This window comes from Myotis myotis, unplaced genomic scaffold (assembly GCF_014108235.1).
Source record: "Myotis myotis isolate mMyoMyo1 unplaced genomic scaffold, mMyoMyo1.p scaffold_m19_p_3, whole genome shotgun sequence".
In the NCBI taxonomy this organism is placed as follows: domain Eukaryota; kingdom Metazoa; phylum Chordata; class Mammalia; order Chiroptera; family Vespertilionidae; genus Myotis; species Myotis myotis.
The window spans coordinates 174860135-174931467 of record NW_023416335.1 but is presented as its reverse complement, the minus strand read 5'-3'; the positions used below and the strand labels follow the sequence as shown (position 1 = coordinate 174931467).

Below are 71333 nucleotides of genomic sequence, written 5' to 3'. Positions count from 1 at the left end.
CTGAGCGTGGACCCACCCTTCCCTCAGCTGGAGTCAGCACACAGCCCCTTCTGAGAATAGCGGGGCCTCAGGGTCAAGCGTTCTCTGACCCACTATTGGTCATGCCCCTTGTGCCTCCCACTTCCCCAGTCTGATCCTCCCAAGCCTTGTGCACTCTGGCCTACAACAGAAAAACTCCTTTTGCCTAACTCTGGAGACGCTTGCAGACCTTCAGGTCACAGCTTTCTCCTATTGCGGTAGTTCCCACCCCCACCCCACCCCGAGATAATCCTTTTGCATGCAACTCTCTTCTTACCAAGTCTGGAATGTTTTTTTTTTTTTAATTTGGCAATCCTTACCTAGCGGTGTGGCTCAGTGGTTGAGCGTCGACCTATGAACCAGGAGGTCATGGTTTGATTCCCGGTCAGGGCACACGTCTAGATTGCAGGCTCGACGAACCCCAGTGTGGGGTGTGCAGGAAGCAGCTAATCAATTATTCTCTCCTCATTGATGTTTTTCTATATCTCTCTCCCTCTCGGAAATCAATAAAAATATATATATTTAAAAAATTTGACAAACCAGAAATGAAAGACAACCCATCAGCTCCTTTTCTGAGCTCCTTCTATCAAAACAAGCTTTATTGGAATCAAATATTGTTTGATCATTCAAACCCAGGGCTGGGTTTCCAGAGTGTTGTGGTTTGCCAAGGCAAGGTGACTTCTGACAAATGGTAAACAGGGTAGAGGGCCTGAGGGAAATGCTTATTATGCGACAGGCGCTGTTTTAGTGGTTTACATATGTCATATCACTTAATTTTCCCAGTTTCCCTCCCTTTAGCTTTGTGTTAGGAATGAGGAAACAGGCACAGAGAAGGTAAATAACTTACTCAGGGTCACAAAGCCAGTGAGAGGCAGAGCTGGGATGCGAAGTCAGGTCAGGCCAGTCCAAGGTCCCGGCCTGGGAATCTAATCACCAGGCCAGGGCTTTCCTGAGGGGTGGCTTCCTGGGGTGCTCCCTCTCGTGCTGGCTCCTCCTACTTGTGAATAGGAAGCAGGTGAGAAAGAATACAGTTCTGACAGCTGTCAGCTGGGAACTGCTCTGGCACAAACACAAGCCACTTCACAGAACAGAAAAGCACCGTGAGCCCTAGTCGGTTTGGCTCCGCGGATAGAGCGTCGGCCTGCGGACTGAAGGGTCCCGGGTTCGATTCTGGTCAAGGGCACATGCCCGGGTTGCGGGTTCCATTCCCCGTGGGGGCGTGCAGGAGGCAGCCGATCAATGATTCCCTCTCATCATTGATGTCTCTATCTCTCTCTTCCTCGCCCTTCCTCTCTGAAATCAGCAAAAATATATTCTAAAAGAAAGAAAAACCTAGGCAGCTCACTCCGGCCGCCACGGAGCGAGACATAGAAGAGACCACTTGCCACTCCTGTCTTAGCCCAAGGACAAGAACACTGTGTGACCCTCAGAGATGACCAAACGTCGCCCTCTCCTGGCTAACCTGAGCAACTGCTGCTGCTTTATCCCCTTCCTGCCCGCTCCGCAATAAAAATTGTCTCCAGATGACGCCCACTTTCTGCCAGCACCCAATTCAGAGCAATCCTCACTCTGCCGAACCTTTTCAAATCCATCCAACAGGGGAACTCTAGCCTATCATAAGCCCCGTCTAATTTCCTCTTACCTGGGTGCCGCGCAGTTCCCGAGGGTATAGTCACGCTTACTGTCTTTGACCCAGCGGACTGGTGAGCTAACACAAACAAGCCTGTAGTTCAGGTTTAAATTTGATGCGTTCTTATGCGCCACCTGGTGGCTATATATTGTAATAGCAGGAGCTTCTACCTGGGCTGATTCTGGAAAGACCACATCCTGGGGTTAGCCTCTTTTTACCCAACACTCAGCTCCTCCCATCTTATCCACTCCCTCCCCCTCCTCTCCAGCTCCCACCTTCCCCTGGAAAAGGCTTTTTTCCTTTTGGGGGTAGTGTAAATGGTCTACCATACTGAAGAGACGTCCGAGTTATCTTCAACTCAATTTCACCAGCTGGGGAAGGGACCTCAAGCCTCAGCCTTTACGCATCCCGCATCCCGTGGTTTGTCAGTAAACCTGACCCTGGAGGAGAGGGGTCCGTGGAGACCTCTGGTGGGAAACTTAGGTTCTCTCTGTGGGAATAAAAACTCCAGAAGCTCTGTACCTTGGCTCCTCCTCCCAACGTTTATGCCTTTGAAATGCAGGGTGAAACTGTTCAAACAGCTCAAGTATCGTTCTTAATATTCCCAAACACTAACCACAAAAGTCAGAAAAAAATTCGTTCCTAGTGGGCCGAACATAGACTCTAAATGTAAAGGCTTATTTTAGGCGTAACTTTCTTTTCTTATCCATTGGCACATCCTCCGTAACTTAGGGCTGTGGCCCTGATGGAATAGTAACAGCAGCACACATCTGGGACTTCTTTTTGGTCACGTGAATGTACGTTTGTGATGCGGCAACTCAGATATACACGGCATGACTGCCCCAGGCTAAAGGCAATGACCAGTCTACAAGGCAGCGAGGTAATGAAATAGATAGCATTGCCGTGCCCTTACCTTCTGCTGTAATTACAGCACCTGCGATCTCTAGGATGCTGCGGTGGGAGCACATTGATGTGTTTCTATGACACTGCTTTCGTCATTTCCTAGAGCAACAATTTCCCGTGGCAAAATCAATATGATTTTAAAAATCAGATTTGTATCTTTTTTCTAGAAAATACAAAACCTAACCCTAGCAGCTGTGGCTCAGAGGATAGAGCATTGGCCATGGACTGAAGGGTCCGGGTTCGATTCTGGTCAAGAGCACATACCTCGGTTGCAAACTTGTCTGTGGCCTTGGTTGGGGCACACGCGGGAGACAACCAATCGATGGGTCTCTCACATAGATGTTTTTCTCTGTCTCTCCCACTCCCTTCCACTCTCTCCAAAATCCTCAGGTGAGGATTAACAACAAACAAACAACAAAAATAAAGTTGATTTAAAAAAATAAAAAGGAAAGAAAGAAAATACAAAGCTTGTATTACTTTATGAAATGATAGGTGTTTTTATTATATAATGGGATATTTTCTAAGAGTGCTGCAATGACCATCCATACCTATACATCACTGTTACAATTCCACAAATACTACATTGATCCATACATTCTTACTGTAAAAAATACAACCCAGAAGTGAACAGTAAATGGAATGGTTACCCATCATTCCCAATCCCTCCCCCCAACTCTCACTCCCCTAGAATAACCACTATTGCCAGTTTTGTGTGCTTCCTCCAGATTTTTTTTGCATTTACATTCATACTTATGCACATATTTAGTAGGTAATAGTAAACGTTTTTCTGTATTGATGTGTTTCAGATACATTGTTATCTTACTTAATCCTCATATGAGAAGCAACATTTTACATTTACCTTCAGCCTTTCGTCTGGGCCTGAGGATTAAATTGACATAAAACAGATTAACGGGAGAAAAGCATACACATTTATTTAATGTAAGTTTTATGTGGCACGAAAGCCCTCATAAAGACCCAAAGAAGGGGCCAGGCCTACATGCTTTTACACTGGGTTGGACAAGGAGAGGCAATGGTGGGAAAGGCCAGATAGAGGAAGATCAGGATTATTTTATCAAGGTCCGTTTGTACAAAATTCTCTCACCTTTCAACTTCCTGCCCTAAATGATAAGAAGGTCGCTTTCATCTTGGTATAGTGCTGGGGTCCAGCCCCAGCAGGTCCAGGGGTTCCCAAAGGTGTGGACGGAGTCGGCGAAGAAGGAATAACACAGAGACAGCGTTCAGTTGATCAGCAGCCTAGCCAGGATCTCTAGCCAGGATCTCCAGCCACATTCTGGTCTGGATCTCCAGCCAAGTTCTGGTTAGGATCTCCAGCCAGGTTCTGTGTCCATGTTCTCTTGCTAGGTTCTCCAGCCAGGTTCCCCAGGTTCCCCAGCCAGGTTCGGTCACCAAATTCTGTAGCCAGGTTCTCCAACCAAGTTCTGTAGCCAGATCCTGTCCAGGATCTTTTGCCAGGTTCAGTCACCAGGTTCTAGTCAGGTTCTCTTGCCATGTTCTATCCAGGTTCTGTAGCCAGGTTCTGTCTCTAGGTTCTTCAGCCAGGTTCTCTCGCCAGGTGCCGGGAGCCGGTCCATCTTTGCTGCTTGACACAGTCGCTGCAGGAAAGAAACATCTGCACAGCATATGTTTCAAGGGACCTGGCGTATATAGCATACTGTTCTTAGTATGTTTGCTCCCCTTAGCGCTGTGTGTTTTAACCAAGGTCACCCCTCCTAGAAAGGTTGTTTCCCCAGGTAGGAATTTTTCCCTGAAGTCAGGGAGGGGATGAAACTCCTTAACTAAGTGCCAGGTGGGTAGTTAATCACTTTCACTACAAACAATCATGCTTAAGCTACATAATCTTTACTCCCTGGAATGGAGATAAGAAACGCCCTAACCTTTGTAATAGAAATTGACAGGATTAAAATCAACTGGTATAAATACGGATGTAACAAGACAATAAACGGCAGAACTTCGCTGGAGATCCAGACCAGAACTTGGCTGGAGATCCTGGCTAGAGATCCTGGCTAGGCTGCTGATCAACTGAACGCTGTCTCTGTGTTATTCCTTCTTCGCCGACTCCGTCCACACCTTTGGGGACCCCTGGACCCGCTGGGGTTGGACCCCGGCAGCCAGGTTCTCTCGCTAGGTTCTGTGGCCAGTTTCTGTCCAGGATCTTTTGCCATGTTCTCTCCAGCGAAGTTCTTCTGTCTCTAGGTTCTGTGTAGGTTCTGTGTCTAGGTTCTGTGTGCTGTTGTCTTCTTACATCTGTATTTATACCAGTTGATTCCAATCCTATCAATCTCTATTCCAAAGGTTAGGGCGTTTCTTATCTCCATTCCAGGGAGAAAAGATTATGTAGCTTAAGCATGATTGTTCGTAGTTAAAGTGATTAATTACCCTCCTGGCACTTAGTTAAGGGGCTTTATTCCCTCCCTAACTTCAGGGGAAAATCCCTACCTGGGGAAACAACCTTTCTCAGAGACCTTGGTTAAAACACATAGTGCCAAGAAGGTGAGCAAACATATTAAGAACAGTATGCCATATATTCCAGGTCCCTTGAAACAGCAAGGATGGACCGGCTCCCGGCATTGGTATAGGAAGGACATTTTTTCCAGATGGGGGTTTTATCTCCTGCTTTTTAGGAAGAAAAGACTCAGCGCACCCTTCTTGCACCTGCCGTGTTTGTAAATGCCTTAGCTCAAAATGACCCTTATGTCCCAGTGGCCTATTTGTGGGGGGCATATTCTGCCACCTCTCATCTTCACAACAACGTTTGAGGCTGGTGCCAATATCTATCCATTTGCAGATGAGGAGCCAGAATCACAGAGGAGGTCACGAAATGGTTCAAGTTGCATCACGGGCAAATAACAAAGCCAGATTTTGAACTCAAGCCGTATTCAGTGTCCCAAACTCTCAGCCACTGTATTGTACTGCCTCTCATTGGCTAACTCATATCCTCCCAGGAGCTGCGTGGACGACACGCACTCTATGTAGCATTCAGGGGTGGCTCATGAGACAGCAGCTTAGGGCAGCTGAACCTGGGCTGTTGGGCATAAACACACAGGAACACAGTGAGAGGAGCTGCTTGCTTGAAGCTACAAGGGCAGCCAGTCTCAGCCGTTATGCGTTGTCAGAAACTGGGGCCCAGCCAGCGGCGGACTCAGTGGTTGAACGTCGACCTATGAACCAGGAGGTCACGGTTTGATTCCCAGTCAGGGCACATGCCCGGGTTGCGGGCTCAGTCCCCAGTGTGGGGCATGCAGGAGGCAGCCGATCAATGATTCTCTCTCAATACTGATGTTTCTGTCTTTCTCTCCCTTTCCCTTCCTCTCTGAAATCAATAAAATAAATAAATAAATAAAACGGGTGGATTGCTCAATGACAGCTCAAGATTTATTGAACTATCTTAGCTTGTCATTTGGGTAAAATTAAATATTCTATCAAAGCCACTTTCTTGCCACATTCCTGACCCCCACGTGGGTTCTGCAAACTCAGTTTCCATTTATCAAGAGTGAAAGCGTAGATTAGCCCTCGGATCTCAGTTCCGCCCCCGTCTGGGTTTCATCTTCGGACTGAGGGTCATCCCGGCCCTGTTCCTTCAGAGCATGATATTAGAAGACATGCAAGTCTTTGTAAACTGGAACGCACTTCCAGTCGGCCTCTGCCTCGTGCCCCATGCATTTCTCTCTGGGCTGCGAAAGTGGATGAATTAGCTCTTAGCATCAATTATTAAGAAACAATTAATGAAAGTACCCAGACATGATGAATGCTTTCTAAACAGCATACAACCAGCACAGACGCGTCCTCGGTAACCCCTTGCTATGAATACCGGTTTGCCATAACCTAACCGGCAGAAAGCTGCTCTTCCCTGCTAATGTAAGTGCACTCCCTCCTGGGAGCACGGAGCAGTGACCCCAGAGCTGCATTAGAGGCCTGGCACCCAGCGGGCGCTCGCAGATCTATTCAAAGAATTAAATGGGAACACTGGTCCCAGTCCAGCCCTATTAAATGTCGATACATGTATCGCACTTTCCATACGCATTCGTTTTTCTCATCTTCAGGTGGAGAAAGTAATTTCTGCCATCTTCTTAGCCTCTCAGAGATGCCATGAGACTGAGATGATATATGAAGCATTTTATCTCTGTGGGTTTAAGATATTTTTATTTTTATAGATGTATTTCCCTTTAAGGCCCACATAGGTAAGAAGAGCTTATCAGCGTCCGCGTGTCCCCAGGGCATCCACAGGAAAGGGGGCTGGCAGTCCTCAGGTCTGGGAGTCAAGCAGGCGGTAGGCAGTATGAGAGGCAGGGAAATGGGTGTGAGAAGAAGCAGCTAGAGATCATGACGGGGAAGCTGCATTCAGAGTTCGAGAGGTCTACGAAAGGAAGTAGAAGCTAGTTAATATTGGGAAGAGATAAAAGGCAAAGGGCTCTTCGAAGTTCAGCCCCCGTAGGCAGGGGCCTGGTACGCAATGAGAGTGAGCTGCAAACAGGTCACTGCTGCTGGTCCTGAGGCAAGAGTTATTGCATTTGCCCTCACTTAACTGTGTCTGTGCCAGAATCCCTTTCCACGTTTTGCTGACACATGAAGCTGAAGGTTGACATCAGCCCTTGAGAGAAGTGGTCACCATCTAATCAGTCAGTGTTGACTGCGGCTGTTCTGTTTTATAGCTGTGTATTCATGGCCCCAAACGTATTGATAAAATAAATATCAATATGTTTACATGCATGATCTACCTTGTGCAAGTCCTGTGTGTGGTGTTACCAGAAATAACACACTTGGGAAGCAAGATAAATGCTCAAGTTGGCAATTTCTCTGTGTGATTCTGGTAGGGCTGTTAACCTTGCTGCTATATCTGCATGTTACACTACTCAAATACTACATATGAATGTTCCTTCATGGTTTCTCAGAGTTTCACTATTCTCTATAGGCTACAGGCGTTTGTAATATTTCCAAACTTAATATTTATTCATCACTAAACAAATTGTTTCGGATATCCATAACAAAGAATAGAGTAGAAAGAATGTTGGCAGTACTTTTAAGAGGAACTTACTGTTTCTGGATTTCTTGGGAATTCTGATTTCTCCTTCCTGAATCCCAAAGATTATGTCAGGAACTTGGGAACATTACTCTAATGTTCTTCATTGTGTATGTTAAGTCTTCCCAACTGTGGAGAAGCAAGACCCTATGAGTGGCTGTAGGTTCTAACTGTCACATGGGAATGGTAGGTAAGGGGGAGCAGGGTCAGTGTTCATCCCTCTGTGGAGAGTAATTTATAATTAGAACTAGAGGCCCGATGCATGAAATCTGTGCAAGAGTAGGCCTTCCTTCCCCCCGCTGCCGGCACCGGCTTCGCTCTTGCACCTGGGACCCAGGCTTCCCTCACAGCCCCGGCTTCATCCGGAAGGTCATCTGGAAGGTTGTCTGGTTCTAATTAGCATATTACACTTTTATTATTATAGACTAGTGGCCCGATGCACGAAGAGATTTGTGCAATAAGCCTTCCCTCCCCTGGCTGCCGGCACCGGTTTTCTTCTGGCACCCAGGACCTAGGCCTTCGCTCCGGCCGCAACAGAGAAGCCAAGCCTCGAGGCTTCTCTGCTCCGACCACAGCAGAGAAGGCAAGCCTCTTCAGTCTTCAGTCTTTGCTCCGTGCCTGCATATGCAAATTAACAGCTATCTTTGTTGGGTTAATTTGCATACTCATCCTGATTGGCTGGTGGGCATAGCAGAGTGACACCAATTTGCTTGTTTCTCTTTTATTAGTGTAGAATATTCTAGGTTAAGTGAAATCTTATATAGATTAAAATAGGTAGGCAGGTTAAAACGTATTTGAGCCCTAGCCAGTTTGGCTCAGTGGATAGAGCGTTGGCCTGCAGACTGAAGGGTCCTGGGTTTGATTCCAGTCAAGGGCACATGCCCTGGTTGTGGGCTCGATCCCCAATGGGGGGTGTGAAGGAGGCAACCAATCAATGATTCTCTCTCATCATTGATGTTTCTATCTCTCTCCCCTTCCTTCCTCTATGAAATCAATAAAGATATACTTAAATAAATAAAATAAAATCAGTTTGAAAAAACAAACAAAGGAAAGGGCTGCACAGCTCCCAGCCAAGGGGACACAGGATGGACGATGGCAGCACCAGGAGCTGGAATGTCATCCTCATCTGCAGTCGCTGGCGGGAAAGTTTTGTGGGCAGTGGGTCTGGGGGCTGAGCTGGTGAGCTTGGAACAAGGAGGGAATGCAGGTGTGCGATCAGGTGCCTACGGGAAGTTTCCATTCCTTGTACTGTCTGCCTCCTGGTGTCCAGCGAGTTTTTCCTTGGTCTTTTGTTCTCCTGTGGCGGGAAGCTTACAAATGGCCATCAGGACCATATTGCCCTAGTGTCCTAGTATCGGTCACCTCTGAAGGCCTCCCTTTTTATTTGCTATGGCTTTCCCAGAATTATGAGAGGCACCTGGGACTTTTATCTTGACAAGCCCCAAGACTGCTGCCTTCTCTGTTTAGGGAGTGAAATAAAACTGCCCCCCACCCCCAACCCCCCAATTTTTTTCCTTTCCCCAAATGGCTGACTTCTTTGTTCAGTGAGATAGGCTTTTAATGCCCCCTCTTTTTTCCTCCCCGCTTCCTACCTTAGCAGTTCCAGGGGGATTTACACTATGTTTTCTCTGGTCAGAGAGAGACAGGGCATTAAAATCCCCTCTCTGCCCCCCTTCCCTTCCCGCATTCTTCAGTGAGGAGAGGGATTGAGCCTTTTGCTGCCAATGTCCTTGGCTGGGGAAGATAATGGCTTATTATTTTGGAGCTAGCTGCAAGCTCCCCAAACTGTTGGGCCTTGTTTAATGTTCTTGTCTCCGTTTCCCTATTCCACTTGCTTAGTATTTTTCCTAGCTTCTCACTATCATGTAACACTTTTATTAGACCTTGTCTATGTTTAGACACACAAATACTTAGCGCTGTGTCACAATTGCCTACAGGACTCCATTCAGCAACGTGCTGTGCAGGTCTGTAGCCTGGACAGCCTAGGCGTGGCGCGGGCTACACTGCCTGGTCAGTGTGCGTGCTCGCGGTGACGTTCGCACAGGGACGGAATCTCCTAACGTTTCACTTTCTTGTCTCAGTTTCCCCATTCCCCTTGCCCAGGGATTTTCCTAGCTTCTTACTATCCTGCCTCACACACAGCCACATCACTGTTTGCCCCAGTTTTGCCAGATGGGGTGCAGGCACACCCTGATGCAGGGACAAAGACCAAGTAAATATTTTTCATGATGTCAACGTCTTTAACAAGCCTTTGTGAAACACCTTCCCTCAGAGTTCAGAGGATATCTCTGGAATACGATCCATCTGTCTGAATCGCCTGAACCGTAGTCCTGGGAAAACTATGAAGATAAAACATTGATAGGAGCCAACATTTTTATGTCCTTTTAAAGCCCCTACAAAGGGATTTGATTAGGTTTCTTCCTCGTGGGGTTGTTAATATGGTTTTGCTACTCATTGTGTTCTGGCTGAGTAGAGGCCTTCTCTTGTAAAACAACTGCTCTGACAGCAGCAAAGAAAGTTAGTCCTCTGCTTCTGGAAAAATCCACCAATTTGGGTAGTGATGGAGGAACCCAATTCACTGAAATAGTGATTCAGGAACTCTCCAAGGCTCTGTCACTCATGACCTCAGCTGCCCTAAGTGTCCCCAGCCCGCAGAGAAAGTTGAAAGAATAAATGATAACTTGCAAAATGACCAGAGGGACTTAGCTTGGCCACAGTTGCCTGGGGCGGGGACCTTTCAGAATCACCTGAAAGTCGGATTAAGATGAAGATGAAGAAACAGAGCAGTTGCTCAAGTCCTGGAGGAGACTGTGCAAAAGCTAACACTGAGGTGCAATGAATGCAAGAATGAAGACATCTTAGAGCCGGAATGCGGATACGGAATGCGGAATAGAATGGCTTTCACATTGTGTTTAAGTGCCAGTGTTGTCTGCCAAACCTTTGGGCTGCTAGTCATACATTCCTTGTAAAATAGATTTCAGGGTGGCATCCCTCAAACTACTAAATCAGCATCTCCCAGTCACGGCCTGGGAACTGGAATTTAATCAAGTGGCTTAAGTTCTCATCAGGGGAGCTGGGAATACCGTGCCCTAGAACTTTGTACACAGAACTGGCACTTGGAGCTTTTTAAGTGACAGCTCCCATCATTCGCTCTGAAGATTCTGCGCCTGAACATGCAGTGAGGGGTGGCTTGTGTAATGCGGAAACTCTCTTCAGATGGCACCCACGGACTGCACTGCCTTCCCTGGGCGCTTGTCAGAAATGCAGACTCTCGAGTACCACCATGATCCGACCGGCTTTTACCCAGATCCCAGGTGAGGGTTTGAGGGACACTGTCTTGCGGTACTGAGAGGTGCAGGTATTTCGATCTGGTTCCCAGTGTAGGACAGCGCAGGCTCCCTCCAGCGGGCGGCACAGGCACCTGTGGAGACGCCCTCCTGAGTCCTGGGTAATATTGCATTTCAACAACAGTTTTTGCTGATGAGAAAATTGGAAATAGGCAAAGGTGAAGCACTGCTTTGGAAAGAAAACTGAAGTGGGAGTAAGCAAGGTTTGGGGGCAGCCTGTCCGGCATGGCTCCGTGGTTGAGTGTCGACCCATGAACCAGGAGGTCACTGTTCGATTCCCAAAAAGGGCATTTGCCCAGGTTGTGGGCTTGATCCCCAGTGTGGGGCGTGCAGGAGACAGCCAATCAATGATTCTCTCTCATCATTGATGTTTCTCTCTCTCTCTCTCCCTCTCCCTTCCTCTTTGAAATCAATTTTAAAAATTATTAAAAGACATAAGAGGCCATGACTATTGAAGACCAAGTTTCTGAGCAAATATCACCTCAATTATCTATTCACAATCTGACCAGCTTGATCAATCAGTAAGCATGTGTGTGTTGGGGAGAGGGAGAACAATAAAACGAATTCTGGTTATACCAACTCACACTTCTGCTACTAAAGATCCTCTTCCTGTTAATAATGCACCTAAGTGTACCACATAGAACTGAATTAATAAGCCTTCTTGTATGGTTAACTACTTCTTTAAGTGATTGGCCAATTATTTCATTAAAGGATAATTAAGGGTAAAATCATTACTCCCATGTAGATATGAAAAAAACCCATTAAAGATTTTTAAAAAGTCATTAATGAAGAAACTTGTGTTAAAGAAAAACCAAAATGAAGGCCACAGTTTGAGTATACCCTTAAGCCAACCATCCATCACCACATAACCAAAACTTCAACTGTCCTGATCTCCCCAAATGCTCACGCTGACCTTAAACAAAAAGAATCTTGAGGAGCAACTAAGATGGCGGCATAGGTAAACACCGGGAAATTATTGCCTCACACAACAATTGAAAATTACCGCAAAGGACTGAGCAAACATCATCCAGAACAACAGAAAGGCTGGCTGAGTGTAAATTCCACAACTAGAAGGAAAGAAAAGCACGCTGAGAGCCAGAGGCGCTGCGGAGGTGAAGTGCAGAGGTACAGCGGCGCGCGCGCGCGCGCGCGCGCGAGGAAAGGGGGTGGCGCCTGAGGACGCGGCTGTCTTTTTGAATCACAAACTCCCGACGGCTCTGAACTCCGGTTCCGGGAAGTCTCTGGGGACCCAGGTCTCACACGGGGAGAAGCTGGTCTGTCTGGCAGCGAGCGAACTTGAGGGTGACTTTCCCTCAGAGGTGCTTGCAGCCGTTACCGGAACACTGAGACGCGCGATTCCGGGTGGAGAGTCGGCCATGGCCGCTTTCTCCGCCCTCTGACTCCCTGAGACCCCGCCCCACCCAGGCTGCCGCAGAGGCTTTTGCATGTGAATGTACCTAACTGCAGCCGAACCAGGCAGACCTGGAACTTCCAAGAGAAGGCCCAAGGCCCCGCAGCAGCTTGCATTGCTTCACAGCTGAGCCTCTTCGTGGCTCCTGCTGTGTGGCCTCAGGCAGAGGCTGAATTAGCACCTCCTTAGATCCAGGAGCCACTGTACCCAGTGGTCAGAGGGGGTCCATCCAGACTGCAACTCCTCAGATCCATAAGGGACGCACTCAGGGAGCAGACTCAGTGAGCACCAAAGCCCCACTGAAGCAAGTCTTGCCCCAGAAGGGTGTCTTCAGCACAGAAGTTCTCCCACTTTAGACACAGCTGATTCTCACAGCCAATTGGCCTGGAGGTCAATTCCTCCCAGTGATTCTACAACAACCAAGGCACCAAGAGTGCACCAAGAGTGTACACCCCAGGTAACTGGGGAGGCTGAGCTACTGGGCCCTACAGGACACCTGGCGCACAGGGCCACTCTATCAACACAGGGAAGCTGCCAAAATGCGGAGACAAAGAAACAGGTCACAAATGGCAGAAATGGAGGAAAGCAAACGATTGGATATAGAGTTTAAGGCCACGGTTATAAGGTTTTTCAAGAATTTTATGGAAACCGCCGATAAATTTAATGAATCCCTCAATAAGTATAGGGAGACCATGGAGGACATGAAAAAGGACCAACTAGAAATTAAGCATACACTGACTGAAATAAAGAATAATTTACAGAGATCCAGCAGCAGAAAAGAGGATCCCAAGAATCAAGTCAAAGATTTGAAATACAAAGAAACAAAAAATACCCAACCGAAAAAGAAAAAAGAAAAGAGATTCCAAAAATATGAAGATAGTGTAAGGAACCTCTGGGACAACTTCAAGCGTACCAACATCAGAATTATAGGGGTACCAGAAGGAGAGAGAGGGCAAGATATTGAAAACCTTTTTGAAGAAATAATGACAGAAAACTTCCCCTACCTGGTGAAAGAAATGGACTTACAAGTCCAGGAAGCGCAGAGAACCCCAAACAAAAGGAATCCAAGGAGGACCACACCAAGACACATCATAATTAAAATGCCAAGAGCAAAAGACAAAGAGAGAATCTTAAAAGCAGCAAGAGAAAGACAGTCAGTTACCTACAAGGGAGTACCCATACGACTGTCAGCTGATTTCTCAACAGAAACCATGCAGGCCAGAAGAGACTGGCAAGAAATATTCAAAGTGATGAATAGCAAGAACCTGCAACCAAGATTACTTTATCCAGCAAAGCTATCATTCAGAATAGAAGGTCAGATAAAGAGCTTCACGAATAAGAAAAAGCTAAAGGAGTTCATCACCACCAAACCAGCATTATATGAAATGCTGAAAGGTATTCTTTAAGAAGAGGAAGAAGAAAAAGGAACTCTTACCATTTGCCACAGCATGGATGGAACTTGAGAGCGGATAAATACCACAGGATCTCACTCATTTGTGGAATATAATGAACAACATAAGCTGATGAACAAGGACTGATCCAGAGACGGAGAGGCATTGATTGGACTGTCGGGACTTGGAGGGAAGGTAGGGGAGGGTGGGGGTAAGGGGGAAAGATCAACCAAAGGACTTATATGCAAGCATATAGGCCTAACCAATGGACATGGACAACGGGGGGGGTGAGGGCATGAGCGGGGGTGGGGGGGTGGGGGGTAGAGGGTAACGTGGGGACAAGGACACATATGTAATATCTTAATCAATAAAAAAATATATTAAAAAAAAAAAAGAATCTTGAGCTTTCTGCAAGTCAGCATGACTATGCAGCTTCCTAGCCAATCAGCCACGAACAAGGAAGTTTAGTGATGCTGCTACTGGCAGAGGAATGTAAGCTTCGGTAACCAATCTCCACAGAGAACAATGCACTTCCCCGTGCTCGCTTTCCATGACGAGCTGTCACTGCTGGAGCTGAGCTGCTCGCTGCTTGTGGTTTTGAAGGCTCCCAGTCTGTGAAGTTTGTTTCTTGATCAATGAAATATTCCTATCAAGAGGAGCTCTATGAATTTTCTTTGCACACTGGCCAGCTGGTACAACCTGTTCAAAGGGGCTGCCGACAGATTCATTCCTAGATCAGGAGGATTGCAATGAATCAGCAAATGGAGGCAAAAGCAACATTGTTTTCTACAGAGCAGAAGAGAAGGAATTTGCATGTCAGTAGCCAGGATTTATTTAGGATTGCTATTAGCTAGCTACAATTTACAGACTTGTAAAAATAGTTCCCAGAGAATCAGAGGACCCGGGGGTTTTGGGGTGAATGTTAAACAATGCATAGTTTTCCACTGAAGCATAAAAATTTCCCCACAACCACAGACAGAATTTCTAACCACAGAGATCCTTACAGTTAATATCTCTATTCCCAGACCAATATTTTCTTTATTAAATAAGTTAATAGTTCATGTGAAAGTTCATGCACTATCAGTCATTACACTTTAAGACTTCTGAGCATATTAAGTAAGGGTTCATGGAGAAAATAAAAACCCCAGAATCATTTTTAATCGGTTACATACATTTTATTAAAAGTTCTCACTTTTTCGCTGGGCTGGTGTGCTCAATGGTTTGAGTAGCGATCTGTGAACCAAGAGGTCACTGGTTCGATTCCTGGCCAGGGCACATGCCCAGACTGCAGGCTCGATCCCCAGTAGGAGGCATGCAGGAGTCAGCCAATCAATGTTTCTCTGTCATGAATGTTTTTATCTCTCTATCCTTGTCCCTTTCTCTCTCTCTCAAATCAATAAAAACATACTTAAAAAAGAAAAACCGCCGAAACCGGTTTGGCTCAGTGGCTAGAGCGTCGGCCTGTGGACTGAAAGGTCCCAGGTTCGATTCCGGTCAAGGGCATGTACCTGGGTTGCGGGCACATCCCCAGTAGGAGATGTGCAGGAGGCAGCTGATCGATGTTTCTCTCTCATCGATGTTTCTAACTATCTCTCTCCCTTCCTCTCTGTAAAAAATCAATAAAATATATTTAAAAAAAATAAAAATAAATAAATAAAATGTATCTCTTAAAAAAAAAAAAAGAAAAGAAAAACCCTCTCATGAGACAAATCACTTAAGATTTGTGCATTTCTATGTATGTGAATTAGACCTCAATTAGGGAAAGAAAAAAAAGGAAACATATCCCTCTCCTCATGGCAAGTCCCTGTCCTCATGAGAATTCAATAAGCAAAACAAGTGATGAATGTCTATGGAGAAAAGGAAGGTGGGGAAAGGAAGGGCTGTGACTTTAAATAAGACGGTCAGAGCTCCTTGAGATGGTAGCATTTGAACAAAGACTTAAAGGAGATGAGAGGTACTAGTCTGCAATGAAATATTTGAAAACCACATTCAGCAGCATATTAAAAGGGTTATACATCATGACGCAGTGGAATTATTCTTGGGAGGCAAGGATGATTCAACATATGAAAATTCATCAGTGTAAGAACAGTATGAAGGGAAAAATACCACATGGTCGTCTCAGTTGACGCAGAAAAAGCGTTTGACAAAATTAAAGGGGCTGATGGGGTTAGTCGTGCACGTGTCTGAGGGACGATCATCCGTGAAAGACTGTGAAGCAGGAAACAGCCAGATGTGTTTGTGAAACAACAAGACGGCGGGTCCAGAGTGTGTGAAAGCTTGTTGTCAGGGGTAGTAGGAGTAGAAGTCAGAGATGCGATGGCAAGGCGCAATGCGTGCAACTGGAGGTTTTTCAGTGGAGGATGGACATGACCTGACTTCCTTTTGAAAGGATCCCTCTGGCTTTTCTGTTGAGAATAGGCCACAGGTGAGCAGGGGTAGAAATTGAGAGGTCAATTAGGGGACTATTGCAACGATGCAGGCTCAGGTGGTCTTGTATTGGAGGGAAGCAGTGCAGGTGGTGAGCAGTGGGCAGATTCTGGATACATGGTGAAGGGAGAGAGAGAGAGAGAAAGAGACAGAGACAGACAGGGACTATGTCACGAATGATACCAAATCTTTCTTACACATTAGGCCTTAACTATTACCAGTGATAACTATTTACGCCATATATTTAAAACAAGCACACCACTATACACCTGAAACCAATACAAAATAATATTGAATGTAAATAGTAACTTTAAATATATATGATTTTTTTTAAAAAACAAGCAGGCCAGGTCCTAGCTGGTTTGGCTCAGTGGATAGAGCGTCAGCCCACAGTCTGAAGGGTCCCAGGTTTGATTCCGGTCAAGGGCACGTACCTGGGTTGCAAGTTCAATCCTTGCCCCGGTCAGGGCTTGGGTGGGAGGCAGCAAGTTGATGTGTTTCTCTCCCAACAAATTGATGTGTTTCTCTCACATGTATGTTTTTTTCTCTCCCTCCCTTCCACTCCCTGAAAATCCATGGAGAAAATATCCTTGGATGAGGATTAAAAACAAACAAAAAGAAGTTAAAAGAAACAAACAAACAAACAAAAACAAGCATGGGAGTGTGTGGTAACACTGTGGGTAAGAGTCTTTGCTCTTTACACATAACTGAGTCTATTTCACAGTTTCACTTTTTGTTTTTACACAGACACACCTGGACAATAGTAAGCTAACTTATCACTAGATGGCAGTATAGCTTTAGTTTGTTGAAGATTTTAATGCCTAGTGGGAGCTCAATGGCTTTTATAGCAAACTCTTAAGGGGCCAGAAATCAGGATTTTCAGGCATGACTTGGAGACCTGTAATTGCCTAGTGACTAACTAGATCAGCAGTTCTCAACCTGTGGGTCGCGGCCCCTTTGGGGGTCGAACGACCCTTTCACAGGGGTCGCCTAAGACCATCGGAAAACACATATATAATTACATATTGTTTTTGTGATTAATCACTATGCTTTAATTATGTTCAATTTGTAACAATGAAATTGGGGGTCACCACAACATGAGGAACTGTATTAAAGGGTCGCGGCATTAAGAAGGTTGAGAACCACTGAACTAGAGGAACTCAGCTGTAAATAGCAGATAAGAAATCAAATAGGAGCCGAAACCGGTTTGGCTCAGTGGATAGAGCGTCGGCCTGCGGACTGAAAGGTCCCAGGTTCAATTCTGGTCAAGGGCATGTACCTGGGTTGCGGGCATATCTCCAGTAGGAGATGTGCAGGAGGCAGCTGATCGATGTTTCTCTCTCATTGATGTTTCTAACTCTCTATCTCTCTCCCTTCCTCTCTGTAAAAAATCAATAAAATATATTTTAAAAAAAAGAAGAAGAAATCAAATAGGAAACCTACAAATTCACTCAGAGATGGCACTACAGATTTGTTGCTAGGGCAGTTTGATGGAGAGAAAAAGCTAGAAGGAAGCTGCAGCTCTAGAAAACGCAAAACTTCAAACTTGATTCAAAAATCTGAGGACAGCCCCGCTGGTGTGGGTCAGTGGTAGAGCATCGACCTATGAACCAGGAGATCACGGTTCAATTCCTGGTCAGGGCACATGCCTGGGTTGCAGGTTTAATCCCCAGTAGGAGGCTTGCAGGAGGCATCTGATCCATGATTCTCTCTCATCATTGATGTTTCTATTCCCCTTTCCCTTCCTCTCTGAAATCAATATATACACACACACACACATATATATATATATATATATATATATATATATTTTTTTTTTTTTAATAAAATTGTGAGGGCAAACACATTCTGGGGTTGCAGGGGCAAGTCACACTTGCTTGGGTACAATTTATCTGTTGTTTGCCTCTCACTGTGGATTTGAAAACTAACTGAAGTGGCACTATTATCAGAAACATATTAACAATTTTATGTAGAATTTATATTTATAACCATTTATAAATTATGTTATATTTATAAATAATATTCTCCAAAAGTGGTAAGGAAACTTTTTTTCATCATTCCAGATAATTCCCATTAGTGTTTTGTTTTGTTTTGTTTTTTCTCCCAGCACTTAGGAAAAACAAAGCCCTTACTTTTTTAAAGTACCTGAATTATGTAAGATCAGAAAAATAATGCAACAATTTGGATTTAAAATGAGACACAATTCAAATAAAAGATGGATGGATGGCAAAAGAGCCCCTGGAAAAATGCCCACATATTGTTAGTCATGCAGGAAATGCATACTAAAACCATGATGAGAATGAGACACAGTTTCATACCTACTAATGAGGCAGAACAGTGAGAAACTAGGGAAATTCCTTGACAAGTGGAATAAGGGAAACTGAGAAAAAATAATTAGACAAGAACAAACAATCTGAGCAATATAACAGCCGGCTAATAAATCACAGGCTTTATCTCCCCGAACCAAGGACACGGAGGAGCGAATGGTTTACACATTCCATCAGTCAGTCCCAGGGCAGCCTGGCCTTGGTCTCAGTCCCTCTTCAGTAATGTTTTTCTTAAAACATTAAATTGTACACTTTAAATTTGTGTAGTTCATTGTATGTCAATTATACCCTCAATAAAACTGTTAAAAGTTTTTAGATGAGACACCGATATGTGATATTTGTCAATTTATTCATTTATGTGCTTTTTCTTTCGTTTAACATAATTCATTGAGTGTCCAACGAAGTCAGAAGATACAAGAGGAATGAAATGGTCTGTCTCTAAGCCAGTCCAGGAGGCCGGCAATGACAGTTCCGCAAAAGTTCTTTCTTTTGAAGACACGCACGGGAAGCTAAGAAAATGTCAAGATCATTGTGTGGGTTGGAGAAGGCTTTTCAGAGGACCTGAAGCCTGAGCTGTGTCCTAAAGATAAGAAGGCAGTTAGGGGCAGTGAGGAGGGGTGTGTATGCAAGGTGGTGGCAACTGTCTGTCTTAAGCAAGGCCTGGGTGACAGAACAGGTCCAGTGCAAAAAAACCAAAACAACAACAACAACAAAAAAACAAGCAAATTGTAAGGGAGAAGAGGAGGGTTTTGAAACAAGGCAAGATAGGTAACTTGGCCCGGGAAACTGCGATTAGTAATTTGGCTTTGATATTGAAGGCCTGGGGAGCTAGGGAGGATTTTAAGCTAAGGAGAAGATAATCAGATAGCATGGTGGGTAAGAGCACAGGTAGGTAAAGTTGAAAAAGAAAAACTGACATCTTGCCCTTTGTCTATCATTACAATTAAGCAAGCATATTTAATTAGTCTCCAATTCCTGCTAGTAGCTTTTCTTGCATCATTTGCAGATGTGTCCAATTCTTTCCATCTGGACTGCAATTGCCTTAGTTCTTAATAGAGGGGGACTTATAATCTGATAGATGGAGCACCTGAATTAATCTGAAAAATAATCATATTTTGAAATCCTAAAGTACATATACGTATGGAAACAGAGGGTTGAAGGTTAAGTTTCTTATATGGGAACAGAGTATTAAGTTTTTCTTTTCTAAGTTTCATTTCTCAGGCCTGTACACCTGCAACAAAGTGATTGAGGAGGTGATTCAGCTTCAGACAATGTACTAGTCCACTGTACCCAGCAAGCAAGCAGAACCGTTAAACATGACCAGGCCAGCCCCACCAAGAGCCAAGACATCATCTCATCGCCTGACAACCAAGAACAATGGTTGAATCCTGCTGACCTCAGGACTGCATGTAATCACATTCTGTTCCCAACCTCACCCCAGTCCATTTTTCCTATATAAACCTGCTGTAAGACAGGTTTTGGGTGCGTGTAAGCTCCCTATCTTCTTGGTTGGCTGGCCTTCTCAATAAATGCCTTATATGATTCAACCCTGCCTCTGTTAGTGGACATTATAGCAGGCAGCCTGACCCACCCAGGGGTTTCCCGGTAACAGTTCTGATTCTCATTGTTCCTTGCTTGGATTTCCACAATATCCTTGAACTGGTGGTCTCCCTGTCTTCATTCCTGCCTCTCTCTAAACTGTTTGCTACCTGCAGCTTAAAATATTTTTCCAAAACTCAAATCTGATCCTCTTAGTTAAAAACCTGATCTTCAGCCTCCAATCTTGCTCCTTAACCAACACTATCTCCATAATTCCAATCATGATAATCACAGTAATAGTGCACTTATCAAGCATGTACTGTATGCCAGGAACTGTGCTAGGTATTTTACTTTTGTCTCATTAAATTCTCCAATACATTATCATCATCATCATCATCATCACTATTTTACAGACAAGAAAATTGACTTTTAGTGTAGGGGAGGAAGAAGTTTCCTCTACCCTCTTATTCTCTGATTCTCAGAGAATCAGTGTCTGGGACATGTGAATTAAACTGACAAAAGACTGATTTATGAGGGAAAAACCAGAATTTTCAGATGCAACACACATACACACAGAAGAATTTAGTGATGAGTATTTCAAAGGGGTAGTTAGAGTTTGGCTTATATACTTAACTTAGTAGGTAATGGGGAAGAGGAGAAAAGGCATTTATGGGAATGCCTTTTTGGAAAGATAAAGGGAGAAAGCGATAAGTTCTTCCTAAGGAGAATAGATGGGAGATAGTCGGGTGAAGACATCTGTTTGGGTGTGGTACCTACTTTTCAAGTCAACAAGATAAGAGTTGCTCCTGGACAGAAGGGTTATGATAACTGAATTCTTTTGGGAGGCCCTGTTTTAGGCAGATAAGGGATTTCAGGAACTCAAATGTCTTCAGTTCAAAATAATTCTTATGCCAAAGTAGGAAGGTTTAATAATGTACTTGAGGTCATACAGCTAATAAGTATAATTGAATAACTTGTCCCCTCCTCCAAAAAAACCTTTATAGAAAAAGTTGAGTATGAAATAAACTTCTTTTTACTTGTACTTGCAAGAGAGATCAGTTATCAGAGAACTGGCTCTCTGAACAAAAATATAGGCTGATGTTTAAAGGCAAAAATCTTGTGGGGAAGGAAACAAGCTTTCCTCTACCCTCAAGGTTCTTCCAGCTGGTCTAGTAATCAAACAGACATGACACAATTTAGCAAAAGAAAATAACCAAATTTAATACACACATAAGAATGGGCCCTAGCTGGTTTGCTCAGTGGATAGAGTATTGGTCCAAGAACTAAAGGGTTCTGGGTTTTATTCCAGTCAAGGGCTGGATCCCCAGCCCTGGCCAGAGTGTGTGCGGGAGGCAACAAATCAATGTATCTCTCCCACATCCACATCGATGTTTCTCTCTCTGTCTCTCCCACTCCTTTCCACTCTCTCTAAAAGTCAATGGAAAAATATCCTCTGGCAAGGATTAACAAACAAAAAAAGAATAGGAACCCCGCATACATAAGAGAATCAGAGATCCCCCGCATGCATGAGAGGTTGAGACACAGGAAGGAAACATGAATATATGACATCCTGAAGTAGGGATGAGGTAAGGGGCCTTGAGGGCTTCAAAAGGTCATTGCAGGAGGATAAGAACAGCAGGCCTTTAGTAAATAGTTTGCCTGCCCTAAGATAAGTCAAAGGAAGTTATCTCTGATAATCTCTTACGGGCAAGGCCTCTAATTCAAATTCTTCTCCAGTGGTCGGTAAACTCATTAGTCAACAGAGCCAAATATCAACAGTACAACGATTGAAATTTCTTTTGAGAGCCAAACTTTTTTAAACTTAAACTATATAGGTAGGTACATTGTTATTAACTTAATTAGGGTACTCAGAAGGCTTAAGAAGAGCCACATTCAAGGAGCCAAAGAGCCACATGTGGCTCGAGAGTCACAGTTTGCCGACCACGGTTCTAGGCAATTAAGAAGTTTCTCTTGAGCCTGTGGCTAAAGTTGCCTTTAGCTCAAAACAATATGCATACCACAGAGGGACATCTTGGGGTGATTCCTCGTAGACCCCCACAATCACAAGGTCAGAAGATGGCTCAAATAATCAGGTCATAAGTCTGCTTCGTTGCATGTAGGTCAATTTTGATAAAAGCAATTAAATTTTTATTTCAATTTAAAAACAGCAGTACACCAACACCAAACAACAGAATCCCAGGTGTCTTATTTGGGACTATAGAAATGTAAGGCCCTTTTTGGACTGTAAAAATGTAAATTCAGGAAAACACACATATTTGAACTTCAGTATAAAGCATGTGTTAGAGGAAGGCAGGATTGAAGAGGGAGACCAGTTACAGGAATTCAGGCAAGCTCTCACAAGGAGGAAATAAGACAACGGCACAGACTGTGTGTGGGGCAGGAGGGGGGAGATGGAAAGGGAATCAATGAAAAAACTAGAAAGAAGGGGAAAGGATATTTAGCAATCTTTTTAGTCTAGTTCCAAGTTTTAGATAAGGTGTCTTCACATTATTAAATTCATCTTCAGTGATGAGCACCAAAACTTTTATTGGAAATACTCTTTTGTTGAAATATTAGACCTGCCTCCTCTTTCTGGTTTCTTGGGCAATAACTGAATGTTCCTGCCATTTACTGGGATAGAACACAAGCTGGTTAAAAACAAGTCTTAGGTAAATCAATCTTGAATATGTATTATGGTTTATTGCTTGCAAGAGAATCCTCTATAATAAAAACCCAACATGCAAATTGTCCTCTTGACTAGGAGTTAAACCACTTCCTATGATGTGCGCTGAACGCCAGGGGATGGCGTGGAACATGGCAGGCGTTGGTGACACAGCACTGGCAGCCAGTGGCATGGAGGCACTGCAGGGCCCTGATGAGCGCGGGACTGGGGTGGGATGGTGGAGCAGGTGAGTGGGTGGCACCAGGCCAAGATGCGTGGGAGCCACCGGTTGCCAGGTGGGGGCCGATCGACCCGCAGATCCAAGTGCAGGGTGACCATCAGCAGCAGCAGCAGGGGGAAGGTGGCCAGGGGAAGGGAGGGAGTACCCAGCCAGCAGCCCTACCAGTGCACAAATTTCATGCACTGGGCCTCTAGTTGGTGAATACTAGTGTATGGAAATGAGGACTTATAGTTGAGAAAACAAAGATTTGCATCAGCAGTGATTTTTTTTTTAAAGCAGCTACTAAATTAATGAACACAGTTTTATACACAGTCATAAAAACACCATACTGTTAATTATAGAGCAGCGGTTCTCAACCTGTGGGTCGCGACCCCTTTGGGGGTCGAACAACCCTTTCACAGGGGTCACCTAAGACCATGGGAAAACACATATATAATTACATATTGTTTTTGTGATTAATCACTATGCTTTAATTATGTTCAATTTGTAACAATGAAAATACATCCTGCATATCAGATATTTACATTATGATTCATAACATTAGCAAAATTACAGTTATGAAGTAGCAACGAAAATAATTTTATGGTTGGGGGTCACCACAACATGAGGAACTGTATGAAAGGGTCGCGGCATTAGGAAGGTTGAGAACCACTGTTATAGAAGAAATGGAGAGCAGAATACTCTGAAATACCACGTGTGCAGCCTATCCCTAATAAACATGCCATCTAAGAAGCAGATGATCAGGATGCACCTGGGACTGTTAATAGGATAGTAGTTTCATTCTGTGTACAGGGAAAGCAGAAACCATCTAAAGGCAGAAGCAGAGAACCCAAGCGACAGGTGACTGCCAGTTCATTTCTGAAACTACCAAGTAAGATGCAGAAACATAGTTTGCCTAGTTCTTGGTTTGGGACAATTTTTTCCCCCTTTGGCAGGTGCGACGCAAGTTTTAATTGTTATCAGATGAGACAGTGAGTTAATTTTGGAATGTGTTGAATTCAGGGGCCAGTGGGATACCTGAGTCCAGTTGGGAAACGGACACCTGGGTCCAGAACTTGACTGATTTACATTGCAAACAGATTTAGATGGTACATTTATTAACATTACCATTATGGTTTAATCGCAATTCAATGTAAGCATCATCAAGGGTGCATACTCTATTTGGCAAGCCACTCTGTCTGGCGCCTAGAAGTGTGAATGGCACTAAGCATCCTAAAGCGCTTCCTAACTTTAGAAATCAGAACTTGGCCGGTCCCTGACTTCCAACGCGAGGTCAGGGCGCCCTCTGGTTTCGCCCCCCCCTGCCCCTTTAAGAAACGCAGGTCGGGTGAGCGGAAGCGCGGCTGGGAAGGAGGGCGGCGCCCGCACCGGGGTCACCGCCGCCGGGGCCGCCGCCACGGGGCCCGCGCTTCTCCAGCCTCAGCTCGGGCGGCGGGGCCCGCGCGCAGCGGGGAAAAGTGCAGGAATAGACGCGCACGGCGAGTGGCGAGTGGCAGACGCGCCCTGCGCGCTCGCTTCCCGGGGCGCGTGAGCCAAGCCAGGTAAGCGGACGGGAGGACTGCGCGGTCCTCCTGGGGGGACACACGTGGTCACCGACACTTGGGAACGGACCCTGGTGAACGGTCGCATTCCCCGATCACTTAGTGCACGTGCTGTCAGTGTCGTCCCCATAAGCACATACTCATAACCGATCCGTGCTGGGCGGGGAGGAGCAGGTGTCCACCCCCAAACCCTCGCTCGTTTGCTCTCCCTAAACCTTGGGCTGGTGCCGTTCAAGGGCTAACCCAGTCCCTCCGAACAGGATTCGTCCAATGGGGCCTCCGGCCGCGGGCGGCTCCCCAGATATCGACTCCCCAGATAGCGTCAGTTCTGACTCCCCCCTCGGAAGTCCAACCTCCGTTCGCAGGCATTTCGTCCTGCCTGGTGGTTTGATATCCTGATTAATCGCAAACGTTTAAAAGTGGGAGCTTGTGCGTGAGTGTCTGGATTATTCTGAGGAACGGGAAGAGCTGGCGAGGCTTGCTGCCTGGCAGCACTTGGCTGCCCTCAGTGGGCCAGTGTTGGGAAGCCGTCTCCACTTGGCACATCCCCTCCATTCCCCCACCCTCCGCCTGCACCCCGCGTTCAGCGCCAGCCAGGCTCCAGGAAGGCATTTGAGTTGCGGACCTGCTCTAAATACTTAGGTCGGCGACTTTCGGCCTTTTTCATCTTCTGGCACATATAAGCTCATTACTAGAAGACTTAGGCACAACAAAAAAAATACATATTTTGCCAAAAAAGAAAATGACAGACACACCGAAAGCCTGAGGCGCAAAGTAATTATACCAAAAAATAGGTATAATTTTGATTCATTCACACCAGACGGCTATTTTGTGTTGGCTGTTGTCATTTTTTAAATTTGACAATCCGAGGAAAAGAGGTCAGGTATTGATGCTTTAAACATTCTTGAGGTGGACCAGTTGGAAAGCGCTGACGTTGGTGAATATAAGACTATTTAAACCGTGTTTGCAGAACAGAGCAAAGGTCCCAAACAACTACGTGTGTAATTTGGGTTTAAAACTGCTGTTTCTGTCGTGGCGCTGCAGGGGAAGAAGTTGGTGATTCGCCGGACCCTGGTCCTGAAGACAGGTCCGGCGACCCCTGGCCCTTCCTGCCTCACCCCCGCCTGCCTTTTCCCTCTATCTTCTGCCAGGATGACCATGCACGCAGGCCTGGGCGCAGGTGTGCCTCCTGGCAGCTATGGGAACTATGGCTCTGCTAATAGTGGCTATAGTGCCTGTGAAGAAGAAAATGACAGACACACCGAAAGCCTGAGGCGCAAAGTAAAGGCTGTGAAAGATCTTTCCATTGAGATAGGCCAGGAAGTTAAAACTCAAAATAAATTACTAGCTGAAATGGAGTCACAATTTGATTCCACAACTGGATTTCTAGGTAGAACTATGGGAAAACTGAAGATTTTATCCAGAGGGAGCCAAACAAAGCTGATGTGCTATATGATGCTGTTTTCATTGTTTGTCTTTTTTGTCATATATTGGATTATTAAACTGAAGTGATGCAAGTAAGTGTGAGTTTGCAATTTGTTCCAACTTACGTGGCTTGGGGTACCATTTTGGTAAAAAATCAGCATCAAAACATTCCTTTTTCAAATACGGCTTTTTCCATCGACAGTTACAGAATTTTACCTGTTTTATAAATCACATTACATAATACAGTGCTCTTTGAATGCTGTTTCTTAATGACTCATTTTGCCCCTGTTTTCAGGGGTATTGAGATAGCCAGAAGTCAGCCCAGCCCTAACCATTTCATTGTTTTTCTATTGTTTGCTATCAGATTAAGTAGCAGGATAGTGTTCTGTTACCCTAAACGGAGGTTATGTTCCGTGTAAAGAAAATTAGTGGGAGAATAACAGAGTGGAGAGCCTGGTCCTGAGCTCTTGCAGTGAACAGGTTTGTAATGGTAAGCGTATTTTCCCGAATGACATCAACCCTAACGCTGTACTCCCGTTTCCTCCTTGATTTGGTTACATTGTAGGCAGATTTCTTTTTACCTACGATGTTTTTCTAATAATTTTTGATTATATGACTCCTCTTCCCCCTTTGCCCAAGGACCTCATTCTTTAATAAATCTTATTATTTTGGCATATTTCTAGTAGGTGCAAAACAAATGTGAACCAGTATACTTGTTATTTTATATTAACTTTATACATACCATTGGCTTGGCTTAAAATAGCTTTATGATTTTAGCTACTTAGGCCATTTGGTTATCATTTGTGACAGAATAATGTGAAGCTAAAGTAATTGCTAAGCTCTGACTGGAAATAACATGTTCAAGTAAATTAATTGTCTCTGCATTATTATGTGCTCAAAATAGATCATTGAAAGCACTTAGCACTGAACTTAGGGGTAAGAGTATTATTTTCTTAATACAGTATATTTGTTTATAGAAAGCAAAACAAAGATAGAATGTTGAGTAGAAATATTAAAATGTTCTTAAATACAGTGGGGCCTTGACTTACGAGTGTCCCGACTAATGAGTTTTTCGAGATACGAGCCGTCTCTCAGCCGATTTTTTGCTTTGAGTTGCGAACTAAATTTCGGGTTACGAGCCAGCTTCAGATACCCCACCGCTAGTTGGCACAGCGGATGTCACAGTGAAAGCCACAACATCAGCCCAGCATCACCTGTCATTGTAATGGTGAAAATTGATTTGACATACGAGTAATTTGAGTTACAAGCTCCGTCACGGAACGAATTAAACTCGTAAGTCAAGGCCCCACTGTACTCTGTATTGCTATTTTGGAATTTACTCATTTATGAGCGCTAAAAATAAATTTTTAATTAAATAAGTTGAAAAAAAATAAAACTGCTCTATCTCATTCCTACTTTTTCTTTTCAAAGTGGTTTTCTTTTGGAACAAGTCTTTTCAACCCAGGCTTGGTAACGACAAATCATCACATATGTATAGAAAGAGATTTGGGAGTTGATATTCTTTTATTACAATGAAATCCTTAATGTTTTTATTTTGTTTTTTTAAGGAAAAAGACCTGAATCTGTTCACATAGATGTTTTATGCTATGACAATCATTATTGAAATAGAGTGTGGTAAGTATAATTTGTACACTTCTGCCTACAGAAAAATATGCTTCATTAGCCTCCATAACTCTTGGCTAGACTTCATAAAGGCAAAACTGTGTTTTCCTGTTAATTAGGCTTATCCCAACTAAAATGCTAGCTTCTTAGACTTTTATTTTGTTCAGAGTTGCCAAGCACAGTGCCTGCTTAAAGGTGACTAAATGTATAAAAGAACTTTATTATTTTTTTAAATTTTTTTTATTGATTTCAGAGAGGAAGGGAGAGAGAGAGAGAGAGAGAGAGAGAGAGATCGATCGATGGTGAGAGAGAATCATTGACTGGCTGCCTTCTGCATACCCCCCCCCCCCACTCCCCCTACTGGGGATTGAGCCTGTAACCCAGACATGGGTTGACCTGAATCGAACCAGGGACCCTTCAGTCCACAGGCTGACACTCTATCCACTGACCCAAACTAGCTAGGCTTTTTTTTTTTTTTTTAATTACACTTTATTTATTTCTTTATTTTTAAATCCTCACTCAAGGATATTTTTCCATTGATTTTTAGAGAGAGTGGAAGAGAGAGGGAAAAACAGAAAGAAGTATCAATGTGATAAAAACATGGATTGGTTGCCTCCTGCATGAGCCCCGACCAGGGCCTAGGCCAGGGGGGAGCCTGCAACCAAGGTACGTGCCCTTGACCTGAATTGAACCCAGGACCCTTCAGTCTGCAGGCCCATGCTCTGTCCACTGAGCCAAACTGGCTAGGTTATGTATGAAAGAACTTTAAAGGTATACCTTATTTTATGTAACAGGCATTGTTCCTGAAGATTTCTCTCAAAATCAAATGCTTGTACATTTGTCATTTGAAATTACTAAAAGGATTCCGTTGTAAAAAGGCATGCTTTTAAAAGATTGGATTTTCCTAAATTGATGTACCAATGCTTTTATCTAAAATGAACTTGTACTGCCCATTGGGTTAGAGCAGGGGTGGGCAAACTTTTTGACTCGAGGGCCACAATGGGTTCTTAAACTGGACCGGAGGGCTGGAACAAAAGCATGGATGGAGTGTTTGTGTGAACTAATATAAATTCAAAGTAAACATCATTACATAAAAGGGTACGGTCTTTTTTTTTTTAGTTTTATTCATTTCAAACGGGCCGGATCCGGCCCGTGGGCCGTAGTTTGCCCACGGCTGGGTTAGAGTGTTGCCCCACTTGCCAAGGTTGCAGGTTCGATCCCTAGTCAGAGCATATAAGAATCAACCAATGAATGCATAAATAAGTGGAACAGCAAATCAGTGTTTCTCTCTTGCTCTCTCTCCCTTCCTCTCTAAAAATCAATACATTAAAAAAATAAAATGAACTTGTGCTTGTGGATCATCTGCTACAGAGCTTACAGAGCCTACACTGTAATATTTTATTATATAACTAGAGGCCTGGTGCACAAAAATTTGTGCACTCAGGGGGGTCCCTCAGCCTGGCCTGTGCCCTCTTGTAGTCTGGGACACTTTGGGGGATGACCACCTGCTGGCTTAGGCCCGCTCCCCGGGGGATTGAGCCTAAGCTGGCAGTCAGACATCCCTCTGGCAGCCCAGGAGCCCTCAGGGGATGTCCACTTGCCAGTGGGGAGCAGGCCTAAGCTGCAGTTGGACATCCTTGGCGCTGCTGAGGCGGGAGAGGCTCCCACCACCACCGCTGTACTGGCAGCCATCAGCCTGGCTTCTGGCTGAGCAGAGCTCCCCCTGTGGGAGCGTACTGACCACCAGGGGACAGACGCTCAATGCAGGAGCTGCCCCCGGTGGTCAGTGTGTGTCATAGTGACCAGTTAGTCCCAGTTTTTCTGCTGTTAGGGTCAATTTGCATATTACCCTTTCATTATATAGGATAGAGGCCTGGTGCATGGGTGGGGGCCGGCTGGTTTGCCCTGAAGGGTGTCCCGGATCAGGGTGGTGGTCCTGCTGGGGTGCCTGGCCAGCCTGGGTGAGGGGCTGATGGCCGTTTTCAGACTGGCCACACCCCCTTCAGGGTGGGGGTCCCTGCTGGAGTGCCTGGCCAGCCTGGGTGAGGGGCTGAGGGCCATTTTCAGGATGGCCACACACCCTTCAGGGAGGGGGGTCCTGCTGGGGTGCCTGACCAGCCTGGCTGAGTGGCTGATGGCTGTTTACTGGCTGGCCAATCCCCCCAGCAGGGACCCTCACTCCATGAGGGTGTGGCCAGCCGGGGTGAGGGGCTGATGGCTGTTTGCAGGCTGGCCACGGCCCCTAGCCACCCAAGCTCCCCGTGGAGGCTGGCTGGAAGCAGGTATCTGGGATTTATTTATCTTCTATAATTGAAACCTTGTTGCCTTGAGTGGAGGCCACAGCTGGCCAGGGCAGGCAGGAAGCTTGGGTCCTCCATCGCCAGGGTAATCAAGCCTCCTGCTTGCTCCAGCTCTGTGGCTGCCGGCCGCCATCTTGGTTGAGTTAATTTGCATGTAGTCGCTCTGATTGGCTGGTGGGTGTGGCTTGGGCTAGCAGAGGTGCGGTCAATTTGCATGTTTCTCTTTTATTAGATTAGAGGCCCGGTGCACAAAAATTTGTGCACTCGGGGACGGGGGGAGGTCCCTCAGACTGGCCCATGTTCTCTCGCAGTCTGGGACCCCTCAGGGGATGACCACCTGCTGGCTTAGGCCTGCTCCCCGGGGGATTGGGCCTAAGCTGGAAATCAGACATCCCTCTGGCAGCCCGGCAGCCCTCGGGGGATGTCCACTTGCCAGCGGGGAGCAGACCTAAGCTGCAGTCAGATATCCTTAGTGCTGCTGAGGAGGCAGGAGAGGCTCCCACCACCACCGCTGTACTGGCAGCCATCAGCCTGGCTTGTGGCTGAGCAGAGCTCCCCCTGTGGGAGCGCACTGACCACCAGAGGGCAGCTCCTGCATTGAGCATCTGCCCCCTGGTGGTCAGTGTGTGTCATAGTGACCAGTCATTCCCAGTCTTTTTGCTGTTAGGGTCAATTTGCATATTACCCTTTTACTATATAGGATAGAGGCCTGGTGCACGGGTGGGGGCCAGCTGGTTTGCCCTGAAGGGTGTCCCGAATCAGGGTGGGGTTCCCGCTTGGGTGCCTGGCCAGCCTGGGTGAGGGGCTTATGGCTGTTTGCAGCTGGTCACACCCCCTTCAGGGTGGGGTCCCCACTGGAGTGCCTGGCCAGCCTGGATGAGGGGCTGATGGCTGTTTTCAGGCTGGCCACACCCCCTTTAGGGTGGGGGTCCCCACTGGGATGCCTGGCCAGTCTGGGTGAGGGGCTGAGGGCCATTTTCAGGCTGGCAGGTGACTGAAGCTCCCAGCCTCTCCTTTTTTTCTTTATTCTGGGGTTTGTTTAGCTTCTATAATTGAAACTTTGTTGCCATCGCTGGAGCTGAGAGCCGCTCCTGCTCGTTCCAGCTCTGCGGCCACGGCCTTCTCAAAGCAGGTATCTGGGGTTTGTTTAGCTTCTATAGTTGAAACTTTGTTGCCGTCACTGGAGCTGAGAGCCGGCTCCTACTCCCTCCAGCTCTGTGGCCATGGCCTGCTGAAAGCAGGTATCTGGTGTCTGTTTAGCTTCTATAATTGAAACTTTGTTGCTTTTGGAGCTGAGCCGGGCCGCCGCAGGCAGGGAACCTTGGCTTCCTCCATCACTGGAGCAAGCAAGCCTTCTGCTCGCTTCAGCTGCGTGGCTGCAGGCCGCCATCTTGGTTGGGTTAATTTGTATATCACGCTGATTAGCCAATGGGAGGCGTAGTGAAGGTACAGTCAATTACCATGTTTGTCTATTATTAGATAAGATATGATATGGAAGTGTTGGTGAGCCTTGGAATTTTCAGTATTATTTCTGTTTTTAGAAATCTAGATATTCCAGTTGGGATCAAGTTGGCAGCCAGATCCTTATACTTTGCCCTTGAGGGGCAGCTCTTACTAGCGGCGGTGACAGAGCCTGTGGCTTGGAAAAGGACGGATGGCTTTGAGCCCAGGTTGGAGGACACTGGCACTGTTTCCAGGGAACCGCTGTGGTGTCTTTCAGAAGGCCGTGAGAAGCAGCGGTCTCTCTCTGTTTCCCTGGGGCCACTGTCCCCGGAGAGGGAATGGGAGCTTTCTGGACCCTGAGATGAAGGCCTTCTTGGAGGAGAACACTGAAGTCACCAGCAGTGGCAGCCTCACCCCTGAGATCCGGTTGCGACTTTTGACCCCCAGATGCAAGTTTTGGTGGGAAAGAGCTGACCTGTGGCCCCACAGCGATCCTTACTGGGCGATCTACTGGCCAGGAGGCCAAGCCCTGTCTAGGTACTGCCCTAACTGAAATGGGAACCTTTTAAGTTTGCAACAGTCCTTTCTCTTTTCAGCCCTTTCAACTCTGCATTCCCCCCTTCCCCCCCCCCCCCCCCCCACACACAAACAGAAAAACCCACATTCTTCTTTTCTGAATTTTGAGCAGGTTAAGCAGTTTTTTTGGGTTTTTTTGGTTGCTTTGTTACATAGTTTTACCTTCTACTCCAAGCTTATCAAGGTATTTCCCCAAATACAGTCCTTTTCCCAAGAGAAGTCCGAGGGTCAGCCATCAAGACCAGAGGTAGCTATAAATATCCACACCTTACACTGTTCTCAGGTTCATGGTTCATAATGTATGGCCAGTGCAGGGGTCCCAGATAGAACCTAAGGCCCCAGTCCTTCAGCTCTCCCAACCTAATCCTGTCAGTGTTGCCCCTGAGGCCTCACATCCCTCCATCATTGCCTCTTCTCAGTGTCCTAAGCAGCGTTTCTCAACCTGTGGGTCGCGACCCCTTTGGCGGTCAAACGACCCTTTCACAGGGGTCGCCTAAGACCATCCTGCATATCAGATATTTACATTATGATTCATAACAGTAGCAACATTATAGTTATGATGTAGCAACGAAAATAATTTTATGGTTGGGTCACAACATGAGGAACTGTATTTAAAGGGCCAGAAGGTTGAGAACCACTGTAAGGAAAGGAGACTGTGAATGGGCTGCTCAAGGACTCCCTCTTCGCTAGTGGTTTATTGACATCTCAGGTGAACTCACGACTTGAATCTGCATTGTAAGGCCCCTCCTTCCACCTCTCCACACTGCAGAGCTCTTCTTTAGGAAATTTTCTCACATTCACACTATGCTTTTTATTAAAACACAGCCGCTGAAACAAAGACTAGAACTTTCAACTTTCAATCTAGTCTTTGCTCTTGAATTGGTAAATGATTTCATCTATTTATGCCTTGAGGTTACAGGGCTGGAAAACAAAAAGGCTAAGGACTTCTCTTTCACATGAATGGTATGGCCAAACAGAGTTAATGCTATATATAGTTTTAAATGAAAAGCAAAATGCAAACAGAGAGCTTTTGGGAGAAAACTGAGGACTGGAAAGCTTTCCAGGTGGCATCAAACAATTTCAATTTTCTGATTGTTGTGTTGCCAAATTTCCAAGCTTTACTCCTCACATCATATTTAAAAAGTACTGGCATTATAAGTGACTGTTTTCTATTAAAGTTATTGTTTATCAACTCCAAATATACAGTCAAATCCTTAAGAGGCTGTGTGAATCAGAACACAAACTGGTGACCCACAGATGTATTCTGTTTTGCTTTTACTTATTGTGATGAGAAGAGAGTTGCTGCCTAGGCGTTTTACAGTGTGATAACCCTGCTGACACTGAACATGGGCATTTTTAAAGGATCTGAGTTTAGGATACCTGCTGTAAGTTCCCGATTTGCTTTTCCCAGGTAACCTTTTAGAATAACCACTTAGAGTTAAGTCCTGGAAAAGTTAATGACCTCTGCTCAATTCACCTGTGCATCTTCCTCTCTATCTCCACTGTGACCTGGAACAGAAGACTGCCCTCCCCTCAGCTCATTGTACCTCCTTGCTTCTGGGATCTGGAAGCAATAAATCTTGTGATTCTATTTCCTTTGTGGGTGTATTGAAACCACCTTCAGTCAAAATGACCCCCCGTTTTCACCTCCCCAAAGTGGAAGCTGCCATGCAGAGGGAGCTAGCCACCTGCTGCTCTGCTGTGGATGGCTTGGGTCTCTTTATTCACCGGGCCATACTCTGCATATTCTTAATTCAATACACCAGCTCTGGCTTCTCAACACACTTCTTTTTAAAAGTCAGTTGCTAACATTTAAAACCTGAGAGATTTCATGTAAAAATATGCATTGATTTGAAAAACAGGAATCATCTCTGATAACATGGGATTTCTGTGTGGCAACAATTAGCTGAAGATGGGTAGCAGCTGTCCCTTTAGACATGGCATGCACACCTCTACTTTGCCATAGTCCCTGCTATTCTTCATTATTCTAACACTAAGATCAAGTGTCTGTTGAAATTCATTGTCAGTGTTTCCCACTCATCTTCAATTGTTTGGTAACTACTTAGCCCTGGTCCAAATTCTTTGGTTGAACTGGACTTTGATGGTCATTATAAGACAATTCAAGCAATGTAAAACCACTCTGATGAACAATCAAAAGGAGATGTTGGATTTTGGCTCTAGTGTACTGAGTCCTGATTATAGTCGTATTTTGTCAGTTTGGATTCTTAGTTCTTGATCATTTCTGGGTCACAGTAAGTGCTCAAAACTTTTAAATGGTTGACTTGAAGCGCCTGATTAGTAACTGTGTGGTACTGTTCTTCACACATGCTGAAGAATAATCAAATGACTAGGTCCTCTCTCTGCCACCTTTGTCCAGCTCTTAAGATTGACATTTTCTCTCACTCTGGTCAGGCCAAACTTGCCAAGATCAGACTAAATTCTTCTGCTAAGTTCTATTATTTCTTTGTTCATTGAACCCAAAGAAATTACTTTCTTTTTGAACAGCTCTACTGAATTTCTCCCATGCTTTCCCCATTTTTTCTAACTTAGGTATCTTTTGGATAATCCTGATGTTGTCAGAGGAAAATCTGTGTTAGATCTCGGGAGTGGATGCGGAGCTACGGCTATCGCTGCTAAGATGAGTGGGGCATCGAGGATCTTGGCCAATGACATAGACCCTAGTAAGGATTTCATATTTAAAAATCTGTGAAGCTCATCCTGTTTTTTCCCTTCCAGGATAAATATCTATGATGCCTCAATATGATAGCCTATACCAGACAGATAGGTTTTAATTTTATCTGATTTTCTTCTAGTCTTCCCTTTCACTGAGGCTCTAGTCCCTGAAGATCCTTATTTTATACAGGGGGCTCAGTTTTAACTTGCCATCTTGCTCAAGCCCAAGGCTTGTTTCCCTGTCTCCCAATAACCAGACTTTGTGGTTATTGAGATCAACAAATGTTCCTTCAAACTCCAACATTTCCAGGTGTGTTTTTGTTTGTTTTGTATTCAGGATATCCAGTCATATATTTGAAAATCACAATAAATAGCTTACATTGGCATTAACTTTAGGCTTTCTTACCTAAAAACATCTCTCAACAAAAAAAGGAAACCTGGCCGGTGTGGCTCAGTTGGTTGGAGTATCGTCCTGTACACTGAAGGGTGGCCTGTTTGATTCCCAGTCAAGGCACCTACACAGGTTCGATCCCTGGTCAGGGCGCATGCAGGAGGCAACTGATAGATGTCTCTCTCTCTCTCTCGCTCCTTTCCTCTCTCTAAAATCAATTAATACACACATACACACAACTTTGCCCTGGCCAGTGTAGCTCAGTTGGTTGGGTCATCCTGTGTACCAAAAGGTTGCTGGTTTGATTCTTGGTCAGGGCACATGCCCGGGTTTCGGGCTCAATCCCTGGTGGGGGCATGCAGGAGCAGCCAATCGATGTTTCACTCTTACATCAATGTTTCTCTTTCTCTCCTTTTCCCTTCCTTTCTTTCTAAAAAAAATCAATAAAAATATGTTTTTGTTTTTTTAATATATTTCTTTATTGATTTCAGAGAGGACGGGAGAAGGAGAGAGAGATAGAAACATCAATGACGAGAAAGAATCATTGATCGGCTGCCTCCTGCACGCCCCTGGGGATCAAGCCCGCAATCCAGGCATGTGCCCTTGGCAGGAATCAAACCCGGGACCCTTCAGTCCGCAGGTTGACACTCTATCCATTGAGCCAAGCCAGCTAAGGCTAAAAATATGTTTTAAAAGAATCTTTTTAAAGGGAGAAAACGTTGAGATATTATAAACCAAATTAATCAATAGGGAATTCAAACAGTCTAGTACTAGTATATACCAATTCATCATGTCCTTTTTTAAAGTTGCAGGAATGGCTATCACACTAAATTGTGAATTGAACCAACTGAAACCTTTTCCCATTTTAACCAAAAACATTTTGGATTTGGAACAAGATAAGTGGGACCTTATTGTGCTTGGAGATATGTTTTATGATGAAGACCTTGCAGATAGTCTTCATCGATGGCTGAAGGATTGCTTTTGGACTCACAAAACTCGAGTACTGATTGGTGACCCAGGCCGGCCCCAGTTCAGAGGACACAGCATTCAGCATCAGCTGCACAAAGTGGTAGAATATTCACTTCCAGAACCTACTAGGCAGGAAAACAATGGACTGACAACAAGCACCGTGTGGGATTTCCAGCCCTGAATTGTCAAAATGCTTCCAAGTGTGGATACACCTATGTTTGAAGAATGCAGTTCCTGTGAAATGGCAAATCTTGTTTCCAAAATATGAAGATTTAGACTTTTGTCATGTAACTAGTTCTGCATTATGCCAAATATACAATTCTTTATCTGTAATTTTTTTCTAGTTTTACTGCTATCGGAATATAATTATAGAAGGCAGTAAGTGGTAGCAATAAGTAAATTGGGGAGAGAATTAGATATTGTAGCTGAGTCGGTTTCTGTAGTTGAGGACAACTATGTGATGTGTTGAATTAAACAAACAAAAATATAAAATATAGAAGACTATAGTATTTAGTACATAATAGGGTCTTAATGGACAACCAGGGATACCCCAACATACTCTGTACTGACACCATATGCCTCTTTATGGCTTACTAAGGTTAGTTAGAAATTGGTTATGCCACCACTACACATCCCAGGTTTATAGAATCTTACGTATTAAAAAAAACAAACCATTATGATATAAGAGAGTAACAATGTGAAGGAGAATGTGTTTAGAATACCACTGTGCAAAAAAGATGTATGTATATATTGAGGAAAAGAATGAAGATAGGGCCCTTGCCAGTCTGGCTCAGTGGATAGAGCATTGGTCCTGGGTTCAATTCCATTCAAGGGCAACCAATCGATGCAATGCTTCTCTCACTCTGTCTCTCCCTGCCCCTTCCACTCTCTCTAAAAAAAATCAGTGGAAAAATATCCAATAAATAAAATTTGGGAAAAAATTTTTAAGTGATTTAAAAAAAAAGAATGAAGATAGGGAAAATACAAAATGGAGTCACTTTAACAGTATGAAGGTGAGGCATAAGGAAACAATTCTTTTTCTTGTCTTAACTAGCCTAGGAACTTAAACTTTTGAATTTTCCCATCCTATATCAATGCCTGGACATTTATTTACCTTTGGATAACCCTCCAACTACTCCCTAAGGACTCAGGATGCCCATCCTCCAGATGCCCCGGCATCCAGCATCCAGACCGCTGACATCTGGCTGAGAACCCTCCTGGACCAATCCTAGAGCTAAGAATGCAGGGCTCATTATTCTCAAGGATGTGACCAAAATATATTTATCCAATGTATTTGGTCTGCATCCATAATTCCTGGCTCATAGTACTCTAAACTTTTGGAATTTCCTAAACAATAAGCATCTTTTATTTAAATGCGGTCTCTTGTTCTCAGTTTCTGAACCCAGAGCCATAAAGGTGAAAAGGTGTCTTGTTATTCATGTGATGTTAATTAAGGTGACTTTTGCAAAGCACCTAAGAATGGGGGGTGGTTGTCCCGAACCAACCATGAATACAAGGTTGGAATTTTCAGTCCCACCCCTATTTTCTGGGGAGGTGAGAGGGACAACCACTTGAATCAATCAACCCTGCCTACATAATGAGGCCTCCATAAAAACCCACAGGGAGGGGGTGTGGAGAGCTTCCAGAAGCCTTCCACCTGCCACCGCTCTGGGCCCTTGCTCTGTGAGGATAGAAGGCTCCTTTTTTGTGACCTCTCTGTGTATCTCTTCATCAGGATGTTCATTTTTATCCTTTAATATTCTTTATAACAAACTGGTAATTTAGTGAGTAAACAGGTTTTCCTGAGTTCTGTGAGTCCTTCTAGGAAACTAATCTAACTCAAGGAAGGGATCCTTGGTACCTCCAATTTGTAGCCAATTGATCAGACGCACAAGTAACAACCTGGACTTGCAACTGGTGTCTGATTTGTGTTGGGTGGGCAGGGACAGAAGGGGGGCAGTCTTGTAGGACTGGACCCTTAACCTGTAGAATCTGTTTCTACCTCCAGAATAGAATAGAATCTGATTCTATCCCCCACCCCATGTTGGAACTGGGTCTGGGAACTATTTTCAGAGAAAAATAGTCATAAAAATCAATGAAATAAGTGACTGGGCAAGGGCCTCAGTAACATTCATATGCTGAATGGCTAAGGTGTATGACATCATGGATTATGACATTAACTGTTATGTTTCTTCGTTTCACTGAAATATTAAATTCTATACAGAATTTATAGGCCAGTGTTCAGCTTAGCTTTTGGCCAATGGGTATTTAAATACTTCAGGAAGGTAGGAGCCAGAAAATAGCTAAAAAGGTAATTATACTTTTAGAAATACCTTTACTTAAAATTTATCCACATTGGTACATTTCTTTTACAACAGCTCAAATATTTAGGTAGGAAAAGGAAATCTCCAGGGAAAACAGGTAATTTAAAATCTTTGTTATTAAGAAACAAACACAGTGCCTTCTCCCCCTACCCCCAAATCTATCAGAGGGGCATGCTAGGATTAAAATTCTAAAACAATGACTCATTAAACAAACACAGAATAATAGCACTATTAAAGCATTTAAGAGTCTGGTAAGTCACAAACCATATTACATGTTGGAAAGCCAATCTCCAAGTCCATCATTTCCTGACAGTATGAAGAGCATAACTTGGATAAGCATCAATAAGCAGTCCATGTCACTTGCTTTAATTTGTTTGGGCCTACTAATTGCTCCAAGACTTCTCGTGAATGATCTATAAAAGGAAACATTGACAATACATTAATTCACAGTAATCAGAGATATTTCATGTGTCTTTAGGAAACTGTTCTATTGGGGAAAGAATTAGAGATTGTGGATCAGGTGACTTAGGTTTTGACTTCCAGTTCCATTTTTTTTGTAATCCTCACCCAAGGATATGTTTTTATTGATTTTTAGAGAGAGAGGAAGGGATAGAGATATAAACATTGATGTGAGAGAGAAACATCAATTGGTTGCCACCCGTATGTGTCCTGACTGGTGATTGAACCCGCAACCTATGTATGTGCCCTGATGGGGACTGGAACCCGCAACCTTTTTGGTGTATTGGATGACACTCCAACCAACTGAGCCACCCAGCCAGGGCTCTGTTCCCTTAAAACAAGGGAGTTGTTTACATGTCTTGTAAGGAAACTTTTACCATCTCTCTAAAAATCTATGACTAACATAGATGGAGACCACTTTTTTTTTTTTTAAATATATTTTATTGATTTTTTACAGAGAGGAAGGGAGAGAGATAGTTAGAAACATCGATGAGAGAGAAACATTGATCAGCCGCCTCCCACACATCTCCCACTGGGGATATGCCCACAACCCAGGCACACGCCCCCGACCGGAATCGAACCCTGGACCCCTCAGTCCGCAGGCCGACGCTCCATCCACTGAGCCAAACCGGTTTCGGCTGGAGACCACTTTTAAAAAAAAATATATATATATATATATATATATATTTTAAATTGAATTCAGAGAGGAAGGGAGAGGGGGAGAGAGAGAGAAGCATCAATGATGAGAGAGAATCATTGATCGGCTGCCTCAGACACCACCCTACGGGGGATCGAGTCCACAGCCCGGGATTCAACTGTGACCTCCTTGTTCATAGGTTGATGTTCAACCACTGACTGGGCTGGAGACCACTTTTTGAAAGAGATTCATGGCAGGGGCTTTTGAAGCACCAAGAGAAAGAAACAAGGGAAATATAAATTAATAAACTAACTTTTTCAAATGATCAAGGAAAATGTAATTTAGACATGTTTGTAGAATACACAGTGAAAAAAGTGAGGCTGGGCACATTTTTACAAACAATGATTAGAGTTCTAATGCTTCATAAAGAAGCATTCTGTTGTGTTGGATTAATAATGAATGAATTAATAAGGATGAGGTAACAGAAACTGAAGCAAACTACTTAGGTCTTAAAATACTTTTGTTTTGGCTCTTTGTCATAAATCTTGACAATGTTATCATCTAGAAATCTATGGAACTTGCTTATAAAGTAACCATTGAAACAAATCCTCAGATATCACTAAAATTCCAGTCAATTTAAAGCAGCAGGTTTCCTGTTGAGTTTTCTGCCTTTCAATGTAAACATAAGGACGCTGGTACTGTCTAATTGCTTTATTGCCCTTCTAAAATCTAAACCTCAGTGCCTATGAATACTGTGAAATATGTTTAAATAGTTAAGAGAAACTGAAATGCATGTATACTGTAGGAGATTAACAAAAGTATATGAGTTGTACTTGGTGATAATCATTGCAGATATAATTAAATTAAAACTTAGTAAGTTTAAAAATTACTTTCCTGATTTACAATATTTTAAAATAGCAGCTTAGTTTTTTGTCTCTTCAGCAGAAATAAAATCAGAGTGCTTCTAACAGTTTCAAGACCTAATTTATAACATGGAGTTCTCTTATAGTCTGACAGTAAGGTTAGGAAATTTTATAAATATTTACAAATATAACAGAGAAGATAAGCCTGTTAATTCAGGTAATCTGATGGCTAACTACAGTGGGCACTGCCAATATGGGGGTCAAGTTGCTGTGAGGATAACAATATTAGAATTGTACAAACATATGTGTATATATATATATATTCTTTTTATAGAATATAAATTGTATTGTCTTAGTCCTATGTGAGCAATCACATGAATATAGATATAAGAGGAAACATGATAAAAATATTATCAGAGAAAATAAAGTACTTGGGAATCAATCTAAAAAGGGGGCACAGACATGTTATATGAAAGAAGAAAAAAGATTTTTTAGGGGAAAAAAGTATCTTCTTTAGAGAAAAAAAGTAAAAATTAAATATAAGGTGAATATATTAGCCTGAATGTACTGGACGATATTCCAACCAACTGAGCCACCCAGCCAAGGCTCTGTTCCCTTATCTGTTTTTATTCAATGTGGTAGCAAAAATATACATGTAGCAGTGGTGATGGGAAAGGAGGAAGAGGACAGATGATCTGGGTGGTTGAAAACTTCAGCTTTTTCTCTTTAAGAAACTTTATCAATAAAAATAATTGTGGCCTTAGCCAGTTTTGCTCAGTGGATAGAACGTTGGCCTGTGGACCAAAGGGTCCCTGGTTCGATTCCGGTAAAGGGCACGTACCTTGGTTGCAGACTCCTCCGCAGTCTGGGCTTGGGCCCTGTCCCAGGCACATGCCGGAGGCAACCAATCGATGTATTTTTCTCACATCGATAATTCTTTGTCTTTCCCTCTCTCTTTCACTCTCTCTGAAAATCAATGAAAAAATATCCTCCGGTAAGGATTAAAAAAAAATCATTGTGTATAAACTCTTGCATTTTTATCAGATTCCCTAATTGTATGACTGCCAGTTATTCATAAGGGAAAGTTGAGGTCCATAAAAGATAAATTATTCAGTGTTTAGAGAGATGGCATGATATGGAAGAGGGGCTTATTTCACTACATCTTGAGGATTTTAGATTTATTCTTGGCACTATTATTAAAAACAATGGGCAAATAACATTTCAGTATTTCATTTTTCTAGTCTATGAAATCAGCAATCAGAAAAATAATATACATAGTATTCTGTGCTAAGAGAATTTTGAGAAATGCTTGGATTAAAAAAATGTTTCTTAGCTATAATATTTTCCAGAACCTCTGATAAATTAATATTTGTTATAGTGGTGTGTTGCATTTTGCAAACTTTTTTTGACATATAAACATTTTTTGTTTTATGCTATACCTCTGGTGCCTTCTAGAACACCATACCATGTCATCTGTTGTTAGTGAATTCAAGGAATTTGGGGACAGATCAAGGAAAAAGATGTGACCACAAGGTGGCAGTAGGACACAACAAGCTTTATTTGAGCCACACTTTGATAGGTTTGCATGCAAAGGAAGTCCCTCACAACATGAGACCTTTCAAAGGGGTGTGTGCATATATGCATGTAGGGGGACACTACTCAAAAGGGGAGTAGGAGAGTAGGGTAAGGGAATTCCCATAGGCCTGAGGAGAGGGTTTATGTGTCATGATGTCACTGAGCAGCAGATAAGGAGTCTTGGAGTTAGAGAGCCCCAAGATCAAGAGTGGCTTAGGGCCCTGGATGATGTGCTCAGTGGTTAGAGTACCAGCCCACCCATCGAAGGGTCCCAGGTTCGATTTCTGGTCAAGGGCATGACCCTGGTCGGGGAGTATGCAGGAGGCAAACAATCCTGTCTCTCTCACATCGATGTTTTTCCTCTCTCTCTCTCTCTCTCTCTCTCTCTCTCTCTCTCTCTCTCATTCTTCCTAAAAAATCAATGGAAGCCCTAACCAGTTTGGCTCAGTAGGTAGAGCACTGGCCTGCAGACTGAAAGGTCCAAGGTTCGATTCCATGCCCAGGTTGAGGTCTTTTTCAATTGGAAGGGAGTCATAAGCTCCCAACTGCTCTGAACTCCAGTTCCGGGCGAGTCTCTGGGGACCCAGACTCATACGGGGAGAAACTGGACTGTCTGGCTTTGGGCGGAACTCGAGGGCGGCTTTCTCTCAGAGGTGCTTGCAGCGATTACCAGGACACTGAGACGCAGTGCCCCTTAGGGGAGGACTGAGGAGCAGCCATAGCTGCTTGCTCCGCCCTGTTGATCCCCTGACACCCCGCCCCATCCAAGCTGTGGCAGAGGCTTTTGCATATGAATGGCCTGGCCCTTTGCAATCTAAAATTACTTAACAAACTGAAGCTGGGTCAGAGAGACCCAGAACCTCCAAAAGAAGGCCCAAGGCCCCACAGCACCTTGCATTGCTTCACAGCTGGGCCTCATCTGGGCACCTCCAAATCCCAAACAAAGAAGAGGAATCTGCAGATCTCTCCATAGCTCCTGTTGGGTAGCCTCAGGCAGAGGCTAAATTAGCACCTCCTTAGAGATCCAAGAGCCAGTGTACCCAGTGGTCAGAGTGGGACCATCCAGATTACAACTCCTCAGATCCATAAGGGACACACACAGGGGGCAGACTCAGTGAGCACCAAAACCCCACTGAAGCAAGTCTTGCCCCATAAGGGTGTCTCCAGCACAGAAGTTCTCCCATTGTAGACACAGCTGATTCTCACAGCCAATTGTCCTGGAGGTCAATTCCTCCCAGTGATACCTACAACAATCAAGGCTTAACTATAACAAGAATGTGCACAAAGCCCACATAGGAGTGCACCAAGAGTGTCTACTTCAGGTAACTGGGGAGGCTGAACCACTGGGCCCTATAGGACACCTAGCACAGAAAGCCACTCTATCAACACAGGGAAGCAGCTAAAATGTGGAGACAAAGAAACAGGTCACAAATGACAGAAATGGAGGAAAGCAAACTACTGGATATAGAGTTCAAAACCACAGTTATAAGGTTTTTCAAGAATTTTCTAGAAACCACCAATAAATTTAGTGAGACCCTCAATAAGTCTAGTGATACCCTCGAGGTTATGAAAAAGGACCAACTAGAAATTAAGCATACACTGACTGAAATAAAGAATATTATACAGAGATCCAACAGCAGACTAGAGGATCACAAGAATCAAGTCAAAGATTTGAAATACAAAGAAGCAAAAATGACCCAACCGGAAAAACAAAAAGAAAAAAGAATCCAAAAATATGAAGATAGTGTAAGGAGTCTCTGGGACAACTTCAAGCATACCAACATCCGAATTATGGGGGTGCCAGAAGAAGAGAGAGCAAGATATTGAAAACCTATTTGAAGAAATAATGACAGAAAACTTCCCCCACCTGGTGAAAGAAATAGACTTACAAGTCCAGGAAGCACAGAGAACCCCAAACAAAAGGAATCCAAAGAGGACCACACCAACACACATCATAATTAAAATGCCAAGAGCAAAAAACAAAGAGAGAATCTTAAAAGCAGCAAGAGAAAGAAAGTCAGTTACCTACAAGGGAGTACCCATACGACTGTCAGCTGATTTCTCAACAGAAACTATGCAGGCCAGAAGGGAGTGGCAAGAAATATTCAAAGTGATGAATACCAAGAACCTACAACCAAGATTATTTTACCCAGCAAAGCTATCATTCAGAATTGAAGGTCAGATAAAGAGCTTCACAGATAAGAAAAAGCTAAAGGAGTTCATCATCACCAAACCAGTATTATATGAAATGCTGAAAGGTATCCTTTAAGAAGAGGAAGAAGAAAAAAAAGGTAAAAATAAAAATTATGAACAACAAATAAACATCTATCAACAAGTGAATCTAAAAATCAAGTGAATAAATAATCTGATGAACAGAATAAACTGGTGAATATAATAGAATCAGGGGCATAGAAAGGGAGTGGACTGAAAATTCTCAGGGGGAAAGGGGTGTGGGGGGTGCAGGAAGAGACTGGACAAAAATCATACACCTATGGATGAGGACAGTGGTGGGTGGGGTAAGGGCAGAGGGTGGTGTGGGAACTGGGTGGAGGGGAGCTATGGGGGAAAAAAAGAGGAACAACTGTAATAATCTGAACAATAAAGATTTAATTAAAAAAAAATAAGAAACCATAAAAATCCTAGCAGAAAACATAGGCAGTAAAAGCTCACACATCTCTTATAGCACTATTTTTGCCAATATGTCTCCTAGGGCAAAGAAAACAAAGGAAAGGTAAACAAATGAGATTACATCAAACTAAAAAGCTTTCGCACAGCAAAAGAAACCATCAACAAAATGAAAAGGGAACCCACTGTATGGGAGAATGTATTTGCCAATAATACATCTAATAAGGGGTTAATTTCCAAAATATATAAAGAACTTATACACTCAGCACCATGAAGACAAACAACCAAATTAAAAAATGGGCAAAGGACCTGAATAAACACCTCCAAAGAGGACTTACAGATGGCCAATAGACATATGAAAAAATGCTCAATGTCACAATCATCAGAGAGAAGCAAATTAAAGCCATAATGAGATATCACACCTGCCAGAATGGCTACTGTCCATAACTCAACAAACAATAGTGCTGGTAAGGATGTGGAGAAAAGGGAACCCTAGTGCAGCCACTGTGAAAAACAGTATGGAGTTTCCTCAAAAAATTAAAAATAGAACTGCCTTTTGACATAGCGATCCTATTTCTGGGAATATACCCTAAGAATCCCAAAACACCAATTTGAAAGAATATATGTACCTTGATGTTCATAGCAGCATTATTTACAATAGCCAAGATCTGGAAACAACCCAGGTGCCCATCAGTAGATGCGTGAATAAAACGCTGTGGTACATTTACACAATGGAGTACTATGCAGCTGTAAAAAAGAAGGATCTCTTACCCTTTGAGACAGTATGGAGGGACCTGGAGAGTATTTTGCTAAGTGTAATAAGTCAGTCAGAGAAAGACAAGTATCTCATAATCTCACTCTTATGTAGAATCTAATGAACAAAATAAACTGACGAACAAAATGGAAACAGGGGCATGGATACATGAAAGAGACTGACAGCTGTCAGAGGGAGCGGGACTGGATGAAAGAAGGTGAAGGGATTAGCCAAAGAACATATATGTATACTGCATAGACACAGACAACAGTGTGGTGATAGCCAGAGGGAAGGGTGGCATGGGTCTGGGGTAATACAAAAGAGGTTGAGGTGCTGTGTTTTCGGGAGCATGTGGTATCATGGCTCTTATACAGGCCAAATGGGTTGTGACTACTTTGTTCCACAAATGTGATACTTCACTGATAGGCTGAGAGAACCAAGATGGCGGCATAGGTTAACGCCGGAGTTTGCTGCCTTGAACAACTACTTCAAAAGTGAAACTAAAAAACGGAACGGACATCACCCAGAACCACAGGAACGCTGGCTGAGTGGAAGTCCTACAACTAGGAGGAAAGAGAAACGCATACGGACACTCAGAGGAGGCGCAGTGCTGAAGTCAAATTCTGAGGTGCGGAGTGCGCGGAGAGGGCTGGCGGCGGAGGGCGCGGTTGGCGTTTTCAATCGGGAGGGAGTCACAGACTCTGAGCTCCAGATACGGGCGAGTCTTTAGGAACCCAGACTCAAACGGGAGAAGCGGGACTGTCTGGCTTCGGTCAGCGAGTGCAGCTTTCTCTCCGAGGTTTGCAGTGGGTGCTGGGACTCAGAAAGGCAGAGCCCCTGGGGACAGGACTGAGAGCCGCCATAACTGCTCTCTCCAGCCCACCCTGTTGATCCCGTGAGACCCACCCGCCCCGCCCAAGCCCTGCACAGAGGCATTTGCCGGATAGCCTCAGGCAAAGGCTAGATTAGCACCTCCCTAGAGGACAGAAGTTCTCTCACTGCAGACACAGCTGATTCTCATAGCCACTTGGCCTGGAGGTCAAACCCTCCCTGGTATTAGGTACAACAACCAAGGTTTAACTATAAGACTGCGCACAAAGACCACTAGGGGGTGCACCAAGGAAGCATAACAAAATGCGGAGACAAAGAAACAGGACAAAATTGTCAATGGAAGATATAGAGTTCAGAACCACACTTTTAAGGTCTCTCAAGAACTGTTTAGAAGCCGCCGATAAACTTAATGAGATCTACAAGAAAACTAATGAGACCCTCGATGTTATATTGGGGAACCAACTAGAAATTAAGCATACACGGACTGAAATAACGAATATTATACAGACTCCCGACAGCAGACCAGAGGAGCGCAAGAATCAAGTCAATGATTTGAAATGCGAGGAAGCAAAAAACACCCAACCGGAAAAGCAAAATGAAAAAAGAATCCAAAAATGCGAGGATGGTGTAAGGAGCCTCTGGGACAGCTTCAAGCGTACCAACATCAGAATTATAGGGGTGCCAGAAGATGAGAGAGACCAAGATATTGAAAACCTATTTGAAGAAATAATGACAGAAAACTTCCCCCACCTGGTGAAAGAAATGGACTTACAGGTCCAAGAAGCACGGAGAACCCCAAACAAAAGGAATCCAAAGAGGACCACACCAAGACACATCATAATTAAAATGCCAAGAGCAAAAGATAAAGAGAGAATCTTAAAAACAGCAAGAGAAAGAAACTCAGTTACCTACAAGGGAGTACCCATACGACTGTCAGCTGATTTCTCAACAGAAACTTTGCAGGCCAGAAGGGAGTGGCAAGAAATATTCAAAGTGATGAATACCAAGAACCTACAACCAAGATTACTTTATCCAGCAAAGCTATCATTCAGAATTGAAGGTCAGATAAAGAGCTTCACAGATAAGGAAAAGCTAAAGGAGTTCATTACCACCAAACCAGGATTATATGAAATGCTGAAAGGTATCCTTTAAGAAGAGGAAGAGGAAGAAAAAGGTAAAGATACAAATTATGAACAACAAATATGCATCTATCAACAAGTGAATCTAAGAATCAAGTGAATAAATAATCTGATGAACAGAATGAACTGGTGATTATAATAGAATCAGGGACATAGAAAGGGAATGGACTGACTATTCTTGGGGGGGAAAGGGGTGTGGGAGATTCGGGAAGAGACTGGACAAAAATCGTGCACCTATGGATGAGGACAGTGGGTGGGGAGTGAGGGCAGAGGGTGGGGCGGGAACTGGGAGGAGGGGAGTTATGGGGGGAAAAAAAAGAGGAACAAATGTAATAATCTGAACAATAAAGATTTAATTAAAAAATAAACAAAAAACAAAAAAAAAACAAATGTGATACTTCACTGAAGCCTGATGAGAGTATAGATAACAGGTCATTTAGCTTATTTGATAGATGTGGTATTATAAATTCTTTTATTGTCTAAAGCATTGTTTAGTATCATGACCACTACCACCATTCTCATCCTCAGCACAGTTAACATTTATTAACACTTATTACCATGAACACCACCATGACTAACATTTAATGAGCCGTTATATTAGGCACCATGTAAAGTGTTGTCAGATAATCATCGTGACCAAGTTTTTGAGGTAGGTACTGTCATTATACCCATGTTACAGATGAGGACATGGAATAACGGAATGGGTAAAATAATTTACTCCAGGTCACACAGTTATTAAAAGATAAAAGCAGGATTTGAGCCCAAGCAATCTATCATACTAACCTGTTATCAGGGGGCATCCATGGAACAGTAATATATGTATCTGAGGACAGCGCGTAAGGACAGCTTCTACAGACTCATCAGTCAGATTCACACAATGTCCCATATGAATCTCCTATTTAAAAATGAAGGGTAATCAAAAGAAAAAAATAGGTTTATAGTAACAGTATGAAAAAACTTGGGATATACTCTGATACAAAAAGAACCAAATGTCCACTTGTAAGAAAAAATCTTACAGAAAGAACTAATGTAAGTCTGCAGGAATTTGTAAGGTATAGCAGCTTTATAAGTTAAATGCCCAACCATTTTATAAAGCTATTTGGCAATATCTATCAAAGCTAAAGATGAGTATACCCTAGAACCCAGCAATTCCAGCTGCTGATCTCCATTTTATAGAGAGAAACCCTTGTACATGTGTACAAGGAAACAATTTATAAATATACCCATTGCAGTATTATTTATAACGGTAAAGAAGTGGTGACTGGGTAAGTGGTGGTTCATTAATATAATAGAATAAGATAAAAATATCTACTTGTATTAATAGACATACATCTCAAACATAATATTAGCTCAGACTCTTTGGAAAACAGTATGGTAGTATCTTATAAAGTTAAACATGTATGTACTATATGACTTAATAGTTCCATTCCCAGGTGTTTACCCAAGAAAAAGAAAAACATATGTCTACATAAAGACTTATATGCAAATGTCTACAGCAGTATTTATAATAGTGCAAAATGAAACAACCCACATGTCCACCAAGTGGTCAATGTAAAAACTAATTGTGTCATATCCAGACACAGAATACTACTTAGCAAAAAAAGAAAAGGAATGAAATAGTAATGCATTCAACAACATGGGTGAATCTCAAAATCATTATGCTAAGTGAAAGAAGTAAAAGAAGAGAGTAAAAAACCCAAAAGACGATATACTTCATGATTACATTTATATAAAATTCTAGAAAAGGTAAAACTATAATGACACAGTAAATCAGTGGTTCCTTGGGGCTATGGCAGGGGGCTGACTACAAAGATACAGGAGAAAACTTTTTGGGGTGACACAAATGTTCTAATCTTTTTTTTTAAATATTTTTTTTTTGCTTTCAGAGAGGAAGGGAGAGGGAGAGAGAGATAGAAACATCAATGATGAGAGAGAATCATTCATTAGCTGCCTCCTGCAAGCCCCCTCCTGCAGATTGAGCCCGCAAGCTGAGCACACCCTTGACCAGAATCAAACCTAGGACCCTTCAGTCCACAGGCTGACGCGCTATCCACTGAGCCAAACCAACTAGGGCAAAAATGTTATAATCTTAATTATGGTGGTGGTTACAGGGATGTATAACAATTACCAAAATTCATCACACTGTATACTTAAAATGGGTAAATTTCATTGTGTGTAAATTATACCTCAATAAAACTTGAAAACTTTATAAAGTAAATTTGAATAGAAAAGCAAACTGTTAAAAGAGCACATACATTAGGAAACTACCATGTAAAATTTTAAAACAATATTACAGAGAGAGGAAGATAAAGTACCCAAATACACAAGGAAAGATACATAGGAATCTTCAGAATACTGTTTACCTCTGAAGGAAGAAAGCGGAAAGAAATGAGGGAGGATATTTAGATGTTACATGTAATTTTTTTAAAGAACTGAAGGCACCCAGCCAGTGTGGCTCAGTGGTTGAGCACTGACTTATGAACCAGGAGGTCACGATTCAATTCCTGGACAGGGCATATGCCTTGGTTGCAGGCTCTATCCCCAGTAGGGAGCAAGCAAGAGGCAAACAATTGATGATTCTCTCTCATCATTGATGTTTCTATCTCTCTCCCTCTCCTCTCTGAAATCAATAAAAATATATTTTAACATAAAAAATAAAAATTTAAAAACACTATAAACTGGGAAAGAAGAACCCCAAATCCTAGGACAAAAGGCTTCTAAATATATTTAGAAACAGATTATTGAATCCAAAGACTGAACTCTAATCCAAGATCTTTTTAAATGGCTGTACAATGTGGTTACTGGGAAGGGGAAAGCTTTTCTTTGTTCCTCTGACATTCTGTTTTCGGAGGCCTGAAAATTAAACTGACAAAACACAGATTAGCAAGAGAGAAAGAAAGACAAAGTTTATTCACATGCATGCTCATGCCTATGCCTCAAAAGAAAAAAAAAAAAGAGGCTAGAATTTAGAGTTTATATACCATCTTAATAAGGGAAGGGCAGGGTTGGGGGGAGAAAGAAAGGACCCTTCGAGAAAAACAACAGGTATGATAGTCTTGTGACCATTTTTGTTTATGCAATTTCTCATCTGACTTCTCCATGATAGGAGGGGCCTCTGCAGTATGGGAAGTCTTCCTTGGAGGGGGTTTGATGGCAAGTGAATCCTTTTAGAAGCTCTGCTTTCAGGCAGATGGAATGAGGGTGGTAGTTCAAAGCTTTTCTTTTTTCTTTTTTTGCATTGGTCGGTTCTCAAAAATCTTCAGCTAAACACAATTTTATGCCATAGTGGTGGCCGTTATGGATCCCTTTGAAGATTCAGAAAAATATGATGGCAAGAGAATAAGTAGTCTTGGTGGAAATGTCAGTCGGACATGAAAATTCTAAAGACTAAGTTTATATTGATAAATTTTCAGTCTTCATCCAAAATAAGACTATCCTTAAATATGTTAGAAGCTAAAACTTCTGGAAAGTAAGAAGTTTCATCAGAAGTAAAATGCGTGTTTGCTTGTTTTTTTATTGACTTTTTTTAGAGAGACAGGGAGGGAGAGGGAGGGAGATAGAAACATCAATGTGAGAGTATAATGTGCATTGGCGGCTGCCTCCTGCATGTCCCTTACTAGAGATTCAGCCCACAACCTGGGCATGTTCCCTGACTGGGAATTGAACCAGCAGCCTTTTGGTGTATGGGACAACCCCTAACCAACTGAACCACACTGGCCAAGGCAATAGGTTTTTATTTTAAAATACACTTTATCTCCTACTTTACCAATTTTTCTTTACTCTGGGAAGAAAGAGTTAGAGACCCCAAAAATTCATGGAAATACATAATTGAAAATGGTTGTCTGCTAGGTTTAAAAAATAATTTCTGAGGGTTTTTAACATAAAATTTTTATTAACATCTTTATAGATATTTTTACGTTACCTCTAATTTCTTGGCACAAGGTCCACTAACAAGCGCAACCACACCATTGTCAGATACCTAAGCAAAGGGAAAAAGCAACACAGCACATAAATGGGACGGACCTAAAATTTTCTAAAAATTGTTAATCATTTAGATATAACTTTATTGCCTCCCATTCAGCAAATATGTGTTTTAGCTACACATACCTCCCACCCTTACTTAAAATAACTGAGCAGAATGTGCCAAATTATACTGCAATTATTTAACCACCAAAGCATGAAATAGTCAACAATTTCAATAAAAATAATTACGTTCTTCTAATGAGTCACTGAAAAGACATTGGAAAACCCCATACAACCTCTATATTTCAAGTCTATATTTCATTTACCTGAGTAGCTGAAAAATCAACAGACTGCAGAAAAAAGCAGTTTTCTCCTAATGCGTGTAAGGACACGTCAGTAATACCTAAGCAGCCACCTAAATCAATGACCTTTAGCAGCCGGCAATTGTGCGCAAGAGCAAGGACTCCTTCATCAGTGAGACTGCAGCATCTTTTCAAAGAAGCTTCGTGCAGGTATGCACAAGATGAAGCCACAGCTTTTATTCCTGGGGGGAAACACAATTATGTATCAATGAGCTATAAATGTATATAGATGAGAAATATGACTAATTTTCATTTAACTGAACACTAGTACTGATATATCTACTTATATGACAGCCCTTTCAAAATAGTTCATCTGTGAGGATATACTTATCTGTCAGTGACGATGCCATTATTTAAAAGTCTTTGGACTGTTTCAGGAATTCTCTACACAGCCTGTAGTATATTCTTCAGAATATCTGCCATTAATGGTCAGCTTTTATTGATTATGACTAGAGAGCAGATTTGCTTTTAGGAAATAGCCAAGTCATTCAGAACCATATTAAGTAATTAAATAGTACATGATTCTCCTTTTTGTTAAAACAAAAGTTTTAAAGTAATAAAGTCAATTTTCTTGTGGCCTCTAAAGAAAAATCAAAGTTAAATTGCCCAAATGTCTTGAGTAATGTTTCCATGCTTATCCTTAGGAATCATACCTATCTATGTATTTCCTCTCCCCTCTTTGACTCTACCCTTTTCTACCACCATGCTCCTTCTGTTAGCCTGGACCAATCTTACTAATAAACTGATGCAAATGCACACTGGAGACTGGTACGTGATAATGTGCCACATAAATAAAAGAGTACTTCAGGATTCTGGGCCCTTCAGTCCACTGTGAAAAGATACCTTTATGGGCAAAATACACAAAATAGAAGATGGTAAATGTATATGTAGGTTATCTTTATTGTTTTCATATCTTAAGAAAGAACTTTTCTTTTATTCATCATTGTACAGAATGAAAGTTATTTTTAATGAGTCATTATTTGTACAAACATTTAAAAACTTATGCTTCTTTGCAATATTGTGATAAGCCTAACTTGCTAACTAAGATGATCGAAAACTATAGTCAATAACCCACAAAGTTTTCCAGAAACTTAGCCAAATAAGTCCCTCTTTCTTATGGGAAAGAAAAAGGTAAAATATTCTATTTTGGAAAAAAAATTATAAAAATTCACTAATTCATCTCTGAAGTCAATATCTTTAAAAACAAAAACAAAATCCACTAATTCACATAATAATGACACTGAAAAATGCAATTGTCTGGCTATATTTAAAAACTATGCATTGTACACACTGATAGGAGAGTTGCCTGGTAAATTTAATCTGATAATTTAGCTTTCTGTTGTAATATTGCATCCAAAAAGCCTTAACAAAGTATCAACTAGTCATTTCTTCTTCCACTATATCAGGCAAAATATTTAAAATATAGAGGTATCCACCCATGTTTATTTTAAAATGTCTAAAATAGTGACTTGCCCAGTGTGTTTCTTATCTTTCAGCACTGCTTATAAACAAGAATTCTAATTTGGATTCTTTATCTTAGTTTGAATATTTTTGTTCATAAACATAGTTCCTATTTCTTTGACCTCTTCATACTTTCTTTTGACATATTTCCCTGTTTTGTTCCTAAATTATACCAGATGGTGAATAGTAATCTACCAATTCATTCAATGTTAATAAACATACCTTTTGTAGTTATAGAAACTCTGTTTTCTTTTGAGGAATTTAAATTTAATTTCTTCAGTTTTCTGCAGTTACCCAGGTGCAGCAGAGCAGTATCTGAAATATCACAGCCCTGTAGATCTAGAGTCTGGACTTCAGGATGTAAAATCTGGAACAAATACATGATTTTGAAAAACAAATTTTTCCGATAAATATAAATGTCTATTCCATATTCAGTGTTTTGGGGGTCATAACAGACAACTGGAGGATGGAAAATACAGCAAGGAATATAGAACATATCTGTGTGGAGATGAATACATAAAGCAGGGGGGAAAAACAAGCCTATTTCCCACTGGAGGCACACCTTCTAGTGCTTCTAATGTCTTCATAGGAACAAAAGGACTGCTGAGAATACAGGGTGGGTACAAAGTCCCACTAGACCTGAGAAGCAGAATCCGCATGGTGGAGATGCTTCTTCTCTTCCAGTAGTTCCTGCCTGTTATTAGACATTCTAGCTCTGCATCTCTCACATACCAAATGCCTACAGAGTACCAATACTGCTTATCTGGAACATTTACCTCCTTCATTCTTATTTTTGGGACCTAGTACAAACAAACCCAGTATTGAATATTCACTTGAGGGCAACAAATAGCAGATCCATTTCAAAGCTTTCTGAGCTCTCTCTCCGGAAATATTTTTCTTTTCTTTATTCCAAAATAGAAATGGCTTTACTTTTCTGAATATAAAAGTAATGCGTTATTATTGTGAAACATTCAGACAATTTAGAAAAATTATACAAATTATAAGAATTTCTATTTACTGGACACTTACCAGGAAGGGTACTAAGTGTGCTGTATACACTGTCACTTAATATTCTGTCTCTTGTTCTCTCTCACACGCACATATACACACACCCTTGAGAGACTGGTCGTTGTCCTTTTATTAATGAGGGAATTGAGGCATCCAGAGCTTAAAGAGCAGCACAAACTACACAACCAAAAAAGGAGCACAGCTAGGTTTGGAAACCAGTTCTTCCTAATTCCAAAGGCTATGCTTCTAACCACTACAACTAGAGTTACCCATAATACCAATACCCAAGGAAAAACTCAAGATTAGTTTTGATGTTTCTTGAGTTAAAAAAAAAAAAGCCTTTGAGGAAAAATGAGATCAGATCATATATACTTATGAGCACTTTTTACAAAAATAATTGTGGTTGCGTACTAGTCCATAAATCATTAAATGCATTTTATATGGCAAAACGCTAAGTTGAACATTTAGGCTGATTTTTCCTAAATAATGTTACATTGTTTATATATGCTGTATATAACTGTTGACTTTTTAGGTTATGATGAGCATACTTGTATGCTTTCCTGATTATTATTTCCTTGAGATTAATACCAGAGGCAAATGTTAATTACGTGAGGTGATGGAGATGCTAACTAGCCCTATTGTGAACCTCATTTTGCAATAAATAAGTATATCAAATCAGCACGTGTTTCACACTTTAAGTTTACACAACATTATATATCAATTATGTCTCAGATTAAAAACATACCAGAAATAAAATTGTTGTGTCAATGGTAAGCAAAATTTTAGGACTTTTGATAATGCTAAACTGTCCTCCTCAAAGGCTTTTATCATTTCCACTCTCATCAGCAGAAGATAAAAGTGACAGTTCCCCACACTATTGCCAACACTGGGTATTACTATTCTTTTAAGTTTCTGCCAAACTGAAAGACAAACTGTGACTTTTATTTCTAATGAGGTTAAATATCCTTTTATTTGTTATTGGTGATTTATATTTTTTTCCTTAGAGTATTTTATGATTCTTCTATTTTAGTATTTGTTTTGATTTTTCTTGTCGGTTTGTGGGGATTCTTTATATTAAGATTAAAAAATCATAGAATTTCATACATATTGCAAATATTTTTCCTAGTTATGTGACTTTGCTTTTTTTTCCTTTTTGTCATAAAGATCATATTTTGATGTAATCAAATACATCAATCTTTTTCTTCTTGGTTTCTAACTTTAGTGATTTGACCAAGAACTGCAAAGCAAAAAAGTTTTATTTGGTGTCCTTGGAATTGCAATTCTGGTACTACAAATTTGGGTAGAAACCCAAATGTGTTCTGAGGGGAAGAGAGTTAGTTTATGAAGACAGAAAGAGTGGCGCTGCCAAAGGGTGACACAGTTGTTGTAAAAGGCTGTGATTGCCCTATCCGGTTTGGCTCAGTGGATAGAGCATCAGCCTGCGGACTGAAGGGTCCCGGGTTCGATTCCAGTCAAGGGCATGTACCTTGGTTGCGGGCACATCCCCAGAAGGGGGTGTGCAGGAGGCAACTGATTGATGTTTCTAACTCTGTATCCCTCTCCCTTCTCTGTAAAAAATTAATTTTATATATACGTTTGGTTTTTTTTTTCTTAAAGAAAAGGCTGTGATTGATGCTGTTAAGCAGACTTACACTGTGCCATCTACACATGACTGTTGCCTTGTCTATTGCTAGGTGAAAAATTTTTTCTTAATGGAGAGTTCAGTAGTGCAGAACCAGTTCCATTTGTGGTTTAGCTTAGTTCAAAAGTTCCTTTTCACATGGGGGGCGGGGGGCGGGGGGTGTTAGCTCAGCTTTCTGGAGGCCTTTAGATGGCTCTCTTGACAATATCAACTCCATTTTGCTGTTTTTCTTTCACAGTTCCCCCTTTTAGTTCGAGATTTTTCCTTATAAAGCATCAATGATCAATCATTAGGAAGTATCCCTGGTCCATCATTGAAAAAGCAATATGGATCCCATCCACCAGGAAGGCTCATTCCTGGTATGTCATGTCCCATGTAGTATACAAAGTAGTTTCCTGAGTGTACAATAGGAGAGTTTATGGCCACATGTGAGCAACAAGGAGGCTTACTGGAAACGGAACTAAGTCACATATTCTTCAGATTAAAAGTTCTTTGTAAAGGTGGTCTTAGTTAGGATTTATTTGTTGTAACATCTCTGGGCATTGGGCTACTATTATTCTGGTAGTGGCTGTTAGTCATTGTTCAAGGCACCTAATAAGACACCTAATTAAGGTAGTGAACAGTATAATCACAAAAACCAATATGGTCAAGGCCTGGAATATAGAACAAATCGAGGCTCCTCTTCCTGCAGGTCAGCTAGATAAGTCCGTCCAATCCCAGTTTATAGGGTAATGTTCAGCCTATTTGAGGATTTTACGTATTTTTTCACAACCTCAAGCTGTTGTATCACTTCACCTGATTTGCTGACATAGAAACAACATTCTTCTCCCAATAGCCCACAAGTACCACCTTGTGGGGTGGCTAAGACATCTAGGGGCCTGGTTTTGTAGTATTACCTCTGCCAGACTGTCAATCATTTCTTGTTGTTTTTCAAGGGCAATTACAGTAGTGTTCTACGTTGTGCTACAAAAATATAAAAATTTCTGATAGGCTTCTAACTCAGTTACTCCAACCTAAGGAAAGAAAGCTTTAGCACAGGAATGCCCAAAGCCTCACTTATCTATTATAGGGTTTCAGGGGGAGAGAGGACACCAAATCCCAGTTCCATTTGGTTTGTTTTGGTCAAAGTTTATAGACAAAAGAGCCTAGATTGGGGATAATGGCAGAAAAATGAAGACAGCATCTTCCTGGTGACAGCATCAGGTACTAACATAACAATATCATATCCACTTCATCATTGGGTTGGCAAGGTGACATATATAATTAGGCCCTTCAACCCAGACTCTGAGGGGAGAATTAAGTTCTATTTCTGAGATAGGGACTGCATATCCTTTGTATGTTAGATAATCATAATAGTCATTAATGCAGAAGACATCAAAGTCATCATACATAAAATTAAAAGAGCAACTGAAGTTTCTACATATTTGTGTCAGAATTGAAAGATTATCATGGATTTGGTTGTTCCTAGTTATTTTCCACCAAATACCAGATTTTTTTTATCTTGTCCCCAAGAGTGAGAAGATATATGATTTTCAGGATTGAGTGGTGTTATTGCCTGAATTTCCCCATATTAGAGAGACATTGTAAGAAGTAACACTGTAGTCACTTAAGTCTCATCAAGGTGTGAACTCATGGTCATCTGAACCATACAAAAGGCAAGTTATACATTTTAAAAGGGACAAACCCAGTATTTTGCCTGAACCATTTATATTTTCAAAATAGTTAGATAAGTTATAAGTCCAGATTGTATTTATGGGTATTCCCTTGTAGGTAGGGAAGACCTTACAGATAGATTTGGCTACAGGAAGGTTAAATGATCCATATGTCCAGTTAGATTTTGTAAGCTTTCAAGGCCTGGTCCAGGGTCTTGGGAGAGCTGTTTATATCTGTTTCAATCCAGAATGAAAATTCTAGTTGTGGTTTTGGATTATTTAAGAATTTTCATCTTAAGATCTCCAATAGGCTGAGAGGCCCACTCAGGTGTGGATGTCCTTTTTAAATGAGAAACATGAATCCATGAGTCAATACCCTTAAGTTCAGCATTACTAACCTCATATGCTCCTTTCCACCGGGTGTGAGGGCATATTTTTGGAGATGGCATTTCCAATAGACATAATCTCTGAGTTGGAGATAATGATTTGTAGATCTCCTGGGAGCATACTATGGAAATTTTGCTCTATGAGTTGTTATTCTTAAAAGCCCCTATAAGTTCCTATAGTAGAGCAGGTCTCCTTTTGGCAATGCTGGTGCATAAATTCATTGACCTAATTTTGTGGGTTGCCAATAATAATTTCAAAAGGAGACAGCCGAAGGGAGTAGATCTAGGTTGAGCAATATTAAGGGAAGAGCCTTACGTCTAGGAATATTAAAAGTCTCTAAGTTTTGCCATTTTGAGGTTTTTAAATTTTATTTTATTGATTTTTTAGAGAGAAATATCAATTTATTGTTCCACTTATTCATTGGTTGATACTTTTTTAAAAAACAGTGATTCTTTTGTGTTTTTTAAAAATATATTTTTATTGATTTCAGAGAGGTCGGGAGAGAGAGAGAGAAATATCAATGATGAGAATCATTGATCGGCTGCCTCCTACACGCCCCCCACTGGGGATTGAGCCCACAACCTGGGCATGTGCCCTTGACTGAAATCAAACCTGGGACCCTTTAGTCTGCAGGCAGACACTGTATCCACTGAGCCAAACCAGCTAGGGCTATTGGTTGATCCTTGTATGTGTCCTGACTGGAGATCAAACCCACAACCTTGGCATATTGGGACAATGCCCTAATCAACTGAGTGACCCGGCCAGGGTGCCATTTTGAGTTTCTATTATTCTGTTAGTCCATTTTGAAATTGACCAATGCAACTGATGTCGGTGGCATTTTTTGATCAAAGTTCATTTGGAATGGAATCTAAAAGAGGGTTTGGGTCAATTAAGGTGACTGAAAAACTGGCATAGTTATGGATGAGTCCATAGACAAGTCCTCTTGAAAGTCATTAGTTAGAAGCTTAAGATGTAAGAATATCTCCCCCTTTTGAAAGAAGGAAATATGGGCTTTATGAACTTCAAGAAAATCTTGTCCTAGGAGATGAATAGGGACAGAATAAACTAAAAGAAACCGATGAGTTTGAAAAGATCCAAGTTGAAAAGGAATTGGAAGGAATTGGGAGACAGTCATAGATCGACTGGAAACTTCCACCATTTGTATGGTTTTGGTACTCCAAGAAAGAGAAAGGGAGGCTGGTAGGGTTAAAAACTGATAAGGTGGCTCCCATATCCATCAGGGCCCTAGTTTCTTCATTCCCAATAGATCATTTTTCCTAAGGAATCAGTTAAGAGCATGGGGAAACCCCTTTTTTGATCATTAGAACAGCACTACTGCAAAGAAAACTTTGATTGAATCCCTGAGGGGGATTCACAAATTCTATAGATTATAGGCCTTTTGAACACTAAACAACCTTTTTTCCAATAATTAGGCTTTTTGCAATAATCAAAAACCCCTTTTGCCTGGCCGGCATGGCTCAGTGGTTAAACATCAACCTATGAACCAGGAGGTCACAGGTTTGACTGCTGGTCAGGGCACATGCCTGGGTTGCGGGCTCGATCCCATGTGGGGTGTGCAGGAGGCAGCAGATTAATGATTCTCTCTCATCATTGATGTTTCTCTCTCTCTCTCCCTCTCCAAAATAAAAATTAAAAAACAAACAAAAGATGAATAAAAAAGCACTGAGGTATCTTCATTGGCTTCATCTATACTGGAGTATTGCATAAATCTTTTTCAAATCTGTCCTATCTAATAAAGAGGTAGTATGCAAATTGACCATCACTCCAACACACAAGATGGCTGGCAGGGGAGGGCAGTTGGGGGGGACCAGGCTGGCAGAGGAGGGCAGTTAGGGGTGACCAGGCCAGCAGGAGAGGGCAGTTAAGGGCAATCAGGCTGGCAGGGGAGCAGTTAGGCGTCGATCAGGCTGGCAGGGGAGTGGTTAGGGGGTGATCAGGCTGGCACGCAGAAGCAGGTAGGGGCAATCAGGCAGGCAGACAGGAAAGCGGTTGGGAGCCAGTAGTCCTGGACTGTGAGAGGGATGTCCGACTGCCCGTTTAGGCCTGATCCCACCAGGGTCCCAGATTGGAGAGGGTGCAAGCTGGGCTGAGACACACAGCCTTCCCCGTGCACAAATTTCATGCACCAGGCCTCTAGTCACAGTAATAAAAAACAATTTCATTGTGTTTTTTAACACACTTAGAATTTTTCTTTCAATCAGCAACTTGAGGAAAAGCATCAGTATCTTTTCATGAAGTTGTTTAGCCAGCTTTGAGACTTCACGCATGGCCTCTTATCCTAGATGGGAGAAGTCGTTCATAGGGTCTTTTCATTCACCTTGTTTATCCATTCTCTAGCATGTCCTTCTCCTACTAGCATGTGGATAAGCTGGCATATTTTCAAAAAATAAGTACTCACTAGATAGGCACTTTACGTCCCATAGGGAAGGGGGAAAAAAGCCTGTAAGAGAGGAGGCCCAAATAGAGCCTGAACCTCAACCAATGTAGGAGATTCTGATCCAGGAGGATGTGCCACAATGATCCGGGACCACTGGGAAGACAACAGAGTGCAGTGGACTCTTTTTGGTACCTTACTCAAATCCACGAAGGCACTGAAAGGAGAGGTAAGTCACTCTGAATCCCACTTTTTGACACCATGTAATGTCAAATAATTTTGACCAAGAACTGCAAAGCAAACAGAAGCTTTACTTGGAGTCTTTAGAAATTGCAATTCTGGACACACAGATTTGGGTAGAAACCCAACTGTGTTCCAAGGGGGAAAGAAAGAGAGTTTATAAACACTGAAAATGGGGAACTTCAAAGGGATTACACAAGTTGTTTTGAAAGAGCTGTGACTGGTATTGGCAAGCGAATTTATACTGTGCTATGCATAATTGATTGCTGATGTCTTTCCTTAAATGAAAATTTTATTTCTTAATAGGGAGTTCAGTGATACAGAGACAGTTCCAGAAACTATAGTAGGATGTAGCCATTTATGGTTTAGCCCACTTCAAAAATTCCACTTCATATGGAGGGGTTGTGTGAGTTCAGCTTCCCGGAAGCCTCTGGCTCCATTTTAGATTGCTCTCTTGACAGTATCAACCCCATTTTGCTGTTTTTCTTTCATAGTGCCATGTTAACAAAGACCTTCTCCCTCCAGGGACTATGAAAGATTCAGAAACTATTTCAAGAAGAGCTATCCAAAGATGTGTGCAATTTTGCAACAAAAGTTAGATCTAGTTTCATGAGCAGGACTCTTGCAAGGATGGGGAATAGTGGAGAGCACCAAGGAAAATCATACTTTTGTTTTTTCTCTCTCATTCATCCCCTTAGCCCATTTTTATTCAGGTGAAATTAAGTTTAAAAGAATATTAAAGATTGCCATAAAAAATGTAAGTCAGTGAAATATAGATGAAAGAAATAGAACAAAATGGGGATGGTGGGGAAGAGATGAATCTCACCAGTTTTCTGCAGTGTTATAATGTTTCATCTGAAAGCCACACATAAGTTATATATCCCACAGAACCATCAACGTTAAGAACTTGGATGTTATTCTACCTCCATAGAGTTAAGTAGACTACAACACGAAAATGTCTTTGTTCAAATGCAAGCTAACACAAAGAAAATAAAGCATTAAAAGTACATCAGGTTGATGCAGAAGAAACACTAAGACACACTGAAGCACAGTTACAATGTGAAGTCCCAGTCGTATGCTGGAGTGCTAAATCACAGTTTGCTTCCTTTTGATCACAGCCTTGGGGGAGAATGTGTGGTAAAGACATCAATTTGTACAGTAGTGCCCCATTATCTGAAGTTTCACTTGCCATAGTTGCAGGTACCCGTGGTCTACCATGGTACAAAAATATTAAATGGAAAATTCCAGAAATAAAGAATTCATAAGTTTTAAGTTGTGTGCTGTCCTGGGTAGCATGATGAAACCTTGCACTGTCCTACTCCATCCTGCCTGGGATGTGACTCATCCCTTTGTCGAGCATATCCACACTGTATACACTACCTGCCCGTTAGTTACTTGGTAGCCACCACAGTGATCAAAATGACTGTCATAGTATTGCTGTGCTTATGTTCAAGTAACCCTTATTTTACTTAATTATGGCCCCAAAGCCCAAGAGTAGTGATGCTGGCCAATCAGATATGCCAAAGAGAAACCATAAAGTGCTCCCTTTATGTGAAAAGGTATATACATATTAGTATATGACAAAACATGGTATATATATAAGGTTCAGTACTATCCACAGTTTCAGTCATCCACTGCGAATCTTGGGATGTATCCCCCACAGATAGGGGGGACTACTGTAGTTCTAGTCTCTGTAGACAGTGATGATGGTTACAACCCCAGAGACTCTCACTTACTGCCCCCGCCAAACACACACACACACACACACACACACACACACATAAGGGACTTCGGAAAACTGTTGTCTTGGGGATGGAAGGTAGGAGAGGGGAACTTTTTTTTTTTTTCAGTATCCTTTCCTGTTTTGATTCTTATCTGCCTTCTTTCTTCTCCTCTTCCTCTTTTCTTCTCTAATTCAAATAATAATAATAAAGTTCTCTTTTTTGTTTAAATATATTTTTATTGATTTGAGAGAGAGAGAGAGAGATAGAAACATCAATGATGAGAGAGAATCATTGATTGGCTGCCTCCTGCATGCCCCATACCAGGAATCAAGCCCACAACCTGGTTCACAGGCTGATGCTCAACCACTGAGCCATGCCAGCTGGGCAAAGTAAAGTTCTCTTAAAAACAGCCCCCGCCACCACACACACACACCTGAGGCTCAATGTCAGACAGAGTGGCAAAGCTAGAATTTTAATTCAGGTTGGAGACCCTTACTATATTTATTACCTTAAAGAATAGCCAATTTTAGCTTAGTTGTAGGGAGGGGAGTAAGTATAAATTAGTAGGAGTGAGGTATCTAGAAAAGAAATGTGAAGAGTTTAGAAAAATGATCTTTAACTGCTGGTTGTTATCCATGAATGGACAAAATCAATTTAGTAGGCTGTGGTCAACATTTTTTAAAGGAAATAAGACAAAGCAGAATAAAATAGAGAATATCAAAGTATAATGCACAGAGTACATTGAGTCCTCACTTAACGTCATTGATAGGTCCTATGACTCTAAGCCAAATGACATATACTGAAATCAATTTTATAGGCTAATTGATATAAACAAGAGTTAAATTCTTAAGGCATCTCATCAACATTATAACAAAATGATGTTATTGGAGGGCCTGCTGTACTGTCACGGGTAAGTGTGGTTTGTGTGCTAGAGTCACGATGTGACATATATTTCTTAGTGTGGATCTTTTTTTTTTTTTTGACCACTTATTTATTTAACCTGCACTTAATGTTTCACTCCTTCCAGATTTATTATGGTATAATTGATCAAAAAGTTTAAAACTTTTAAAAAACATGGAGATTATGGTGCTGGTACTATGAAGACAAGGGAAGCAACTGAAAAATGGTAGGAGAGATTTTTTAGAACTATTACACATGAACATTCTGGTTTTCTAGAGAGAAAAGAAACCCTGATGCTTTATTATATCTTAAAAGTATTATTAATCCTACCATATACCATTGCTCCAGAAATCTGAAACCATATCCAAACAGTAAAATATAATATGCTTGCTTTATAGTTGTACATACTCTTACCTCACTTATATTTGAATCTGTTATCTGTCCCTGCAGGCTCATCATTCTAATCAGTCTATCTTTTATGTTGGGAGGCAAAGGCTTAATGTCTGTGATATATCTGGAAATATTCTTCGTGAAGCACCAAAGGCATCTGAAATACAAATGTGATATAGTAAATTATACTGTACCAGTACTGAGTCTTAACATTTATTTAATGCTGTTTGTTAGCACTTAGTCCTTTCATAAAGAGAGTACATTTTTAAATTTTATTTTTCAATTACAGTTTACATTTAACATTATTTTGTATTAATTTCAAGTGTATAGCAAAGTGGTTAGATAATTATATACTTTACAAAGTGTTCCCCCCAATATTTCCAGTACCCCCCTGGCACCATACATAGCTATTACAACACTGTTGAGCATCAAGTACAGTTTTATGCCTTAGCCGGTTTGGCTCAGTGGATAGAGCATCGGCCCGTAAACTAACGGGTCCCAGGTTCAATTCCAGTTAAGGGCACATACCTTGGTTGCAGACAAGGCCCAGTCCTGGTTGGGTGCATGCAGGGGGCAACCAATCAATGTGTCTCTCTTACATCGATGCTCCTCACTGTCTCTCCCCTTTCCCTTCCACTCTGTCTAAAAATCAATGGAAAAATTTCCTTGGGTGAGTATCAACAAAAAAGAATAATTTACCAAGAATCAAACCAGCAACGTCTTGGTGCATGGGGCAATACCCAACCAACTGAGCCACACCGGCCAGTGCCATGTGACAGCATTTTATCCACTGAAAACTTCTTTTAAAATTGGAGTGGCAAAAAAAAAAATTGGACTCAATCCTTTCAAACCCTGCTGCTGCTTTAACTAAGTTTATGTAATATTCTGAATCCTTTGTTGTCGAAAAATCTTCACCAGAACTCAATTCCATCTCAAGAAACCACTTCCTTTGCTCATCCATAAAAGAAGTAACTCCTCATCTGCTGAAGTTTTTTCATGAGATTGCAGCAATTCAGTCACGTCTTCAGGCTCCACTTAAAATTCTAGTTCTCTTGCTATTTCCACCCCACCTGCAGTGACTTCCTCCACTGAAGTCTTGAACCCCTTGAAGTCATCCATCAACTTCTTCCAAATGCTTGTTAATGGTGATATTTTTACTTCTTCCCATGAATTATGAATGACATCTAGAATGGTGAATCATTTCCAGAAGGTTTTCAATTTAATTTGCCCAGATTCATCACTATAATCTACCATCACTATCCTGGCAGCTATAGCCTTACAAAATGCATCCCTTAAATAATAAGACTTGGGAGTCAGAATTACTACTGACTCATGGGCTGCAGAATGGATGTTGCGTTAGCAGGGTTTAAAATATTAATCTCATGTACATCTCCATCAGAGCTTTTGGGTGACCAGATACATTGTCAATGAGCAGTAATATTTAAAAAGGACGCCCTGACCGGTTTGGCTCAGTGGGTAGAGCGTCGGCCTGCGGACTGAAGGGTCCCGGGTTCGATTCCGGTCAAGGGCATGTACCTTGGTTGCGGGCGCATCCCCAGTGGGGGGCGTGCAGAAGGCAGCTGATCGATGTTTCTCTCTCATCAATGTTTCTAACTCTCTATCCTTCTCCCTTCCTCTCTGTAAAAAAAAAAAAAAAAAAAAAAAAAAAAAAAAGTCAATAAAATATATATTTTTTAAAAAAATAAAAGGAATCTTTTTTTCTGAGCAATAGGTCTCAATAGAGGGCTTAAAATATTCAGTAAACCCCACTGTAAACAGATATGCTGTCATCCAGGCTTTGTTGTTCTAGCTATAGAGCACAGGCAGAGTAAACTGAGCATAATCCTTAAGGACCCTAAGATTTTTGGAATGGTAAATGAGCATTGGCTTCAACTTGGAATCACCAGTTGCATTAGACCCAAGTAGGAGAGTCAGCCTATTCTTTGAAGTTTTGAAGCCAGGCATTGCCTTCTACTCTCCAGCTATGAAAGTTCTAGGTGGCACCTTCTTCCAATAGAAGTCTGTTCTGTCTACATTGAAAACCTGTTGTTTAGTGTAGTCACCTTCATTAATTATCTTAGCTAGATCTTCTGGATAACTTGCTGTAGCTTCTACATCAGCACTTGCTGCTTTACCTTGCATTTTTCTATTATGAATTTGGTTTCTTTCCTGAAACCTCCTGAACCAACCTCTGCTAGCTTCAAACTTTTCTTCTGCAGATTTCTCACCTCTCAGCTTTCATAGAATTGAAGAGAGTTAGAGCCTTGCTCTGGATTAGGCTTTGGCATAGGCGAATGTGATGGCTCGTTTGATCTTCTATCCAGACCACTAAAACTTGCTTCATATCATCAATAAGGCTGTTTCATCTCTTATCATTCATATATTTACTGGAGTAGCACTTTACATTTTATTCAAGAACTTTTCCTTTGGATTTATAACTTGGTTATTTGGAGCAATAAACCTATCTTTTGACCTATCCTGGCTTTTGACATGCCTTTCTCACTAAGCTTAATCATTTTTAGCTTTTTATTTAAAGAAACCTGTGACTCTTCCTTTTACTTCAATACTTAGAGGCCACTATAGGGCTATTAATTGGCCTAATGTCAATACTGTTGGATCTCAAGAAACAGGGAGGCCCCAGGAAGGGGAAAGAAATGGGGGTGGGGGGTGGGGGGTAGGGCTTGCCAGTCGGTGGAGCAGTCAGACCACACACATTTATCAATTAAGTTTGCCTTCTTATGTGGATGTGGTTTGCAGGGCCCCAAAACAATTACCAATTACAATAGTAACATCAAATATCACTGATCACAGATCACCATAACAATAATAATAATAATAATAATAATAATAATAATAAATTTTGTAATATTGGGAGAATGAACAAAATGTGACACAGAAATAGCAAGTGAGGAAATGCTATTCGAAAAATGGCACCAATAGACTTGCTTGACCCAGGGTTGCCACAAACCTTTGATTTGTAAAAATTATGAAACACAATAGTGAGGTATACGTGTACAACATTAGTATGTAGCTGCCACCACATACTCTTTTTTTTTTTTTAAGCAGCTATTAACCTGCTCATAAGCTCGTGTTGAAACTGAATGCCTGAGCACGAGACCTTGTGACTGACTGTATGGTCTGATATCCTTATTTTGACATGGATCAACTTGGACTCTTATAAGTTTAAGTTATAAGAGAAGGACCAAAGGCCTTGCTGACCATATGGAAATGGTATATTCAAATTGATAAACTGGTACAGCCACTATGGAAAACAGTACAGAAGGTCCTTAAAAAATTAAAAATAAAACTACTATATAACCCAGCAATTTCACTTCTGGGTATTTATACAAAGAAACAGTAACACTATTCTGAAATGACATATGTCCCCTATGTTCACTGCAGCATTATTTACAATAGCTAAGATATGAAAGCAGCCTAGGTGTCCATTGATAGATAAAAGGATAAAGAAGATATTACTCAGCCATGCGACAACGTGGATGGACCTAGAGAGTATTATGCTAAGTGAAGTAAGTCAGACAGAGAAGGACAAAAAACTATATGATTTCACTTACAAGTGGAATCTAATAAACAAAAGTGAATAAACAAAATAAAACAGAAACAGACTCAGAGATAGAGAGAACTGATAGTTACCAGAAGAGAAGGAAAAAACGGTGAAGGGGATTGAGAGGTACAAACGTCTAGTTACAAAATAAATAAGTCACAGTGATATAATGTACAGGGATAGGGAATACAGTCAATACTATAGTAATAACTTTGTACAGTGACAGATGGTTACTAGATTTATCACAGTGGTCACTTTGTAAGATACACAGGTGTCGAGTCACTGTGTTGTACACCTGAGACAAATATGATGTAGGTCAAGTATAATTTTTTTTAAAATCACATTTGGCCTGGCTCTAGAGCAGTGGTTCTCAATCTTCTGGCCCTTTAAATACAGTTCCTCATGTTGTGACCCAACCATAAAATTATTTTCGTTGCTACTTCATAACTGTAATGTTGCTACTGTTATGAATCATAATGTAAATATCTGATATGCAGGATGGTCTTAGGCGACCCCTGTGAAAGGGTCGTTTGACCGCCAAAGGGGTCGCGACCCACAGGTTGAGAACCGCTGCTCTAGAGGGATCTTTGTTTTTTTGTGGAAAAGTGAGTTTTGGGCGATACTTTATCTGCCACTCAGACCACCTGAAGCAAAGCCATTGGCTCAATGAGACCCTTAATTCACAGACGTTTCCCTAAGTGTCTGGGCCTAGTTCAGTGATGGTTCTGCTCAGTTGAAAGCTGATGGTTTCACTGGTTGTCAGTAGCTGTCCAGCTGAATCAGAACTTTGGAAGATAGGCTGCAAGATGGGCTGATCAGGGCAATGTGTGAATAAAAGCTGTTACCCTTACCTTAGACCAGGGGTAGGAAAACTATGGCCCATCAGCCAAATCTGGCCTGTTGCCTACGTTTGTAAATAAAGTTCTCTTGGAACACAGCCATGTCCAGTCATGTATGTTTTGTCTATAGCTGCTTTCACACTATAATGGCAGAGCTGAGACCACAACAGATCATGAAGACAATATTCATATCTACTTCTCTGTGGGCCACTCAGAAAGGTCACCAGAACACCTAATGATATCACCAAGGACATTCAAACTGCAAGCCAGGAAAACTGCCACCCTCATTCCACCATCTAAAGATTCAAGCTCAAATCCGGACATTTTCTTGACTGGCTGCTCTCCAGACTCAGAAACTGAGTTTATAATTGCTCCAACTATGATTCTTTGTCTTTTTTGTTCCATAGAAATGCCTCTTATTAAATACCTGATTGTTTATCTATAATAATAAAAGGGTAATATGCTAACTAGACTGGAAGTCTTTCAGATGTCATTCCGGATGTCCTTCCTGACAGAGCCGGGGCTGGAGGGAAGCCAGCCCAGGTCCCGGTGTCTGCGGGCAGCCTGAGGGAAGCCAGCCCGGGTCTCAGGTGCCTGCCGGTGGCCAGAGTAGGGAAGCCCGGGTCCCGGGTGCCGGAGGGAAGCTGGAGCTGGTAGCCGGGAAAGGAAGGCCTACTCTTGCACGAATTTTTGTGCATTGGGCCTCTAGTACCATATAAAGGCCTATCTTAGATGGAAACTTACCTATAACACTGCCTCCTGAAAGAAGACATCCTCATGTTTATCCTGCCCTGAGCAACGATGACACAGGTCAATGCAGTGAGGCACTAATGCAGTACTGAAAGCCTTACTTCCACCAGGTCCAAAAGCTTTCTGTGATTCCCTCCCAAAGGAAGGCAGTGTGCCGCACACGTTAGAACCTAAGTTTACTGGAAAGGACATCAACAGAGGACTGCCTCATTAGAAGAGACCTTATCCTCTGCAAAATCTCAACATTTACAGCAAGCATTTATAACTCTTTAGCCAGAGTTATATGAGATAACCACATAGCCTTAGACATCCTAACCACCCAACAATAAGGTGCTTGTGCTGTAACTGGTAAAAAGAAAAAAAGTTTTATGTTAATAAATCAAGAATTGTTACCCAAATCTTAAAAGGTCTTACTTAAAGATCAGATAATAATCTTTCATCAAACAGGCAACACTTCTTTCACTGATTTATTTAATTGATTACATTTTGGCACTGGGGAATCTCTACTCTAGGGAATTTTTCGATCCTTGGCTATCATTCTCATAATCACCATATTAACCTTCCTAGAGCACTGCATCCTCTCAAGAATTGTAAATGCCTTTCAACAACCACTCACATCCAACGTTATCACCAGGATTAGACAACTTGAAGAATTCAGTGATCCCACCAGCCACGTCCAGATGACTTGGCAACTGTAGGGAACACAGTAATCATATGGCCATCCATCCCAATGACTACATCAACAGTGGTAGCGAGAGTAACACTATACTGGTTGACACTCTTAGCCTGCTGAATGACCAAAAGGAGGGATTAAAAAATAAAATAAAATAGATACCAGGCTTGAAAATCCCTCAAGCAGAGCAAACCAGTTTGGCCACATAAGCAAAAGTTACTCTAGTTTATTTCATGAACAAAGTGATATTCAAGAGATTATTTCTTATAAATGCCTTTGATAATCAACTTAAATGATCTCCCTAAAATTGTATAAGATAATCACTTTTAACCAATCACTCTCACTTTAGAAGCCACCCTGATAGGGGAGGTGCATACAGTTGTTTTACAACTATTCACACAGAAAAGACATTTTTCTTACAGACCCTGGGAAACTAGACCCGTTACAAGAAGAACATGGCCCAACGATAAGGCAGCCTTGACCCCAGATGAGCTCCTCGGGGAAAAGAAGATACATTTTAAGCGCAGATGGAGGACAGAGCCTATCTGAAGGCAGACAGTGTTCCAGGGCTAATCTTTGCAGCGACAATGATGGGAAGCAGACCCTGGGAACTCACTAGTTTTAATCCCCCACCCGACCCCCACCCACCCTCTATCCTATCTAATAAAAGCCGAGGTGGCACAACGCCCCAAGATGGCAGCCCTCACGTTGTCACAAGATGGCCAGCAGGGGAGGGCAGTTGGGGACCTAAATCGGCAGTTGGACATCCCCCAAGGGGTCCCAGGTTGGAGAGGGTGCAGGCCGGCTGAGGACACCCCCACCCCTGCACGTGCACCGGGCCTCTAGTCCTCATACAGTATAAACACTGGCTTGAAATGAACCGTCAGAGCGGTGCTTTGGGGGTATTACACCTGTCACTCTCAGATCCGCTGGCCATCTGAATAGTAAAAAGCACCACAGAGACGCAACCTCGTCTCTACCTATGTGCCTCCGGTAGCTCCGGGCACCAGGACTCCTCCTGTCCCGTTTCCCAGCCACAGGCTCTGAAATAAAACTCTCTGAAAGCTCTTTTGACAGTAGGCATCCTTCTACATGAGGCCTTCACATGTGAAGTTTATTGCTCACTACAGTCCCAGAGGCAGGCACCGTGACAGAACTTGGTGGGTCAAGCGCTCGGCACCGGGACAGCCTGTCGCTCGCCCACCGCACACAGCGGTGACGCGGGTCACCCCGCCTGAGAACCGCCCCGCGTCCGGCACAGGGACTGGGCCGAGCCATGCGGAGCGCGTCGGTCGCGCAGCCCCGGCCAGCGGTTCCTTCCCCCAGGGCTCCCAGCCCGTCACAAACGGGCCCCGCCGGGAACGCGGACGGAGAACTCGGACATCATGTGGGGACGTCCCGGGCGGCGGAGGGAGCGACCCCCTGCCCCGCGGCCCCCTGGGCACCACTGTCACCGACGCGGAGACGACAAGTGAGGAGCCCAGTGGAGAAACACCGGCGGGGCCTCTACGTGGGTCCGGCGGAGGGAAGGGGCGGGAGGGAGAGCAGCGCAGAACCGGGCCGGGCGGGGGAGGTGCTGGGCCCGGGCGAGGAAGAGGAGGGGGCCGAGCGGACTCACAGATCCAGGAGCTGACTGACCGGCTCCGGGTGGAGCATCGCGGCGGTCCCTCGAGAGCCTCCTCCGCGGTCCCAGGGCCGCCTGAACCCAGCCAGAGACCGTCCTTCAACTCTTGCTCCCCACACGAACGTAGGACCTCGTGACGTCACACGGCGTCTTCCGAAGACTGGGACGGAATCGGCGAGGAGAACCCTGGGGGCGGAGTCTCAGAGAGCTTCGCGGCAGGGGCTGGGCGATAAAATATAGACTAGCCCTAAGCTCGCGTGAAGCACCATGGGAGTTGTAGTTCTTCCACCTCGCGGGCTCCAGCTCCTGGCGGTTTCCCCGGGAGATGCAGTCTCACGCGCAGCCCAGCCGGTGCGCCTCTGGCCGCGGTTGCTGCGTTTACTACGGGGACGCATTTGATGCTGCGACATACGTTTAGCGGTGCAGAGTCTGGAGAGCTCTTTGGACACGGGCTCCATTACCGTTAAACGGAGCATTTTAGAGGATCCGGGGATAACTGCGGTTTACTGAGCACTTTCTGTGATGTGCGCACTGCGCTCTGTGCCTCCAATAATTAACCATGCTTATTAATCCTGTGAAGTTGGAGTTATTGAGACTTATTTTACAGATGAGAGCATTACATGCTAACAACAACCAAAAAAGCTCCGTAAGAACGTCATCACGGAGGTAGAGGTTTTAT

General features: G+C 42.6%; 3 protein-coding genes across 8 annotated transcripts; 2 read left to right on the top strand and 1 right to left on the bottom strand.

The window, feature by feature from the left end:
• Positions 1 to 24341: 24341 nt before the first annotated feature.
• On the top strand, positions 24342 to 36753 carry ETFBKMT (electron transfer flavoprotein subunit beta lysine methyltransferase). 3 transcript variants are annotated; one of them, XM_036298838.1, is made up of 5 exons: positions 24342 to 24475; positions 27469 to 27535; positions 31544 to 31803; positions 34393 to 34523; positions 35713 to 36753. In XM_036298838.1, the coding sequence occupies exons 3-5, from the start codon at positions 31628 to 31630 to the stop codon at positions 36054 to 36056; spliced, it is 651 nt and encodes a 216-aa protein (XP_036154731.1). In that variant the 5' UTR covers positions 24342 to 24475; positions 27469 to 27535; positions 31544 to 31627; the 3' UTR covers positions 36057 to 36753. The 3 variants fall into 3 exon arrangements, with proteins under 3 accessions (XP_036154731.1, XP_036154730.1, XP_036154728.1); XM_036298837.1 differs by lacking the exon at positions 24342 to 24475 and adding an exon at positions 26344 to 26390; XM_036298835.1 differs by lacking the exons at positions 24342 to 24475; positions 27469 to 27535 and having other exon boundaries at positions 31439 to 31803.
• On the top strand, positions 24357 to 26391 carry LOC118650387 (BET1 homolog). Of its 2 annotated transcripts, none has more exons than XM_036298842.1 (3): positions 24357 to 24475; positions 25627 to 25992; positions 26265 to 26364. In XM_036298842.1, exon 2 carries the CDS (start codon positions 25628 to 25630, stop codon positions 25985 to 25987), a length of 360 nt encoding a protein of 119 aa, XP_036154735.1. In that variant the 5' UTR covers positions 24357 to 24475; position 25627; the 3' UTR covers positions 25988 to 25992; positions 26265 to 26364. The 2 variants fall into 2 exon arrangements, with proteins under 2 accessions (XP_036154735.1, XP_036154736.1); XM_036298843.1 differs by having other exon boundaries at positions 24360 to 24475; positions 25520 to 25992; positions 26265 to 26391.
• Positions 36754 to 38190: 1437 nt separating the features above from the next.
• On the bottom strand, positions 38191 to 70807 carry AMN1 (antagonist of mitotic exit network 1 homolog). Of its 3 annotated transcripts, none has more exons than XM_036298839.1 (7): positions 70649 to 70807; positions 63231 to 63363; positions 53091 to 53235; positions 51372 to 51589; positions 51005 to 51061; positions 47866 to 47977; positions 38191 to 38612 (listed from the first exon to the last, which is right to left on the bottom strand). In XM_036298839.1, the coding sequence occupies exons 1-7, from the start codon at positions 70684 to 70686 to the stop codon at positions 38539 to 38541; spliced, it is 777 nt and encodes a 258-aa protein (XP_036154732.1). In that variant the 5' UTR covers positions 70687 to 70807; the 3' UTR covers positions 38191 to 38538. The 3 variants fall into 3 exon arrangements, with proteins under 3 accessions (XP_036154732.1, XP_036154734.1, XP_036154733.1); XM_036298841.1 differs by lacking the exon at positions 70649 to 70807 and adding an exon at positions 68352 to 68401; XM_036298840.1 differs by lacking the exon at positions 70649 to 70807 and adding an exon at positions 63735 to 63785.
• Between the last annotated feature and the right edge of the window lie 526 nt (positions 70808 to 71333).

Coding starts and splice junctions, on each gene's coding strand:
- AMN1 (XM_036298839.1), bottom strand. CDS start 70,686: ATGCTCCACCCGGAGCCGGTCAGTCAGCTCCTGGATCT. Junction 63,364..70,648: donor GTCAGTCAGCTCCTGGATCT/GTGAGTCCGCTC, acceptor TTTGTATTTCAG/ATGCCTTTGGTGCTTCACGA. Junction 53,236..63,230: donor CAGATTCAAATATAAGTGAG/GTAAGAGTATGT, acceptor TATTTGTTCCAG/ATTTTACATCCTGAAGTCCA.
- ETFBKMT (XM_036298835.1), top strand. CDS start 31,478: ATGGCTTTGAGCCCAGGTTGGAGGACACTGGCACTGTTTCCAGGGAAC. Junction 31,804..34,392: donor GGAGGCCAAGCCCTGTCTAG/GTACTGCCCTAA, acceptor TTTCTAACTTAG/GTATCTTTTGGATAATCCTG. Junction 34,524..35,712: donor GGCCAATGACATAGACCCTA/GTAAGGATTTCA, acceptor CCTTTTTTAAAG/TTGCAGGAATGGCTATCACA.
- LOC118650387 (XM_036298843.1), top strand. CDS start 25,628: ATGACCATGCACGCAGGCCTGGGCGCAGGTGTGCCTCCTGGCAGCTAT.